Consider the following 71,364-nt stretch of genomic DNA (forward strand, 5'->3'; position numbering starts at 1 on the left):
CCTCCTCTGGACACGTTCCACTTTGTCAGTGTCCTTCTTGAATTGTGGTGCCCAGAACTGGACACAGTACTCCAGGTGAGGTCTGACCAGAGCAGAATACAGTGGCACTATTACTTCCCTTGATCTAGATGCTATACTCCTATTGATGCAGCCCAGAATTGCATTGGCTTTTTTAGCTCATTTTTTACCTGCCGCGTCACACTGTTGGCTCATGTCAAGTTTGTGGTCAACCAAGACTCCTAGATCCTTTTCACATGTACTGCTCTCAAGCCAGGTGTCACCCGTCTTGTATTTGTGCCTCTCATTTTTTTTGCCCAAGTGCAATACTTTACATTTCTCCCTGTTAAAATTAATCTTGTTTAAACCAGTTTAAGTCCACAGTGTAGACCTGCCTAAACTGGGTGGGACAACTAGTGGCCTCAAATATTCCCAGAAAACACCCAAAGCAAAAACTTGCTACAGAAATAACTAGGGTGCGAACAGCAACAAGAGAACAACCGTGTTTCTCCCTTTGTCAAAGACAGCAGCTTCTCCCAAGCTTCGACTATTTATTGTTCTCTTCCACATAACGAACAAAGAACGCTACAAAGCAGCAGCCCAGTAAAGCAATTGCAGAGGCAGAGATCACCACCACCACCACGCTCCCAGCAGCGCTGACCAGGAAGCCCAGGCCCACCCCAACAATGATCTGCGCCAGCTGGACCATGCAAGTGAGGGCAGCGCAGTCCACACCTTTTCCTCGTTTGTGCTCTCCGGCTTGTCCTCCGGTCTGGCCCTGAAAGCAAGCAGATATAGGAACTCCATCAAACAAGGCACAGCCGACCATACAATCCTGCCCTGTTGGTTTCACTGCATGAATCTCAGCTGTTCAAATACTACACAGTCTTGATGAGCAGGCAAGGCAAGACTTTGTTCTTGTGCCCACGATAAGTGGCATGATTTAAAGCTCTGGTGTCCTCCTCCCAGTTTTCTGAAACAGCCTCTGGGCTGCTGGAACCGCACAGAATAGGGAACAGTCACACGAACCACATGACTGGCAAGGAACTCTGCACATACTCTGAAACCCTACTCAAGCTGGTAGAATGTAGCTAGCCTTTCCTGGAATCAACTTCCTTTACAGAAATTGGGAATTGGCTTCATTGGTTTTGAAAGGGGTTTTCTCTTGAAGTTTTTGCTAAAACTTCCCCCCACTTGCTAGACTGCACGGCTGTTAAACTCTGCCTTGTGTTCCATGGACAGTTCATAAGGTTCTGTTAAATGATGTGTCCTCCAGGCTTTGGGGGAGTAAATCGAAAACTCCTTTGAAGTATGATGTTTCCCTACTAGCTTACATTGAAATCCAGGGCACTTGACTGAAGAGTCATCCAATTCACACTTAACAGGGAACAAGGGTGCTTTCTGAATGATAAATTAAAAGCATTGCAAGGTCAATGTGAAGTGCATTTTTCATAAATAATTAAATAAAATGGGTTTGTCATGAATGATACGCTATCTTATTTGCTGAACCATAATTACCCTTAGAAAGTTGGAGATAAAAACTCTTTTTATTAACAGAGCATGCAATTGAACTACCTTTCTAGTGCCATCATATCAAATACATATTTTAAAAAATATTTTTTACAATTGTATCCTGCCTTTCCTCTAGGGAAATAAAGGAACATGAGTGTGTGTGTGTGTGTGTGTGTGTGTGAGAGAGAGAGAGAGAGAGAGAGAGAGAGTTCTAATTTCTGGGAATAAAATTAAACATATACAGTTCCCCGCCCCACTCTTCATTTTATCCCACAACAACCCTGTGAAGTAGATTAGATGGAGAGATAGCGACTGGTCCAGGATCAACCAGTGAATTTCATAGCTCAGTGGGAATGTGAATCCAGATCTCCCCAGTTTTCTGACCACTGTGTTGCCTTATGTTAACAGAAGTGTGTAAAGTTCAGCAAAGAAGTTAGTTATCAAATGTCTGCAAATGTAACATGACAAGCTAAGGTTACCAAGATTTTTTTCTATGAAAAATGAATTTCACTAGTATGTGGGAGGAAAGTAGCTATGAGCCCTGTGTGGGTAATTAACAAAAAAAAATCGGCTGGGTGCCCTCTCCAGCGGGAGAGAGACCCTGGCAGAGTTAAAAACACTCAGAGTTATAACAAGCAGCATTATAACATGAAATACAGGTTGTTAGACCCTTTTCATATCCTGTTTAGTTTGCTTACAGTGCTTGCCCCCTCTCTCTCCCCTTCTTGCAATGAGCAGACCACTTACGGTTAAGTAAGTTTTAAAAATTTTACTTACTAAGTCCAAAAGTCTGGTTCATGCATTGTTCCATGCAGTAGCAAAGAGAACACAGGTGCAATATACAGAACGCAATGCATCCTGGTCTGTTACATGGCGCAGAAAGAGTGAGGAAAGGAAATCAAATAAGTTTCACTTTCTCCCTCATGGAGTTTGGGGGGGGGCATGACCTGGCTGAGTTTAGGAATAGTCCTCTCTGGTCTTAACCCCGTCATGCACTAACTAGCACTAGTTTGACTGCAATTTCCCACAACTAAAGTATGAAACATCGGGCTTGCAGTGCTTTCCACTTGATGAACTCTCAAGTCCTCTAAAGTACAAAAATCTAACATCCTTGAAAAAGTTCAGCCTCCGCAGCTTCTTCTGACCATGAAGCTAGCTCATGAGATGTGTTCAGCCTTGACTTCTATAATGAAGCTCTGCTCCTTGAGCATCCTGCCTTGCCTTCAGAACATTTGCTGATCCAGGCTGTCGTAGCCAATAAAATGTAATTCTTGGTGGGATTATTTTCATCCCATTCCGTGGATGACGTTGCAACAAAATATTGTGAGCAAAGAATACTGTGTGCAAAACACTGGTCTAAATCAGTGTGTGCAGATTTAATCCCTACGCGGGTGGCGCTGTGGGTTAAACCACAGAGCCTAGGACTTGCTGATCAGAAGGTCGGCAGTTCGAATCCCCGTGACGGGGTGAGCTCCCATTGCTTGGTCCCTGCTCCTGCCAACCTAGCAGTTCGAAAGCACGTCAAAGTGCAAGTAGATAAATAGGTACCGCTCTGGTGGGAAGGTAAATGGCTTAGTCATGCTGGCTGTATGACCCGGAAGCTGTACGCCGGCTCCCTCGGCCAATAAAGCGAGATGAGCACCGCAACCCCAGTGTCGGTCACGACTGGACCTAATGGTCAGGGGTCCCCTTTACCTTTTTAAGGCCTACTCCACTGGTTTTTAGCACTATTTATTTTCCCCTGAGATTTTAAGCAGAAAGTCTAGAAAAGCAGGGCTCAGGTGCCGTCAGCTGACTTTCAAGGTGTGAGCAATAAAGAGAGGCAACCTGGCTGTAGACTTCTGCACTCACTTCTTGCGTAACATCCAGAAAAGGAGTGGGGAGGGAAAGGCATGGGCGTTGTAACAAGGATGCTATAGAAAAGGATCTGACAACAACCATCCCTTCTAACTTACCTCTTCCTCCTCCTTGTGATAATCAGCAATGAGGTTGAATGGCACCGTGTATAATGTGCTGGACATTACGCCGAAGAGGGAACAGAGGGCCAAAGTCGAATACACCTTGGGAAAGAGCCCAATGAAGCCAGTGCCTAGCCCAAAAAGCAGGTATCCAATGAAGTAAAGTCCCTTTAATCCAATGTAAGGCAGAAGCGCTTTCTGCAAATCTGTTGGAAGAAAAAGATTGGGAAAGGGGTGGGGGATTTCTGTCTAAAAGGAAACCATTGGAATCATTGCTGAACATTATTTTATTTAGCAAGATTTATGTATTGTTTAATGTAGATCAAACTGGAGTGTGAAACGTCTGCAATATCTTTGAAAATAATATTACCTTCCTTCAAAGTGAAGCTGTTGACAGAATCTTACTAACTGTACCTCACTTCCTCCAAGGAGCTTGCATATGAAATCTGTTTGGTTTCAGCAGCTAAAAACTTTATATACCACCTCCAGACTACTCTTTGGGTCTTACCACGCATATCAATGAAGGAAGCTTGAAACTACCTTATACCTTATACTCCTACCATTCCTGTTCATGGAACATTTATATGCTGTCTGCTGCTGTGCTTGGAGCACCCTATTGCATCGTTCGGAGCACCCATCATCTCACATTTGTAGGATATTGACTGTGGAAAGGCATTCTGCCTCCATTTCAGAGACTTACCGCTCCTACCATTCTTGTTCATGGAAAATTTATCTGATTCTTAATAATTTGTGACTCCATGCACATATTATATGTTTATGAATTTTGAAACAGTACAGCGGTACCTTGGGTTACATATGCTTCAGGTTACATTCGCTTCAGGTTACAGACTCCACTAACCCAGAAATAGTACCTTGGGTTAAGAACTTTGCTTCAGGATGAGAACAGAAATCGTGTGGCGGCAGCGGGGGACCCCATTAGCTAAAGTGGTGCTTCAGGTTAAGAACAGTTTCAGGTTAAGAACGTGCCTCCGGAATGAATTAAGTACGTAACCAGAGGTACCACTATACAGTGTTATAAAAATATTGTCAGGATATTATTCTCCTGCCAACCTAACAGTTCAAAATCACGGTAAAGTGCAAGTAGATAAATAGGTACCACTCTGGCGGGAAGGTAAACGGCATTTCCGTGCACTGCTCTGGTTCGCCAGAAGCAGCTTAGTCATGCTGGCCACATGACCTGGAAGCTGTCTGTGGATAAACGCCGGCTCCCTCGGCCAATAAAGCGAGATGAGCGCCGCAACCCCGGAGTTGGTCACGACTGGACCTTTGCCTTTATATTATTAGCTGACATGGTTGTAGAGCATGAGCTCTACCATACAGCCCTGTTTCTGAACCTTGCCTCTGTCATAGCACCACCAGGAAGCCTTGGCACAAACCACCATTCTCACAGCCTCAACTTTGCTTCTGTAATGTGGGCATAAATAATATCGATCAACCTTACAAAGTTGTTGTATGGTCACATAGAGAATGTAGGCAAAATGCCCTGCCTGTATGAATGCACTTTATATTTGGGTCAGATCGCAAGTGATCCGTTTGTTGGTGGTACTCACAGGAATAAAGCGAGGAAGAGATGGCGTTGATGCACATCCCCCAGCATCCGATCTCTACTCCCCTTTCATAGGTTAGGTACGCTGTGGAGTTATGAGGTGCATAAGGATCACCACTGAATACAATCTGCAGTGTGCCAAAATAGAAAAGAATAAGAACAAGCTGTGCTGGTAATCACGCCTCTAAATAAAACAGGACACAAAATACTGGCTTCCAAGCAAATGTGCACAGGACTGCATCTGTGTTTATTTGATGTTGGTGACTTTAATTATGATGGTGATGGTGATATGTATTGTCAGCCAATTTTCTGCCAATAGCACAGGGCCAAGAATTGATAGTATTGCTGTCTGGCTTCTGTTTCAGATAGGCTTTCCAGCAGCACAATGCTACTCTATGTCTTTTCACACCAAACCATGGCTTGGCGGTACAATAACTAACCTGGGGCTCATGAATTTCCTTTTCCCTCTTTCTCCCCTCACAAAAGAAACACGTGGTCCCAGTTCCTGCTAAGTCATAGGGCTGTATCCAACTAAGATATACCAGTACTCACATCAGACCTACTGAAATTAATGGCCCTATGTTAGACATGCTCATTCATTTCAGTGGGTTGATTTTGAGTAGGACTAATGTGGAACTTGGGTGGCACTGTGGGTTAAACCACAGAGCCTAGGATTTGCCAATCAGAAGGCCGGCGGTTCGAATCCCTGCGACGGGGTGAGCTCCCGTTGCTCGGTCCCTGCTCCTGCCAACCTAGCAGTTCAAAAGCACCTCAAAGTGCAAGTAGATAAATAGGGACCGCTCCGGCAGCAAGGTAAATGGCATTTCCGTGTGCTGCTCTGGTTCGCCAGAAGCGGCTTAGTCATGCTGGCCACATGACCCAGAAGCTGTCTGCAGACAAAAGCCAGCTCCCTTGGCCTATAGAGCGAGATGAGCGCGCAACCCCAGAGTCGTTCACGACTGGACCTAATGGTCAGGGGTCCCTTTGCAACTCACTGCTTACTCTCTTGCCTGAAAACCAGGATTGTAAACTTCAGCTTGAACATGGTTTCCAATCCTCGCTTGTGGGGCAAACTATGTTTGGCTTTCCAAAGTTAAAACCATGCTCAAGGCAACTTACAAAATGTACAAAATTGCACCACTACAAACACAGCAAAAGCAGTCATAAACAATCAACAAGACATAAAAAAAAGAAATTGAACAATTTCCACATAAATCATAAGATCCAAAATAAACATACAGAAAATTAACAGCAACAACCCAGGTGGGAAAAGGCCTGCAAGGCAGGGAGCAGGTCTTCCAGGGCTCACAGCCAAGATGGTCTCAGTGGTTATCCCGTTCTTAGTAGCGCCAGTGCAGTGACAACCTCCACTAGCAAGGGGGAAGGATCAGACTTGAAAAACCCCCATACAAGTCTGAATAGCATCAAACAGAGATCCTGAAATGTCAGGTTTATTTCTGTTGCAAATGCTGCATACATTAATGTGGTAAACAAAAGAATTAATTGCTAGTTTCTAATTTATTTATTTTTAAATCGTTTTTATTAATTTTCCAATAGAAAACAGCCAATTAACATATCCATCAAATCATAATCATAATCCAATTAAAAACAATAAACTAAAATAAAAACAACAACCAAATTACAGTCCAAATTATTAATTATTAGTTTTTGGGGGGCTTCCCATAGTCTGGACCTCTGAAATATATCTCCAATATCTTCGTTCCTGCCTTGTTCTCTAGTTTCTAATTTTAAAATGTATGGTATGATTGTCAGTTCTACAGAATTCAAGAGTGAGGTGAAGGGGAGTCAAACATTTAGAACACAAATGGAAACCTTTGTGTTTTTATGACTGCCATTTTCATATTTTGGAGACTGCAGTAGATTCAACAGCAGAAACCTTTTTCGAAAAGTAAAAGATGATAAATCCAGCTACCCAGTGGACCCAGTTCTATGAAGAATGCTTGGAGGCATCCATTTTTTGTTCTTGGAAATCTAACTTGCCTGTTCTTGATGTTGACAACTGTGGAAATCTGCCATCATGCTGCATAAGCAAGCGAATGAAAGTTAAATCCTAAAAATTGAATTTGCCCAGAGGAAAGATGGTTACTTTTCCGTACCTGCCCCATGAAATCGGTGAAGAAGAGCATGTTGGAAAGGAAAGCTGTCCATCCCATCAGATGGCTCACACACAAGCAGCGGTAGTGGGAAGGCATGCTTAGGAGTGCTTTGAGGAGGGACTTAATGGTCATCTGCTTCTGAACCTGAAAGGAAGGATGTTCCAACGTTTCATTGAAAAGGCTCCCAACAGACTGGAGGATTCCCCCCCCCCCCCGTCTCTCCGCTCTTCAGCTCTCTTGTCCCCCTTCTCTTCCTCTCTCATAACACTAGAACTTGTGCACACCCAATTGTTAAGATGTGGGTGAACATATCAGACGACACAGCGATTCTTCAAACAGCTCTTGTTTATTCAGAGGCCAGAACAGAACTGAGCTGAAGGGCTCAGTAAGCCTGCTTATATAGAGCTCCAGTACAATGTTACTGTAGCAACTTTCTAAAACTATCCAATCACTGAACGTCACTTTCGATCCTTCATTTGCATAACTATCTACAGTATCCCCCTGCTGGCCCAGGGTGAGAACTTCAGTACATAACACCAATGAAGCTAAATGTTGGAAAATTCAGTACAGATAAAACACAGAACTTCATGCAGCACTTAGTTAAACTATGGAAATCGCTCCCACAGGAGACAGTGATGGCCACCAGCTTGGATGACTTTAAAAGAGGATTAGACAAATTCATGAAGATCTAGGCTATGTTCTAACCGCCTGTGTCAGAAGCAGTATGTCTCTGAATACTGTATGCTGGGAATCACAGGTGGGCAGAGTGCTGTTGTGCTCATGTCCAGTTTATAGGCTACCCCTAAGCATCTGGTAAGCCATTGTGTGAAAAGGATACTGGATTAGATGGGCCGATGGGCCATATTCTTAAAAGATGACTATTCTCAGGGCATGGTCTGTGGGCAGACGGTGCAGCTGAAGCAAAGGAGGTCTAGGTCAGGTCTTGTGCCTGGGTAGGAGACCACCTGGGAGCCCTACCTATTCTGCCTCAAGGTAGAATATAAATTTATTAGATGAATTATTAATAAAAAGTAACACCACTGTCTCTCCAGATACAGATGGATGATGCAGAAGTTTGTGGGAGTGGATGCCTTGCATGAAAATAAACCAGCACATGAAAGCAACTTTCAGAAGGCTGTTTTGAATGGTTGGCAAGGTGAAACAAGACATCTCACCCCACAGGAATTGCCTCTGGCTGACAGCTAAAGAGCTAAAGAAAGAAGGAATGCACTTTCTCTAGAAATATCAGATAGTTGGGGTTTTAGCTAAACCAGCAACTCAAGGCTCACTTCTATCTGAATTATCAGATCCAGCTGGTGTGCATTTGGATATCAAGTCTTCCTTATTCAATTTTGTGCTGCTTTGTTCACACTGGTTGCTTGCAACGCTATTGCTCCTTATACGCCTACCTGTCCTGATCCAGCAAATCTGTTTTTTAACAACGTTTTGCAGTTAGGAAAGTGACAGGGAAATGCACTGAAACGTGAGGGCTGAACAAATGATTAACAGGAAGACATGCAAACGCCCCACAAGGATATCATGTTGAATGCTCATTGTTGTATAACTGCCCCGCAAACAAATGAGAACAAATGTTCAAGAAAGTCTGGGCACAGTCTAACCAATGCATAAACTTTGTGCATACAAATCAAGATGAAGGCTGGATAAATAGATTGTCTGGAGGAGCCCTGAATCACTCTGGAAGTGTGATTAAATAGCAGGGTAAACAAGCTTGAAATAAACAAATGCCTCCCCCCAAAAAAAATTCATTTCACATAATTTCCTTGAATGTGTTTTTGTTTGGATGTGAAACTGCTTAGCAGACGCAAGAGCAACAGTGTCAGACCATTGATCAATCTGGCCTAGTACTTTGAATTCTGATTAGCAGTGGCTCACCATGGTATATATTGCCAGTGATGTAAAACACATCTACAGATCCCAGAACAAGATTGGCACAATCCTAAGAAAAAATCTTCCTTGTTGGCACAAGGCTGGCACAACACAGCTGTGATCAAAGGAGCAGAATGTAAGCCCCACTGGCTTCAAAATATATCAACTTGCTACCAAATATTCATGCAGATCAACTTCACTTGAAAATAAACACTTCAGAAAATTCTGGCCAAAGTTATGTCAGTTTTTACATGGGTGACTCATGGCCATTTTCAGATCTAGATGCAAAATTATCTGCTTATCTGAATCTTCATATGTCTTTAGGAAACAAGGTACATGTTAACATTTCATTTTCCCCAGACTCTGGCTACAATCCTGTGCACATTTATCTGGGAGTAAGCCTCACCGAACAAAGTGGGACTTACCTCTAAATAAGCATGCATAGGACCATTTCCAGGTCCTTTTTCAAAGAGCTGGTTTTTTAAAAAATGTTTCAGTAGAATGCACAAGATGCTTAATGCAATTCAGAATTCTGTGTTGTTAGACCAAGAACCATGCAAAAGCTGTTGACATCTGTAATGTATGCAGCATGTACTGACCAGCTGACTCCTTTTCACTAAACGCATTAACTTGAGGACCTGGCTGAGGGACAGCTGAATATAGTGATGCTTTGCCAAGATCCAAGATCCTTCTTGGCTAAGTGCAAGACATGGAATCTGAGCAAAGTTAATCAAGATCAGTGAACTCAGATAGCTGGGCACACATATTGCTCTCTGGGATTGCAGCCAACGACTTATCTTTAAAAATGTAAAGCTAAATGTAAAGCTATTAGAAGAGGAGCCTGCAGACTGTGGGTTTCATTCACAGGGGACCACAGAATATTAATTACTGTGACACAATAGGTCTTACTTCACAAAGAGCCTGTCAGATAACAGTCACACAGAGATCGAAGTTTGGAGTTCAATATTGCACTCTTGTAATCGTTCCATCAGTGCAAGCATTCCAGCTTCTCCTTGCATGCTGTTCTGGGAGTCCTCCTGACCTTCAAGCCAATTTTGGGAGGTGCAGGGGGAGTGGGAGCACAACTGCACAAGTGAAAGTCCTTCCCCCAAAAGGGCTGATCAGGTGAATCCCGCCCAATATTTCTTATTTCTGCACCAAGTCAGAAGGGAGGAACCACCATACAAGATACTTAGTATCTCGGTGTAATCTGGGGTAATTTAATGATTATATCCAAGGGGAACAGTCTAGTGAAAGTGTGTTGCAGTTAAGTTCCACTAAAAGTAATGTGATGTTTATATGGACCACCCATTCAATTTCACTGCCTTTAACAGAGACTGCAATGCATTCCTGTGCTTGCGTACTCATAAGTCCCACTGAGTTCAATGGGGCTTATTCCTAGATAAGTGAGTACTGTATAAGATTGTAGCCTCCATCATAACTAACTTTTTAAGATCATGCCCAAAGTATAGGAAATAGGCCATTCATAAAGGTTATGTGTTGGAACCAGACTAAGTTAGTTGAACTTAGGTCCCATTGAAAAAGACAGGGCAAGTTAGTCATGACTTAACTGAAGTTCTTTTGATTTCAATGGGAACTAGGCACAACTTACTTAGTCAGGACCCAGCCCCATGTTCTGGCCTCCATTTTTATTTTGGATAACCTGATCATCCAAATTGATAACATCACTTTCCACTTCACATGAGGGTCCAGAGTTACCATGTCAAATATATTAGAATTAAAGGCAGAGATGACAATCTAAAAAAGGCACAATTACCTGAATGTCTTCTTTGAGGGTGGGCTTCCCTTGCTGAGATAAAACCCGTATTTCATTATATCCGCTGTTAAAATAGCCATTCTTGACTTTTCCTATGGAACCATACGGATAGGGCTCAGCTGTTTTCAGCAGGGCTTCGGATTCTACCTTGTCAGCGAGAGACGTTTCGGGAATACTGCACAAGTGTACAGTAAGGCAGATCAGGAACACAAGAGCAGCATAAAAGAACATCACCTGGAATTCTGATCCCAAATATTTTCCCAAGACAGTATGCCCCCAGTCGATGGCACCTGTAAGGTAGCCAAGGGCCCCTCCTAGACCTAAAAAAGAACAGAAAAATAAAGACAGTAGAATCGTATTTAACATCAACATGTCAGGCTATTTGTGTGCCCCTTCCAAGAGAGCTCCAGAGAGTGGCAACATAAGAACGGGCCTTTTCTGTGGTGGCTTCCCAATTGTGGAATGCTTCTCCCAGGGAGCCTCACCTGGCACCTTCACTATAAATCTTTAGGTGCCAGGCAAAAGCATTTTTTCTATAACCAGGCCTTTGCTGAATAAACAATGTATGGCCTTTTAAAAGTGTTTGTGGGAGGGGAGCTATGTGTTGTTGCTTGTTGATAGGGGTGGGACAAAGATGAGTGATCAGAGGAAGAAGAGGGAGCCGACTGGGAGGAAGCGGTGTTGGAAGCTGAATAGGTAACAAGGTTTAGTGAGTGAGAAGAGGCTGTGGCAGAGAGCAGTCCAGAAGCAGAGGCTGGAGAAGAAGAGGGCCAGGAGACAGAGATGAGGCAGGTTGCTGAAGAAGCCGGGTGTGTCCCCATCCAGCTGCAACCAGCTCCCAGAACCAGAAGAGGTACGGAGAGGGAGGAGCAAAGGCAGACAAGGTGAATACAGTAAGTCTCTGCTTGCGAAAAACTGGGGGAGGAGGAAATGTAGTGAACTTTGGGGAAGTGATGACCTTCAATCCTTACAACTGCCTCATAGGAGCAAGATCTACTGGGATGAGTTGCTGTGCTCACTAGGCCTGACCCCCTGAGTCAACCTACTTCCTTGAATTAAGAGTTAACTTCACTGACACAGTGTGATTTTTTGCTGACAGCATGCGAGTGAGTGTAGAACGTAGTATGTTGTACAAAAGTAAAATATAGACTCATTGCCCTTCCCACCACTGGGACGTGGCCCCTGGGAGTCTACCCAGAAAGAAATGTTGCCCTAGGACTGGAAAAGGACCCTTGCTACATTAACGTTATGACGCTACAGATTCTAGTAACAGCTTGCTTCATGGGAAATTGTCAGTGTAACGTTTACCATGCATTTGCAAGTGCTTCTAAAATGCACCCACAAATACTATGGTTAGCAGGATATGCAATAATATAAAGGCCAAATCTATGTATATAACCCACAATTTAAGTAACTGCTAGGGGCTGACGTCACTCAGACTGCAATGCAACACAACCTTCTCTTTGTTTAGTGGTGGTGTGGTCGGCAGGCATTTGAATCACATGGAACTTCCTTCCATCTCTCAACACCATCCAGTGTCACTTTGGATGTGACCTCGTAAGAGACTCTGGATTTGAGAAAATAAAAACTCTCATTTATGGTGGGGAGAAAGTTTCTGGGAAAATATTCCAAGCTGGGGGGAAATAATGCCTTTTCTTTCATGACCTTCCCCACCCCACCCCCAAATCATGAAAATACTGTTGACCCTGGAGGGAAAGGAGTAAAGAGCATGCAGCCAGGCCAGGCCATGGAGAATCCAAGTGGTAAGAAGCAGAAGAGTAAGATGGGATGACAGGTGAGGAGAGCAGCAGCCATAATGAGTCAATAAGGACTGGGCTTTGTGGGGAGAACCTCCTAGCTCAGAGCAAGGCTATAGAGGGAACAGAACAATGATGGAGGTGATGGGAGTTACAGCCCAACATCTAAAGGACCACAGATTCTCCCTCTGTGGGTTAGAAGGAGCCCATACGCTTTTGTTAGCTCCTCATGAAAATTCACCAGCATTTCAGTGCAAAGTTCTCCCAATAAACACATTTTTGTATGCAGTTTGGACTAACATACACACTTTGCAAGCAAATTCCTATGTGTTTGTTTGGAGAATTAGTACAAATTAGATAGTTTTCACATTACTATGCACACAAAATCAAATCCCCCCCATCCCTAGCCAAGTAGGATAGAAATATAGAAACAAAGCCTTGTAGCTGGAAGGGACCGCAATAGTGATCTAGTCCAACCTCTGCAATCCAGGAATCTTTAAGCCCAGAATTATTTATCTATTTAAAATCCACACTGTTGCTTTTAAAAAATATCAAGATGGTGTCCAACATATAATAATAAAATCAACAACAGTATCCATAGAAGCACCAACAAAACATCAATAAATATTGATGAGTCAAAAAGAGAAAATTCATATTTATTATGGGTCCAACATCTTGAGGACCACAGGTTCCCTAATATAATCATATTTATTCTTCTTTGAAGGGCTAAAGATATTAAACCAAAGAAGCCAAATACCCAGCACCGTACATTCTTTAAGCACATAACTTTCCCTATAGAGTTCTGGGAACTGTAGCTTGTTAAGAGTGCTGGGAATTGCAGCTCTGTGAGGGGTAAGCTACAGTTGCCAGGATTCTTGGGCGGGTATTCTGTGCTTTAAACGTACAATGTGCACACCGTCCCAAACTTCTTGGCATCTCTTTTGTATGTCTTGAGGATTTGCATGGCATAATAAGCAGATGTGTAACATCTAAATGGAAAATAAACTCTGCATTGCATCTGATAGCAGCAATATCAAAAGGCATGACAGGCAAATTTATTTCCCACCAGACACTGGGGGTGAGTGGGGAGAGGATGGGACAACCACACTCTTCTAAACGGTATTTAAATATGCAGCAGAGTCCACATCTAGTTTCCTGAGGTGTAAGTTTTACTAAGCCCATTGGGACTTACTTTCTATAGTCAATGTGGCTAGGAGTTGACAATCCAGGAGTTTCAAAAGCTTGTGCTGTTGTACCTTCTCTGGCCCTTTGCTGGGTTTCAGTTCCCATTGTGGAAAATACAGTGGCACCTTGGATTACATACGCTACAGGTTACATATGCTTCAGGATACAGACTCCGCTAACCCAGAAATAGTGCTTCAGGTTAAGAACTTTGCTTCAGGATGAGAACAGAAATCGTGCTCCGGGGGCACAGCGGCAGCAGCGGGAGGCCCCAATAGCTAAAGTGGTGCTTCAGGTTAAGAACAGTTTCAGGTTAAGTACGGACCTCCGGAACGAATTAAGTACTTAACCCGAGGTACAAATATGCAAAAACAGAACAGTATAGCAACCCAATACATGCCAAAAGCAGGAGGAAACTCTTGCTTGTTTGGCTTCAATTTTAATTGTAGGATGTTACTTCTTTCAAAAGAAGCTGTTCCTCCAGATCCTCTCTGTAGCAGCTTCAGCGGTCACAAGATGACCTGTTAAACAATGCTTGTTACTGAAGCACTGCATCAGATGACCAACTTGTTCAAGAAGCTTAAGCATGGGAAGACAGGAAGGAACTCCAAGCAGCTGCCACCTTTCTCTCTCCCTCATCGCGCCGTATGATTAAAGGGAGGGGAAAGAGAACTGTTCAGATGCTATGAGTTTTACCTGTCAGGAGGGCATGATAATGAAGCCCTTTCTCCTTGTCCTGGTGAGAGCAGACGTCAAATAAATACGCCTTGATGGGACCATCAATGAAGTCAGCAGCAAAATCAAAGAGCACCACTCCCAGCATGGTGATAACTATAGCCCAAGTCCTCTGGGTGCCTCTGTCTGCAACCAAAGCTGCAAAAGAAGAAATTGGTTCACTTTACAGCTGTTTCCTAGACACCGTGGAGTACTGAGGGCCAATGCGGCTGCAATTTTCTGCTGCTTTCTTCGCTCACAAAAGCCATCGCTTGCACGGGAAATCTCTAACAGGAATGCTGGGGGCTTCTCAATCTGTGATTGTTCTAAGATTGCAGCAATTTTCACTTTTTTATTTTTGTGCATTAGATGTGTCAGTAGGTTCCAAAATGGACCCTCACCCACTCGTACCTTACTTCCTTGCAGCTGGCTGTGCCAGTCTCTTTCAGAAGGGATCTAGGAACAGAGGTGTATGGCTGGAGCAACTGACTGGGAGAAGGTAAGGTGCAGGAGGGGAGATTTCACTCCTCTTACACGGCACTGTCAAAGGCAGTATACCTCTGTGTACCAGTTGCATACCCTCCAACATTCCTCAGATGAAAATAGGGACATTTTCATCTGAGAAATGTTGGAGTGTAGACTGCTTCTTTGGCATCTGTGTTTCTGCCTCTGCCCCCCAGGAGCTTTCACTCCCCCTCAAAATAATAATAATAATAATAATAATAATAATAATAATAATAATAATAATAATAATAATTTTTAATTTATACCCTGCCAATCTGGCTGGGTTTCCCCAGCCACTCTGGGCAGCTTCCAACAGAATATTAAAATACAATAGTCTATTAAACATTAAAAGCTTCCCTAAACAGGGCTGCCTTCAGATGTCTACTAAAAGTCTGGTAGTTGTTTTTGTCTTTGACACCTGTTGGGAAAATGTTCCACAGGGCGGGTGCCACTACCGAGAAGGCCCTCTGCCTGGTTCCCTGTAAAACGACCCTCCTCAACCCCCCCCAATTTGTCATCCTAAATCATTCCAATTCATTATATGTACCAGCTCATGAATGATGTGCATCAGTCCTACTCTATAGCCTGCCCCTGAAACCACTGCAATATCTCCAGTACTCGGTTACATGAATGGGGATGCTGGGTTCCAGTTAGGGCAACTATATCACTGTTCTTATGGCCAACAAAGCTGGGGACTCAACCATTGCAGCTTTTCTTTCCCAAACGTATTCTACCCCTCTGGTCTGGTCCGTTTACCCACCACTCCCTCGCTCCACCTTCTGTGTGATACACCTGGATGAGAAAGGGAAATAACAAAAGGACAGAGGGAAGCTGTCTGGAGCAGTGGAGGCCATTAAGTCTTCTGCTTCATTGGGATGAAGAAGTCGCAATCTCGGGGTGGCAAGCTGGCAGCCGAAATCACACAGTCAAAGTTGATTTATGTGTTGAGCCAGGACACACCAAAGGCTTCATTAGGCACCTGATTATATTTTATTTTCCACAACAGACTCTTATCACACACTGGAAGGGAATAGCTGGCTTTGAACCACTTTAGTTGGTATTAACTCACTTGGTAAAAATCCATTTAACTCAATTGATTGCAGTGGAACAAAGGCAATTTAAATGCAAGACCCAATTGTATTGCAACACCTCCATTCTTGAATTCCCTGTTGTTTCTGCAGGATGACTACTGAGTCAGTGGCTAGGGATGTAGGGTTAACAGCGTCAAAAATCTATTGGATTTTTAATCTACCAGAGCACTTTCAAAGAAGTTTCAAAGCCCGTTTTAACAGCCCAGTCATCTTGACTGCTGAACCTCACAAGGTTATTGCAGGAAGTTCCTCATTTCGAAAGCCTCTAAAGAATGTGTCGTGAATTGGTCCTTAATTGTGGTAAAATAAGCACCCACAGCTGCTTTTTTTATTTACATGGCCACTGCAGTTTGAGAAGGCTATCGAGTAACTAGAGTGTCTCCATAGAGGAAGGGGACAAAGATGGGGAGGGTTCTAGAGACCAAGTCCTATGAAGATAGGTTGATGGAGCTGGGCATGGAGAAGAGATTAATTAAGAGACAATATGAAAGCAAGCTTTATATATCTGAGGGGATGCCACACAGATGGTGGAGCAAATTTGCTTTTTGTTCCTTCAGAAGGCAAGGCCACAGTTAATGGACTCAAATTACAAGAAAGGGGTTTCTGACTAAACATTAGGAAAATCTTCCTGAGAATGGAGCAGACTAGCTCAAAAGAGGTGGTCATCCAGCCATCAGGGATTTATTGGCAAGGGTTGGACTGGATGACCTTTGAGATCCCTTCCTGCTCTATGATTCTAATAAAACCAGTTACCTGTTGTTAAGTGCCTCTGCTGTAAGCACCTTAAATTTAGGCATCCTAAAAGATGTTGTAGGGATTACTGATGTTTATTTATTGCATTTTTACCCCACATTTTCCCCAAGGGGTTCAAGGTGGCCTACACATTTCTCTTCCTTCCAATGTTATCTTCACAAGAACCCTGTGAGGTAGCCTAGGCCAAGATTGACTGGCCTAAGGTCATCCAATGAACTTCATAGCTGCATTGCGGTTTGAACCCTGGTCTCCCAGGTCCTAGTCTAACACTATAACTACTACACCATGCTGGTGTATGTGAAGTACTTGAACAATCAATAAGAGCATTTGTGTTTTATTAATTGGGACTTTGAAGTGCTTCACAGACACTGTCCATTATTATTATTATTATTATTATTATTATTATTATTATTATTATTATAGTTGTTGTTGTTGTAACTTTCTGCCAGTATTAGCCTCTGCATCATGGAATCACAGCATAGTTCAACTTTTTCATGAAATAAACAATGATTAAAATGATTAGTCTCAAAATGAAATTAGCTCTTTGCCTATTTTCTTTACTCCTGGAACCTGTCTATGACTGGAAAGAGGCGACTCTGGCAGCAACAGTCGTATCAAACATGCATGCAGAATACAAACAGCATTTGCGTCCAAGCCTCCTTCAAACACAAGGTTCAGCCCTGTAGTGCAAAAGGTCTTTTATTTCACACATTAGTTAATTTTCACGGTGCTAGCTAATCCTTCACAGACACATAACTAAATATGCATGCTTCAAACTTGTTGAGAAAGCTTGCATTTTCAATCGAGGGTGGGAGGGGAATCCACTGTTCCACCCACCCACCCACATCTTCGGATTCACAAAGGTGCATTTTGCACGGCTCAACAAAGTGTTCAGTTACTCACCTGAGACAACTGTCTCTCCATTGAGGTACAGGGCCATCCCTACCAGCATCATAATGCCCAGGACCAGGATGTAAGGTCTCCGCTTGCCCCAGGCTGAATTGCAGTGGTCACTGGCCGAGCCAACCACAGGCTGCAGCACAAAACCAAGGATGGGGCTTATGAGCCAGACGAGGCTATAAAGGCTTTTGGGGAGCCCCACGCTGAGCAGCACAGGTGTGACGAAGGCAGCCTCCACGGCGTAGCAGAACTCTCGGCCGAACATGGCCATGCTGTGCATCACCAACCTCCCCGTTGCCTTCTTCGGGGGCTCCACGGGCCTGAAGGGCTCTCCAGCTGCCAAGGACTGCAGCATGGTTTCCTCTTTGCCGCTGCTGCATTCCATGCTGGCGATGCCCAACTCACAGGGGCGCGGAAGCGTCCCACCGAAATCCTGCCTGGTTAGAGTCATCGGGCTGCTTTCTGGGAGCGCGCTCTGCCAGGCATGGATCTCGGGTCAGCCGGTAGGAAAAGGAGCTGGAGGAGGGGCGCGCACATACTTTTCAGGGCTCTCTGGAATCACAAGTTGCACGAGGGGGGAGTGGCGGGGGGAGTGTGCGTCTTGTGTGTGTCTGCGGCGGAAGATTAGCACAATTAGAGCGCCTGGCTCGCTGGGGAGTTCTCAGCTATGACTGGAGGATTATCTCAGAGAAAGGGGGGGTGGATGTGGATCATGTGTGTATACTATGCTCACATGCCCGAAGCCAAAGTTAGTCGGAAGGCAAAAGTTAATAGTCGGAAGACACTGGTGCATCAGCCACTTTTTTTGCATGTTGCAAGGAAGAGTATCCTTTCCATGGTTTCATTTCAGGCAACAAGTTGCTTGCAGAGCAGAACTGCTTTTAAGATAGTCTGGAGGAAGAAATGGCAGGAGGCTGGCAATCCTTCCTTGTGGTATTTAATCCTGTGTGCTTTGAAGTTTGGCTTTCATGCTTCCTAGGGCCTGTGTTCCCAAGGAATGTTCAGGCTCTCTCCCCCTCCCCTCCAGATCTCATGTAAAGCAGTGAAAGTCTATGTCTTTCGCACGAGAAAATAAAAGTAAAATGTACAGGCAGCATTCTAACCCTCACTTAGCATTCCGGCCAATGAATGTAAAGGAATTGTATTTCTTTCCAAATTATCTTATCCAGCTTTGTGATTCCACTTTTGTGCTGATGAGACTCTAAAAATTTCATTAATTACTACTGTTTTAGCATTTACCAAGGAATAAGAATAAGCTAACTGCTAAACAAAGCACAGAAGTAATATGAATTCTGGCTAGAGGGCTGACTCACCACTTAAGTAAGATGCGCAGACCAAAGATCAAGACAAAGACGTCTTGGATACGGAATGTCTGAGATCACATCCCATCTCTACCAAGCACTTATTGTGGGCTTTAACCAAGCCACCATCATGCAACTTGGAAGTATAAAGCAGAAGAGTGGCTTGCTTTGCAGAGTAATGCTAGGCACTCCGCAGAGCAAAACTGCAGTCCTACTGCTCAGAAGTATGAACTCTGGCTTAAAGGTAAAGTAAAGGGACCCCTGACCATTAGGTCCAGTCGTGAACGACTCTGGGGTTGCGGCGCTCATCTCGCTTTATTGGCCGAGGGAGCCGGCGTACAGCTTCCGGGTCATGTGGCCAGCATGACTAACCCGCTTCTGGCGAACCAGAGCAGTGCACGGAAACGTCGTTTACCTTCCCGCCGGAGCAGTACCTATTTATCTACTTGCACTTTGACGTGCTTTTGAACTGCTAGGTTGGCAGGAGCAGGGACCGAGCAACGGGAGCTCACCCCGTCGTGGGGATTCGAACCGTCGACCTTCTGATTGGCAAGCCCTAGGCTCTGTGGTTAAACCCACAGCGCCACCCGTGTCCCTGAACTCAGGCTTACTCCACAGTAAATGGGTAGAGAAACAGACTTCCAATGTGCTACACTACGGAGTAATGTAATAGTCATTGAAGGTGACAGGAGAGCATGTGACTTTTTGGTAATTGCCAGAAAGGCAGTGTGAAAAGCAGTTTGCAAGTGGGTGTTAAGGTTTGGGGTTCCCTACCTCTGCTTGCTGCATTCCATCTAAGCCCATAGATTTTTATATAAACAGTCATTAAACGGCATCATAAGCCTCCGCCATAATGATACCACAGTATCAGCAAACAGTATCAAAGAGTTTTTCAAAGCACTCCCTTCCCCCTCATTTTCTATGGGAGATATCTAACATTACTCAGTGTGGAGCAACTGAAGCCGAATGACTTAAGTAACTCCAAGTATGACTTACCTGGGATATCACCCTTGGAATTCTTCTGAAATAATGGTCAAGCTTTAGATGCAAGCATTTCATATTCTGAAATAATAATAAAATCCAGTTTCCTTGCTGGGGATTAATTTTACATTTTTATTTGTAAGAAAAGGCATTTGCACATGTTATGAAAAACACCTGTCTTTAGATAATTACAGTATATTAAAAAGAGACGAAAGGATTGCAACATCCTGATAGTTAACTTACAGAACATTCAATTAATTTTGATATGCTTGTTTTGACATTCAACCACAACAAAATGACTCAGCAAACTGCAAATGCAAAATCAAAGAGGTAAAACCAGATTAGCATAACTCCAATCCTTCACTTGCATCATTAATTAAAATAATAAAATTACTTAACCACATTACAATTCAATCATATTCTTATAGCAAATGCTAACATAAAGGAAGCTACTTTTTGTGTGCTCCATTTGTCATTCTATGTAAGCATAAAATCTCGAGGAGGTAAAAACTGATGAATGCCCACATCCCTTAAACACCCAAGGCTCTCTTGTACGGAGAGAATAATGTCCTCTTTTTCCTCTACTCCACAGGCACATCGTTTTGCAAATAACAGTACCTGCTTTCTGGAATAAGCTTACTGAAGAAAGCAATGGAGATTTTTAATCCTTGCATTGTGAGTAAAAACCTTTAAGGCATTTCTGAAAATACTTTCAGGGTGTAATTTTTAAGGAAGCACAGTTCTGTTTTTGTTTTTTAAAAAATAAGTCTATTTATTCTTTACACAGCTGGAAAATCTGCCTCGACTTGGCATTAATAATTTCTTCATGCGATCAATACACAGACCCACATAAACCCCCCCCCTCTGCAGGACACTGGGTCAAGCAGATCCTTTATTTGCAATAGTGTGATTCTCAGTGCCAGCACTGCATGATGATCCACATGGATCAGTGTACATCTTTTCTGGCTAGTGCTTCATTTCTCACAGCTTAAATGTATGGCTCTCAAAGGGCATTGGCAGGAAGGGAGGAAGGGAGCTTCTTCCAAGCCTAGCTAGCTGCACGATACTGTGAATTTCACTATCGTTCAAAGCATCCTCTTGAAAAGAAAATGAAAAGGATAATTTGAAACACGTCTCCCTGCTAAGAATACTGCACAAATTGGGATAAAAATATAACCTGCCAGTGTGTGGGACTCTTTTGATTTGTGAAGTTACTATAAGTTGGATTTTGGCTTATTGAATTCAATTACTTGAAGAGAATGGAGCTGTGAAATTTCTTCCTTGGAAAAGCCATAGTCCAGGAGGATATCTTCAGTGTGCTCTCCTATAAACGGATCCCTTTTGGAAGAAGGAGTAGCTGGGGTCCGAGAAAGAAGTGGAGCTGGTCGAGGACTTATCTCCTCCTGGTCATTTTTAAGAAAAGAACCACGTTCTTTGTTGTGCGGATGTGAGGCAGCAGCATCAAAAGCCAAGACTGGTGTCACACAAGCATCCACGTCATCGAAGATTTCACACCATTCTGCTTGGGTCTTCTTTGAAAATAAATCTGCAAACATGTTCTTCATTGCAGGCCAGTCAGAGAAACTCATCTGACCAGGGAGATTAGAATCATCTAGCCCCAGACCTGAAGAGATAAAAAATAAAATAAAATGGGCCAATTTAATTCCCAGAGATTTGCCAAAAGTTATATTTATTACTAACAACCAGGAACAGTATAAAGGCCAAAGGTTAAAGAGATGGCTACAGGATATGTCCAAAACAGGTTATAGCTACACACCTCATGTTTACAGTTAAACACGCATATCCCCAGTGATGTGCCGGTGTGCAAACTTACTTAAGCAACCATTATCTTGACAGTGTGTCTCGAACCAGAGAAGGAACACCAGGTTGTTTCAGCCACACAGTCTACCTGAACATCTTGGTTCATCCACATATCACTGTGTTCCTCTGGGAAACTGCAGATACAGTGGTGCCTCGCAAGACGAAATTAATTCGTTCCGCAATTCTCTTCGTCTTGCTGTTTTTTTGTCTTGCGATGCACGGTTTCCCATAGGAATGCATTGAAAATCAATTAATGCGTTCCTAGGGAAACCGCCTTCAGACCAGGTCCGGGGACAGTCTTCTGAAGGCTGGGGGGGGGGACAAGGGCTTTTCTTCCCACCCCCTGGCGGGCGGCATTTTAAAATCGCCCCGGACAGCGGAGGACTACTTCGCTGTCCGGGGCGATTTAAAAGCCCCAGGGAAGGCAGGCAGGGGGGACAAAGACTTTTGCCCCTGCCAGCCTTCCTCTACTGAAGGCTGGCGGGGGCGAAAGTATTTGCTCCCCCCCCCCGCCTGCCTTCAAAAGCTGTCCGGCCAAGGCTTCGCGGACCTCTCCGCCAGCAGCGGCAGCGCTGCCGCTGCTGGCGGAGGGTTGCCAGCATGCCGAAGCCTGCGCGCGCTGACATCAGCGCTCCCAGGCTTCGCGGACCTCTCCGCCAGCAGCGGCAGCGCTGCCGCTGCTGGCGGAGGGTTGCCGGCATGCCAAAGCCTGCGGGCGCTGACATCAGCGCTCCCAGGCTTCGCAGACCTCTCCGCCAGCAGCGGCAGCGGAGGGTTACCGCCATGCCGAAGCCTGCGCGCGCTGACATCAGCGCTCCCAGGCTTCGCGGACCTCCGCTGCTGGCGGAGAGGTCCGCGAAGCCTGGGAGCGCTGATGTCAGCGCGCGCAGGCTTCGGCATGCCGGCAACCCTGCAAAAGACGTCCGGGGGAAGAAGCGCTTCTTCCCCGCTTCCCCCGGACGTCTTTTGCAGCAAGGGGCTGCAGGGAGATAGCGATCTCCCTGCAGCCCCTTGCTGCAAAAGACGTCGGGGGGCAGCGGGGAAGAAGCGCTCAGCTTCCCGCTGCCCCCGGACCTCTTTTGAAGCAAGGGGCTGCGGGGAGATAGCGATCTCCCTGCAGCCCCTTGCTTCAAAAGAGAAGACCCGCTGTCCCCGGGGCAAGCTTCGTCTTGCGAAGCAAGCCCATAGGGAAATTCATCTTGCGAGGCAACTCGAAAACGAAAAAACCTTTCGTTTTGCGAGTTTTTTGTCTTGCGATGCACGGTTTCCCATAGGAATGCATTGAAAATCAATTAATGCGTTCCTAGGGAAACCGCCTTCAGACCAGGTCCGGGGACAGTCTTCTGAAGGCTGGGGGGGGGGACAAGGGCTTTTCTTCCCACCCCCTGGCGGGCGGCATTTTAAAATCGCCCCGGACAGCGGAGGACTACTTCGCTGTCCGGGGCGATTTAAAAGCCCCAGGGAAGGCAGGCAGGGGGGACAAAGACTTTTGCCCCTGCCAGCCTTCCTCTACTGAAGGCTGGCGGGGGCGAAAGTATTTGCTCCCCCCCCCCGCCTGCCTTCAAAAGCTGTCCGGCCAAGGCTTCGCGGACCTCTCCGCCAGCAGCGGCAGCGCTGCCGCTGCTGGCGGAGGGTTGCCAGCATGCCGAAGCCTGCGCGCGCTGACATCAGCGCTCCCAGGCTTCGCGGACCTCTCCGCCAGCAGCGGCAGCGCTGCCGCTGCTGGCGGAGGGTTGCCGGCATGCCAAAGCCTGCGGGCGCTGACATCAGCGCTCCCAGGCTTCGCAGACCTCTCCGCCAGCAGCGGCAGCGGAGGGTTACCGCCATGCCGAAGCCTGCGCGCGCTGACATCAGCGCTCCCAGGCTTCGCGGACCTCCGCTGCTGGCGGAGAGGTCCGCGAAGCCTGGGAGCGCTGATGTCAGCGCGCGCAGGCTTCGGCATGCCGGCAACCCTGCAAAAGACGTCCGGGGGAAGAAGCGCTTCTTCCCCGCTTCCCCCGGACGTCTTTTGCAGCAAGGGGCTGCAGGGAGATAGCGATCTCCCTGCAGCCCCTTGCTGCAAAAGACGTCGGGGGGCAGCGGGGAAGAAGCGCTCAGCTTCCCGCTGCCCCCGGACCTCTTTTGAAGCAAGGGGCTGCGGGGAGATAGCGATCTCCCTGCAGCCCCTTGCTTCAAAAGAGAAGACCCGCTGTCCCCGGGGCAAGCTTCGTCTTGCGAAGCAAGCCCATAGGGAAATTCATCTTGCGAGGCAACTCGAAAACGAAAAAACCTTTCGTTTTGCGAGTTTTTCGTCTCGCGAGGCGTTCGTCTTGCGGGGTACCACTGTACTATCCACCAGAAATGAGCTCTGTTATTTCAAAAGTGTAACCGTGCGAGTCTATAGCAGCAGAAACAGAGAGCCTTGTGGCATCTTAGAAATGAATTCATTAATTGTGTCATGAATGCTTGTAGGCCAAATTCAATGAATGCTTGTAGGCCAAATTCAATGTTATTAGCTTCTAATATAGTAGATAAATCTGACTCTGGCCGATGAATGCTTATGCCACAAGAATTCTGATACTGTCTGTGTGATCACTTATTTAGAGATGTAGCTGCTTTTCTGCACACAGAAGGTCCTAGGTTCATTACTCAGCAACTCCAGTAAAAAGGATCAGGTAGGAAAAGATTGGGAAGACCTGCCCTAGAGAGTAGAGAGCTGCTACCAGAAAGAACAGGCAAGACAGAATAGGCTAAGCTAGATGGGCCATTGATTTGACTCAGCAGAAAGCAACTTATTCTATTCTACACATACTACTATGTCCAAGGATAAAAGGCAAAGCAAGAGACCCTAACTTGGCAGTGTTTGTTGACTTTCTTTTAACCTTCGTACTCCAATTCAACCCTTGGAACGTGTTAACAAATCAATTTAGGGACTCAGTTATACGGTTGCAAATAAAACATTTAAAATGTGTTGTAAAGTGCAATATACAAATGTGACATTAGATGGCGACAGCGAGCTATGCAAAATTCAATGTATTTTTTTTAAAAAAATAAAAAGCATTTTCACAGCTGTTTTTATATGTGTGTAGATTTCACCTAGGAGTTCTTTATCTCAAACATAACTAGTTGGAAGAGTACAGGAAATGTTTTACAGTAGCTGTATCGAATCAGCAGCAGTATTTTTTTTAAATATCCCCAAGAAGAGAATTCATTAGGATTCTATTCTGAATTTTCCCTTACTGAAATGAGAACACAACATCAATAGCTAAAAGATATATATGACCGAGAGAGAACTATAGCAGCAAGAGAAGAGGGTTAGATAAAGCAGGCAGTTATTGAGCTTCAAATTTTGGCTTTTGCCTCTGTGCAAATTTCAAGCATGCCCTATTGGTTCTCATTTTTCAGGCTTGGTGTTGCAACAATCCATATTGTTAATAGAAGGGTATGCTATAGGTTTTGCGCAGCAGACCTCCAACAGCAAGTATGGGGTCTCTGGAAGGAAAAGGAACCAACTCTATAATAAAACTTCAGGGTACATTTCCATACCAATCAATTTTACTGCTTTACTGAACAGAAAACAAGCCGTTAACAGGAAATGATATCCATGGATATATATTATAGCCCAGGAAATTACTGAAACCCAAGGCACTAGTTTTTTATATGTGGATATTAAAGTTGAGAGCTTTAATGTTCTTAATTCATTTTATTAGCTTTGAATAGGATAACATGCCCTACATGAAGCTATATAAATACGATTACCGTATTTTTCACCCCATAGGATGCACTGGCCCATAGGACGCATCAAGTTTTTTGGGGGGAAATAAAGGGGGAAAAAATTATTTCCCCCCCCAGGCGCTTGTGGGGCCGGCAGCGGGGAGAAGCACTCTTCTCCCCGCCGCCCGCCTTGAGATCAGGTCCGGGGACAGCGGGGAGACGCGCTGCGCCTCCCAGCTGTCCCTGGAGCTTGTGGGGCAGGCAGTGGGGAGAAGCGCTCTTCTCCCCACCGCCCGCCTTCAGATCAGGTCCGGGGACAGGGGGAGACACGCTGTGCCTCCCAGCTGTCCCCGGAGCTTGCGAGGCGGGAGCAGGGAGAAGCGCTCTTCTCCCCACCGCCCGCCTTCAGATCAGGTCCGGGGACAGCGGGGAGACGCGCTGCGCCTCCCCACTGTCCCCGGAGCTGGTGGGGCTGGCGGCGGGGTCTCCCCGCCGTCAGCCTCCAAACCACTTCGGGAGACAGCGGGATGGCGGCGTTCCGCCTCCCTCTGTCCCCCGACCTTGTGGGGCTGGCGCTGGGGCTCTCCTGAAGCCTGGAGAGCGAGAGGGGTCGGTGCGCACCGACCCCTCTCGCTCTCCAGGCTTCAGCGAAAGCCTGCATTCGCCCCATAGGACGCACACACATTTCCCCTTCATTTTTGGAGGGGGAAAAGTGCATCCTATAGGGCAAAAAATATGGTATTCAATTATTCCATTATGCAGTTATTGACTATGTAATCTTCAGCAGCTGTTGTTTTATTGTTGCTGGCGCCATGATTGCATTGTTATGTTACTATGCTTTTATACTGATTTGATACCACATTGGAAATCTTTTTTCAGTGGAAAGGTGAGACATAACATTTTAAATAAGTAAATTAAAAATTAGTGATCATGTCTCTTCCCACCCTTGCCTTCAACTTGTAGACAACAGCAACTTCATATTTTTTGTAAAGATTTCAACACTTCAGTGCAATCCAAAAATATTACAAAGGAAAATATTGTGTTATACCAAGTCTCATGGCTTCAGATTAAAACAATTATTGGAAAAGTTTGTCCTATGCCTACTATACTGAGTAATATACCCAGTTATTAAAAGGAACAACAGCCTCATTCAAGACTAAAAATACAAAACAGTTCCATGATAAAAGGAATGATGAATGAAAGTTGAGTGTCAAAGGAACAAGACAAATGAGATGGGGTGACCAAGCATTCCAATTTAGCATTAGACTTGGGAGAGAGAGGAAATGGGGACCAGACGCTGGAATACTGATGTAAACTATCAGTTTTCGTTATGAAAGCAAACATCCTGGAGTAATGCTAGCCCCAGATCAAAATGTGTATTTTAGTAAGACTCAATGCCAATTTGTGACAGATGGAACTTGCATTAGATCTACATTGTTTCCTTTTAAGAGCATTTTTCTTCTGTATGGTATGGTGCGCTGGATATTAATATCTGTAATAGAAATCCTCAAACTAAGTCACTATGCCAACAAAGGTTCGTATAGTTAAAGCCATGGTTTTCCCAGTAGTGATGTATGGAAGTGAGAGCTGGACCATAAAGAAGGCTGATCACCAAAGAATTGATGCTTTTGAATTATGGTGCTGGAGGAGACTCTTGAGAGTCCCATGGACTGCAAGAAGATCAAATGCATCCATTCTGAAGGAAATCAGCCCTGAGTGCTCACTGGAAGGACAGATTGTGAAGCTGAGGCTCCAATACTTTGGCCACCTCATGAGAAGAGAAGACTCCCTGGAAAAGACCCTGATGTTGGGAAAGATGGAGGGCACAAGGAGAAGGGGATGACAGAGGACAAGATGGTTGGATAGTGTTCTCGAAGCTACAAACATGAGTCTGACCAAACTGTGGGAGGCAGTGGAAGACAGGAGTGCCTGGCGTGCTCTGGTCCATGGGGTGACGAAGAGTCGGACACGACTAAACGACTAAACAGCAACAGCAAGTCACTATGACTGCCTACTTTAGTAGAAATCCAGTATTGTTTCCTTCCCCTTGCCTGCTTCATTTGCTTCCCGGAACACTCTCCTGATTCAGAAGCAGAGGAGTGTGCATGCAGATGAACTCATTTCAGTTCGGCGTATTGGGCTTCTCCCAGTCCATATTCTCTGCTCAGCTGCCAATCCTTGTAAACTCACAAAAAAAGCTTAGACCTTTATGAAGATAGAAACCAATTGAGAACTTCACTGTAAGGGTTGTACCCATTAGCAAATATTCTCTGTGCGCACAGTGTAGCAAATGACTTGTCACTTTGCTCTGTCAGCAAATCTGGTTTTGCAGGACGGTTGAACATTTGCTGAGCTGATGCAACAAATAGGTTAATCACTGATGAAATAAAGCTAGATAAAGCTCTCACCTGAAAAACTAGAAACTTAACCAAAGTAGTTCAACAGATTAAAAAAAACATTCTAGGGCTTGAAGCTGAACTAACAGCGCTGCAATAAATTCACTAGGTGGCCTTTTGAAAATCTTAAGTCTTTCAAGCTCCAAGTAGTTCCATTAGAACAAGAAACAATGGGACTTGCCCTCCCTCTCCTATCACCTCACCCACCCCAAAATCTGTGCTGGATTTCCCTCCAACTCTCCGGAGCAGATTTGGGGAGGGTGTGGAGGCAAAGATATGATGCACAAACACAGGGAGAGGAGATGGAGACAAAGATATGATGCACAAACAGAAATCCTTGTGCGAACAGAGCTACTTCATTGGCTATAACACTTGGTTCTTCCATCTGTAAAATGGGAATATTTGTTGTACAGACAATGGAGATAAATCTTCAAATTACTTTGCATCTTTAAGTGCTACAATACTACTACTAATTTTTGCATATTTGCTCAAAACAGATGGTACCCCAAAACTCCCTCCCTCCTTTAAAAACACGCCTCTTGTAGATTAACTTACCACTGATGAACTGCTTATAGAACTGTGGCTCAAGAGCACCAACAGCCATGAATTTCCCATCTTTAGTCTTATAGGTTTCATAAAAAGGGGCACCACTGTCCAGGAGGTTCTCCCCACGAGATCTGTTCCAAAGGCCAATGCTCTGTGATTTCCACAGAAAAGAGCTCAGGTACGCTGTGCCTTCTACCTTAAAGACAAACATTTTTTTTTTTAAATATATTTTAACGTTTTGTGGAAAAAAATATTAGAAAGAGTGAAAATATTTTTCTGCTAGGTATTCTGACTGAGGTAATAACACCCTAAGCTGACAAAAAAACCAAACCCCACCTCTTATTAGTTTTTACATTGCTGCCCACTGTTTAGTAATATTAATTCTAGTTTCACTAGATAGTCCAAAAATATGTTTCCTACTTTGGATGTCACTAACTCCTTGGCCTTGGCAAATGCTTCAATGCAGGGATGGGGTGAGGAACCTGCAGTCCTCTGAGTGTGCTTGGCCTACAACTCCCATCATTCCTGACTGTTGGCCATGCTGGCTAGGGGTGGTGGGAATTTGAGTCCAGCAACACAGGCAGAGCCACAGGTTTCCCAACCCTGTAGTTTATAACTGCAGAAAGCAGAGTCTCTCCCCCGCCCCCGGGCCCATTTTTATTAACTTACCAATTTTACATTTTAAAATAAACACTTTCGAAAGCAGAGTCTTGTTCTTGGAGCTTTGCTGAGCACAGATCTGGGGCAGCCCCTTGCACTACAGTTCCCAGGTGCCCAATAACCAGCTGTCTGGTGCTTGGGAAGCACTGCACAAGGAACTTCGACAAGAGGGTAGTTCCATTCATCTATCAGATTTGGTTTAATGATTTGGTCCACTAACCCAAAAAGGTTCCATAGCCCTGATTTAAGGCATTATTTGAGGGTTTTTCCAGATTAGCTTTGATTGGTTTTTTTTATTGTTTAACAATTTGCTCGTTTTAACATTATATTTTTTTTGCGATGCTGGCAATACATTTATTGTTTTTATCTTTCAGCTGATTTGGTCCAATTTTGATATTTACAAATAAAGAAAATAAAATCAGCCCAAGTTTATGTTACAGACACGAAGTGATGTCTTATTTCCTTCAGAGCAGATGGCCTGTGACTATTCTGTGCTACCTGTTTCATTCTCCCAGTTCTTAGAATGCCTGGATGTTCTACAATCTACAGAATCATCTCAAACCAGAAGCTTTATCATCACTACCCAAACTTCCCTAGTGTGGATTCAGGCTGGACAGCCAATAAGATTCAGACTCAGCTGTCAGTCAAACAGCAAATCTATTAAAGGATCGCAATGTCTTCCAATTTATGAGGAATGGTTGAGGGAGTTGGGTATGTTTAATGAGGAGACTGAGAGGAGATATGACAGGCAACTTCAAAAATCTAAAGGGCTGTCACATGGAAGATGAAGCAAGCTTGTTTTCTATTGCTCTGGAACAGAGCTTTCCAAACTTTTCATGTTGGTAACACGCTTTTTAGACATACAGCATTTTGTGACACAGTAATTCAGTTTTACGAGCAAACTGGAGGTTAAACTAACCCCTTTCCAGCCTCGGGAGGAGCACAGGGAGTGTTTGCATGACACACCTACACACTGCAGCCGACACACCTACGTGTCCTGGCACACAGTTTGGAAAGCTCTGCAGTCTGGAGGGTAGGACCCAAACCAATGGATTCAAGTTACAAGACAGGAGATTCTTACTAAACATCAGGAAGAACTTTCTGGCCGTAAGAGCTGTTCAACAGTAGAACAAACTTCCTCAGAAGGTGGTGGACTCTCTTTCACTTGACGTTTGGGATGGATCTATCACGGATGCTTTAGTTGATATTCTTTCATTGCAGGGGGTTGGATTAGATGACCCTAAGAACCCCTTCCAATTCTATGATTCTATGACGTACTCTCACCATGTGGATGAAGCAAGTGGAACCCTGATAGCTAAAAATACACTTCTATTTCTACCCAAAAAACCCATAGTGATGTAGCACAGAAATACAAGATGGTGAGAGTAGAATTTTTTTGAAATAGCAAAGTTGCAAAACAGGATCTTCTGCTCTTCCTTTCCCCTCTCCCCCCCTCCTGCTCATTATATGTTCAACAGCCTTCCTTAGGCGATAAGAATGTCGTAAGCATGTGGGAGGCTATATAATCTTGTCAAGGATGCCTGATGATCATCTTATGCAGATCCCACATTCCAACCAGTCCAGAGTTGCTCACAAACACATTTCTGTTTCTGAAATTCATTAATAACTTCATCGTTTCAATTCCCCCCTCCCCACCCACACAAGTACATTGCAATGTACTTGTTTCTTTTTAATATGTAAAATATTTGAAATTAAATTATTGTACAGAAATACTTCTACTTACATATCCCTCTGGATACGGAATCTTCAACTTATAGCCACGGCAAACCCAGAAGTGTATACTTCCGGGTTTCGTCGTGCGCGCAAGGGCAGAAGCGCTCAATCGCGCCATGCGTGTGGACAGAAGCACACCTCTATTTACGTAATTTCTGGGGTGTGGACGGACCCCCGGAACGAATTAAGTTCGTATCCGGAGGGTCCACTGTAGTTCCAATTTTAAAAATCTGTTTTTGATAATAATTGACCAACTCTGTTCTTGGATGAACATGCCTGCCATTCCAATCATTTCCTCCTCTACCTTGAAAACATCTGCATGAATTATAGGGCTGAACCCCATATATCCAGCCATAGCTATATAATATGATGTGTTTATTTATTATTTAATGTAAAACATTTCAAGGCTGCTGTTCTGGGTAATTATTGTCTAAAGCTGCATAAAGCAATAAACCGAAAGAAAAGAAAGATCAACAATACAAATAACATAAAATCCAAACTCCTCAGGATCACATATCTAATGGCAGGGCAGCTTGCTTAGAAACAGAAATGTTTGTAGCTGCCAAAATATATGCAATATGATAATGTGTTAAAGCAGATGTGAACATCTGCACCCGGGATTATTCACTATTTCTACAGTTGTGGAAGCTTCCATACCCTTTGCCCCATTGAGAAATTAGCAAACAAAGATTAATGTTGAGCAAGTGCCAGAAAGAGCATTTCAGATGGAATTAGAACTGCTAGCTTCTATCCACAGCACACTATTGTATTTATGCTACCTACAGAAGTACCTGTAATGAAAACATGAGCAGAGACCCAGCTGTTGAATAAATATGAATTAATCTGATGCTAAAATGATTTGATGCAACGATAAATCAAGAGAAGAGATAACCAAGTAATTAGCTGGATTTAACAAAGGAAATCCCCATATCTAGTTGACCTGGGTCTGCTTATCTCACCCAGAGAATCTGACGGCTGTGTTCAAAGGGGGTGCAAGTCATACACACAACAGAGCAATAAGAACTGGATCAAAAAAGGGTTTTGTGGACTGATGTGTTGTCTTAAAGTACATACAGTTCCACATGCCCTATCTTTAACAGTCTGTAACTTGTTTTCTTTTCTTTAACTTACCATACTTGCATCAATGACTTGCCCTTTGCCGGATTTTGTACGTTCATAGAGTGCCATGATGATGCCCATTGCACACATAACACCGCCACCAGCAAAATCAGCCAGAAGATTGATAGGAGCATAAGGATTTTCATCTTTTCTGCCAAGTTTTGACAAAACACCTATATACAGTAACAGATATACACAAAGTAATAATGAAATCAATTTCCCCAGTTATGAAAGCCATATGAATGTCTTCTAAAAACAGATATGTATAGTCATCAGTTTTCTAACAATCTCCAATTATGTTCTTAAGCTGTTGAATGCATTGTACTGGGGTGGAGGCTTTGCAAAGAGACATCTGGGGAAAATGCTTGCCAGGTCTTCAAGATGGTTTTTAGCAACAAACACCTGTATAAGCCTTTCATTGAAAAGACGTGGGAATTATAACTAAGTCCCTTGCATTGAAAGACCCACTGAGGAATTCCTAATATAGAAACATTTTCTCTGATTAATAAATAACTATGGTTTGCTTTCTAATCAATAAGTTTCAAGTATTTTTCAGTAAATAATATTATTTCCATGACAGCACTATTACTATATTTCACATAATCTACTGAAATATACCACTGCTGTTCAGCAGTGCAATCCAATGAAAGTTTACTTGGGAATAAGTCCCCCTGTGTTCAATAGGATATATTCCCAGGTAAGTGTGGATTGGAGCCCAAACCATATTCAGGTCAGGAAGAGTTAACAACCATTTCATTCATTTATTAATTTAGGTAATTTATATACCACTTATTATTTCAAAGAAATATCTAAGTATCACATTATAAAAGTATCACAAGTAAATATGCACAGAAATTACTGTGAATCTCAAAACAGTTGGACTCTGCAGCATAGTCTATAGGTATGCTCTTCCCAGCAAAACAAAAGTAAAACACCCTAAAGGCTGATGTTCAACTGTAGCCTTGGTTTACTATCCAAATAAAAATAAATGATTGACCAAATGCAAAAAAATGAACATTAATGAATTACAGCCAAGCACGTCTGCATAATAATAATTTTATTTGTACCACCCAACCACCCATTTGTACCCTAGGTAAAGGTAATGGGACCCCTGACCATTAGGTCCAGTCGTGACCGACTCTGGGGTTGCGGCGCTCATCTCGCTTTATTGGCCAAGGGAGCCGGTGTACAGCTTCCGGGTCATGTGGCCAGCATGACTAAGCCGCTTCTGGCGAACCAGAGCAGCGCACGGAAACACCGTTTACCTTCCCGCCGGAGCGGTACTTATTTATTTACTTGCACTTTGACGTGCTTTCGGTTGGCAGGAGCAGGGACCGAGCAATAAAATTTGTACCCTACAGCCTACTAATTAATGCTAATTATATTAACCACAAATCTCTTTCAAGTTAATTATTATTTAATATAAGGTTGCTGTTTTTTAAAAAAGAGATTAAAGCACACAGTGTACCTGACACAGCCAGGTAGTTGATATCATGACCTGCCAACTTGGCATATTTTCCCAACTGTCCAAATCCTGTCAGCCTAGCATAGATGAGTTTGGGATTGTCCTGGAGGACGATATCTGGGCCAAGACCAAGTTTTTCCATGACACCTGAACAAGAAGATAAAATAAGTCAACTCTACTTAAAAAATAAGCAGATCAACACATGTGAATGTATAAATAGTATTATACAGAGTGTGAAGTTATACACATATTGAATATGAAGGCAGAATTGTTACATGACAATTTTTGAGTAGCTTGTTCCATTTTCTTATCTCTCTTTAATGGAATATTCTGTATGGCTAGTTTTTGTTTTCAAATTTTTGGGAAAATGGGAATTTCTGGGAATGGTGCCTCCTCCCCACCAGGGTAGAAGAGGTGAGTCTACATCAGGAACAAGTGGGGAATAAATTTCTACATTGGGATCCACTGCCCCTTGGATCCTGCCCCCTGAGGTAGTCACCTCACCCTGCTTTATGGGTGGGCCAGTTCTGCTCTACTCTTGTGTGCAACCCAAGTGTCAGTGCAGATAAAAATGCAGCATTTAATTAACACCTGAAACACAAAACAGAAGATTCACCATGACATTTTCCATTTGTGAAAGTAGTTTCTTGTGATTGTTCAAATGTGTCTGTGCTAAGTATTACACTGCTCCTGTGAGCAAAACCACACACATCCTGAAGCTGAATCTCAAACTCAAACTGTGGGCGCAGTTAATAAAATTAACTTGAGCTGCTACTTTTTAAAAAATTGCACTTTCTTTTTTCGTGGGTTTAATTTTTTTTTTAAAAAAACCTTCCACGTATTAAACTGCAAGCAGGTACAAAAATGCCCACCTCGCACTTTACACAGCTATTTATTCTGTCTGCTTGTTGTTGTTTTTTTATCTACGAGCCATATCGATAAACATCTGCATTTAGGGGGGGGGGGGGCTATGAATTTTTTCCTCGGGAAGGCAGAGAAGCGTCGCCACACAAACTGAAGGCGGGGATGCGTGTGAGGGGTGGGGGGTGGGGGGTGGGGAGAGAGGCAAAAGGCAACAACTATTTGCGAATAGCTGTCAGGGCAAAAATACCTCCGCTTGCCCTTTCCCCCCCCTACGACAAGCAAAGAGTAACTTCGGTCCCGCCAGAAGGTCGCTGGACTACAACTCCCACAATCCTTGAGCGTCGGCCAAGCTTAGCTGGGGCGGCTGGGAGATGGAGTCCAACCCGCGCCCACCCAGTTTTTGGGGTGCACCCTCTTGAGGCTGCCTCATCCCTACCAACACTTCACGTCCTACTAGGAAGCGGCAACTGCCTCCCACGCCACAGCCTTCGCCCTACTGTGAGGGGAGACACCAACCTCCTCCCGTCCCCGCCCCCCAACATTTCCCCGCTGGCCCTTCGCGACCCACAAGCGGTTCGGCACCTGGTCTGAAGGGCTCGATGAGCACGTCCGCCTTCTGGCAGAGCCGCCTCAGCGTCTCGGCGCCCCGGGGCTGCTTCAGGTCGAGCGCCAGGGAGCGCTTGCCGCGGCCCTGCACGTCCGACGACACGGCCGCGCGGGGAGAGCGGTCCACCCGCACCACCTCCGCCCCGAAGTCGGCCAGGATGAGGCCGCAGAGAGGCGCCGGCGCCAGGCCCGCCATTTCCAGCACCCTCACTCCGCGCAGCGCCATGGCCGGGAGAAAAGGAGGCAGGCAGCCTCTCCCTCAGCTCAGGCCCCAGACGAGTCCGATTTGGCGCCTCCTCCTCCTCCTCGCCCTCCGGAGGGCTGAGCTCCCGGCGGCGGCTCCGAAGGTTAATCAGGCCGGTGCCTGCAGCAAGCCGAGGATACGATCCTGTGCGGCGGCCTTGCCGGGGAGCAAGCCCCGTTCAGCCCAGTGGGGCTTCCTGTCAGAGTAAACGTGCTTTTAGTGGGGCCCAGTTCAAGTCACTAAAGAAGTGAGCGTGATTGAAAGGCATTACCAAGCTGCGGCCCTGGGTGTACCCTGAAGAGGAAAGCCCCCTGGAGTAAAGCGAGGTCTTATTATTGCCACATATTTATTTATATATCCCCACCTTTTGTTCCTCAATCATAGAATCATAGAATCATAGAGTTGGAAGAGACCACAAGGGCCATCGAGTCCAACCCCCTGCCAAGCAGGAAACACCATCAGAGCACTCCTGACATATGGTTGTCAAGCCTCTGCTTAAAGACCTCCAAAGTAGGAGACTCCACCACACTCCTTGGCAGCAAATTCCACTGTCGAACAGCTCTTACTGTCAGATGGCTTTCATCTGACAGTATCAAGATGGCTTTCAAGATGGCTTTCATAGAAGAACAAGAACAGCTAAAAACGTAAGGTGGGAAAACATCACTAAAAACCGATTAAGCATGGGTAGAAGTAAAGCTACACAGTGGTACCTTGGATTACATACGCTTCAGGTTACAGACTCCGCTAACCCAGAAATAGTACCTCGGGTTAAGAACTTTGCTTCAGGATGAGAACAGAAATCGGCAGCAGCGTGAGGCCCCATTAGCTAAAGTGGTGCTTCAGGTTAAGAACAGTTTCAGGTTAAGAATGGACCTCTGGAACGAATTAAGTACTTAACCCGAGGTACCACTGTATATGGTACATAACATCTGTTAAGACCATATGAAGAACTGCAATAAAAAATGCATGGCGGCAGCTCTTTCAGTAGCAGCCAGTTCCCCGAGGCCTGTTGGAACAAGGAAGTCATCCCTTGCCAGAGGAAGGACAGCAAGGAAGGAGCCAGTCTAGCTTCTCTAGGGAGGGAGCTTCTCCAGAATCTGGGTGCAGCCACCGAGAAGGCCCTGTCCCATGTCCTCCACCCAGCGCACACAGGGCCAAGCTGTGAGGGTGCAATCCTAAATAAAGCTTACTAGGGAATAAGGTAAGCTTCACTGAGCTCTGTGGGACTTGCTTCCAAGGAAGCATGCACTGGACTGGACTGGATGAAGTGGTGTTCCTTGGAAATGTTATTACAGGCAACTCCCTGTTTACTGGGGTGTGTGGGTACATTCCAGACCTCAGTGAAATGTGTGGAAATGGGGAACACCCTTGTGGCTTGCAAGTCAAAGCCCAAAGCAGCTGTCCTTGTGAGTCAGAGAGGCAATGGGGCTTTGTTGAGGCTGCTCAGCCTCCCCGCCTAACAGATGACTACTAGATCTCTTCATCCAATGGCCCATTGGGCCCAATCAATTGTTCCATGATATTTTGGAGTATTGGCAGCTTTATAATACAGTATGTTTGCTGAAGAATGTTTTCAGAGGCAAAGCTGCCTTTTATGTTTCTAGACAATGAATAATCAAAGGAAGAGACCAGAGCATTTGCATTTCTGGTTCTTCATTAGATTGCTATTTTATTTGGAGGTGCTCTCCTGCAGATGGCAGATAAGCATATAATTTATTTGAAGCAGGCGTAATTGTGTTAGATTTTTTCCCTTCCTTTTCCCCATCTTCCTTGACATTCAAAATGTTCAAATTATTTTGAAAAACAAGCTGTGATAACAGGGAATAAATTCTGCAAGGTAGCTTAAGCCAAATTACCGGCTTTGTCTTGGAAGCATTTCATGTGAAATAAACAAAAAAACCTGGTTTCTATAGAAGCTCACACTACTACAACAAAAGATACACCTGTATGAGAATGGCCAGTGTATATTCACATCATGCCATTGAACACAGCATGACACTTTTAAGAACCTGCTTGTAGAAATATAAGTAATAGTAACATGGAACAAACTGTATTAACTTTTCTTTTAAGGTTATGTTGCACTGACAATGTATTTTTTGTGCTTCAGTTCTCCCCCAGAGCTCAGCTGGAGTGTATCTTTCTGAATACAATCTTGGTTCTCCCTATCTTGCAACCACTCCTAAAGATTTCTGAAAAATCCAATATGGGTTATTCATTCGGCCTTCTCGATTTTCAGTGTACTGAGAAAGCAGTGTGGTATACTGGTTAGAGTGTTGGACCAGGAAAAACCAGGGTTCAAGTCCCCACTCAGCCATGAAATCCACTGGGTGACCTTGGTTCAATCACCATCTCTCAGCCTAACCGACCTCAAAAAGCTGCCCTGATGATAATATGAGTTGGGGGAGAACAAAGTATGTCACCTTAAGCTCCTAAAATCTATATCCCACCTTATGAGAGAGAAAATAATTTTAATGGTGCATGCAAGAGATTTGTCCAAAGTGGTCTTTAATTAGTAAGTGATCAGTTTACAAAATAAGCAAATAAACACATTCATGACAAAAGATTCAAACTTGTTTCATTCTAGTAAGAGCTAGGGTCAAAATACTTTAATAAGAACTAATGGCAAATTGATTCTGTTTTTTAAAGCATGCAGAAAAAATTGCTGATATACTTTAAAACATGAAGATTTTCATTCGTGCAAACTAAACAAGCCTACATAGTAAAAAATAGTATATTCTCCATTCTACAAACTCCATTAAGTAAAAGTACTTGAATTTAGCCAACATGCCTCACCATTCATACAGGATGAGTAAATCACTTTATAGACAATTCAATTTAATTTAGCTGTAGATCACCCAAAGCATACAAATCAAGATTTGAGCATTTATAAGGATAAAGAAGGCAAAAATTCTAAACTATTATTCTTTCTAAAGTGGATGCACCAGTTAGCAACTAATTTTAACAGTTCAGAGGTCATGTTGTTATAATGGAACAGCTATGTATATGCACTTCCATATCTGTATTTCCATACTGGATCTGGTGCTGTGCGCAGACTAGGTGTGCTTCTGATTTTTTGTTACAGATGAAGGAGCTCAGAAGCACACATGAAGTTCCCAATGACTTCTGAATCAATTTGAAAGAAGAAAGTAGACCCACAAGCCTGTATGTTGAACAAATCCATACAAGTGTGAAGCCACATTGATTGGGGCCAAAGGCTGTAATCATCATAGCATTCTGGAATAGGATTTCAGATTTCAGTGGCATCAGGGCCATAGCAAGGTAGTGTGGTAAAAACAACAACAACAACAAACCCATAAGGAAGCAGGCCTAACCTTTCTCATACCGCTTCATAGATTTAGACCCCAGCATACTGGTTTCAAAAAGGGCCCTGAAGTACGTTACCATGTTGTTCCAAAGGATAGAGAGAGAAAAGAGCAAAATCTGTCTTAAAATGTTAAGTCTATTTGGTTTCAAAAAGAAGAAACCCTGCAAAAGTGGAAAAGCGTTGATGATCCCCATGGAGTGCTCCATTGCCCATCCTCAGCCAAACTTCATCTCCCTTGGCAAGTTTAAGCACTGCGCTATTGCTTGATGAGTCAGTTTTACCTTTTGATTCATAGCTAAGAATAAAGAGAAAACAACAGGGGTCAACTTTCTATCTGCACATTATTATTTTGAACCAATCCCCCACTGTGGAAATAGGAGTCTAGTTTATTGATTTTACTGATTCTGTTATTTTAATCAAGCCTTTTGTTTCATTTGTAACATGCCTTAGGAACTTATGAAAGGTGGGAGAAAAATTAAAAAAATTAATGGGGGTGTTCAGGACCCAGTATCCCGCTGAGTCCCACTGCTCATCTGTAATCCCCCTTTCCTAGTATTGCTTTGCAGCACTGAAGCAGCAGGTTAGGTGTTTAGGAGCATTAATTGCCTAGCAATGTAAAGTTCCAGCTGCAATCTTATTCAAATAGAATATAAGCAAGTTGATTTAAGGCAAGCAAACTCAGTCCCCAAACTCAGTCCTCCAGATATTTTGGGACTACATTTCCCATCATCCCTGACCACTGGTCCTGTTAGCTAGGGATGATGGGAGTTGTAGTCCCAAAACATCTGGAGGGCCAAGTTTGGGGGTGCCTGATTTAAGGGCAAACCTGCCATTTTCAAAAATAGCCATACACCAGGTTATATTGTCAATTTAGCCCATGGCTGGCTGTTCTTTGTGGCCTCAGCTCTCCTACCATGGTCTTGTACATCACCTGCAAACTGACTGAATGTGGGACTTTGAAATCCAAGTATGTGCATTGTCCATTGGACAAAAATTTGGAAGTGTACGAAGTCCAGAAATGCCACTCAACTCACCTGTATAAGCTGAAAACTGTATTGCCATTGTGCATTAAATAAACATATACTTCCTCCACATCCTCATGCTTCATCATGTTGAAGGTGAAGAAATACACTCCTGAAAAACGATCATATAACTGATTAAATTGTTTATACAAAATAGTTCAGATGAGACAATTCTTACACAAGTAACTGCCCTGGCAAAGAATGTAACATACAAAGTGTTTCTACATATGTCCACTTCCAAGAAAACATGGGTACTAACTACTAAGAAACTGGTTTTGATTCCTTCCATACCAATCCCTCTCTGAAACCTGTATCCTTGCCTAATGGTCTGAATTCTGTGAAGCCACAATGACTTCAATCAAAATAAAAATGGAATATTGGGTGAATCAATGATCCATAATATATTGTTGGAGATGTAAATTGCATTTGCTCTACTTCTTTCCTCAGAAAATAACACCCTATGCCAATTCCAATTGTCTGCATAATTACTCAGAAGACCCTATTAGTTCAGTAAGATCAATTTCCATGGGTTGTACGATTCTGGCCGTAATCAAGCCAGTATTAAGAAGTCTGGCTGACATTTCTATAGAATCTGCTATTCTTTATACTTGCCATTCACGGGTGCTCCAAATCGACCAGTCATCACGTCAAAAAAATTTCCAACGTTGGTTTCAACACTACTGAAGATTATTCCACTGTTCTGGTTACTGAAATGGGTTGCCATTGAAGCCATAAATGCAACCTATACAAATACAGCTTATGTTTAAGCAGTAGTTACCAAGTAGGACAAAGACAAATTGGAAGGCATGGTTGGCTCAATCCATTCCTTATGGGCTTCTTCCCCACTTTGGTTTGGGACATATTTGCTTTAATTTCCTAAATGTACATTTAGGACCTAGGCCAGCTCTCAGCAAACTGTAGTGATAAAAGTCTCATTGGTTTATGTAAGAACAGAACTATTCATGTGCAGAAAATGAGACATGTAGACACATGACTTCAGGGTAAACAGCTTGGTTTGAAATTTCACTTTAACACAAAAAGCACTGTAGAGACTGGGTCCCCGGGGTGGGGGGGGGTGCGGAATTTTCTGCATCAAGTGCCATCTCAGCAGTTATGAGGAAGCAGGAAGAAATGAAGACCTGAGTTGTCTTCAGTTTTGTGCAAGAACTGAAAAATCGCAGAATACATCTGTTGAGCATAAAATTGACTTTCTCATTTTTAAGGACCAGGAATTACAGAGGCAGTGCCTGGGGGCATCATAAGTGCCTGATGAAGGCTACAGTTCTAGATAAACTTACTTGAGCATATGTAGGACTTCTAAGTCAACATTGTAGAAGACTGGCCTGCCCTGGAAGTGGGGCTTCAGCACATAATAAATTGTGCAAGTCTACCTAATAAGCATGGTTTTGTTTGTTTTTTTAAAGTTACAGCATTCAGCTTTTTTTGGGGGGGTGCAGACTTTAAAAAAAATGTTTTTAGTGCAGAACATCCTCACAAAATGTGGCTTTTGTCTACATAACAGCATTTTGGCATAAGCCATTAAAATAAAACCTTAACATTAATTATGGAGGGATTAGAAAAATATGCTAAAATGTCTAAAATTTTAACTTTTACAAATTAGTTAAGCAAAATACAACTGATTCTATTTACCGTATTTTTCGCTCTATAACACACACCCGACCATAACACGCACGTAGTTTTTAGAGGAGGAAAATCCATAGGCATGCCACCCGTAGGCATTCCCTCCATAACACGCACAGACATTTCCCCTTACTTTTTAGGAGGAAAAAAGTGAGTGTTATGGTGCAAAAAATACGGTAATTTATCTGCATTATTTAAGTTGGCTATTGGAATGGCAGGAGGGCTCAGTAAATTCTGCAAAATCTTTTTGCAGTGTTGAAAGTAAAATAAAGGACAAAGAGCAATATTTTCCATTTTCATCACATTCCATTCTGAATTACTAAAAACTGAATTCCTTTTTTGTTCCTACTATGGCTGCTTCAGACTGTTATGTTTTGGCTTAATAAGATAAGAAATGAACAAACCTTATGGCCATTTACGCAGTCTGTTCATGCAAGCCAGGAAAAAAAACAAACAGGATTCCCCAGCTGCTTATAGTTTCCTGTCTTATCAGAATCAAGAAACTGGTTAACAGATTCAAAACAAACCAGAATATTAAACCAACTTCAAACGATGACTTACTGGCTTGTTCCAAAGTGTTAACAAGAGTTTGCTGGTTCTGACAACTTAGGAAACTATAGTTAACTGGAAACTTCAAGGTTTGTTGTCATCATTTCTCTCAGAAAGGAGGAGATCATATCTCAGCTCATTAAGCAAATATATGATCAGTGAAGTGTGGACTGTCAGTATTGGTGAAAGGATACTATTTGGGGAGACCTTTTCCACTCTCCAGAAAAGATTGCCGCTGGACAGAATGGTATGGATCCAGTTCATGTCCTTTCACACGTATTGTTAGGTGGTGGCACCTAACCCTGTAGACTAGCCTCCACTCAAAAATTAGGCATACACCAACCATATTGGAGTTTTGGCAAGTGACCACTCTGGATGCAACCCCATTGATGTTTCTAAGGAAGTTTACCTGAAGTTCTGGAGGGATGCCAGGGTAACCCTTTTCTCCCTTCGGTCCATGGTGGCCCCGCTCTCCTCTCAGTCCAATGTCTCCCTTGTCTCCTTTGTCACCTTTTGCTCCTTCAGTGCCAGGTGCACCATTATTTCCATTGTTTCCATGGTTTCCTTAAAACAAATCAAGGGATTTTGTGTGTGTGTGTGTGTGGTTTAAAGTTTCTTGGTTAAAAGCGCCACCCCTCCCAATTTCATTTTCTACTCTTTTGTCTAGAACAAATGATTTAACAGTTTCTACTCTTTTGTCTAGAACAAATGATTTAACAGTAATCCACCTCAAGACACTTGTTCATGTGTTCAGTTTTCTATTTCTGATTTCTAAGAAGTAGAAAAGCAGGTTGGGCACTGAGAAGAAACTGCATGGCTGGAAGAGCGTGTTTTATTAGGGTCTGTGTGGGAGGAAACAGAACAGAAACCAGCAACAGAAACAGCAACAGAAACCAGCATGAAGCATGAGAGCAACACCCACTTAAGCCATCCATTCCAACAACACCTGAGGCCTCAGGTTCCTAATCCCTTCACTCATGATATTACAAGAAAGTAAACATTTTCTCGACCACATATAAAACAGCAATGATGGAAGCTCTCCTTGTTTGGCAATGGGTGAATTCCCTGGAAACAAACCATATCTTCATGATTACCGTATACGGTATCTCATATGTTAGTAAGCCTCAAGGCCTAGCATACTGTGGGCTGATAACATCATTGGCCACCATTGGCGCTATAGGCCTAAGACTGGGTATAGTGAGAGAGAGAACATGGAGTGGGGCCTTTCTGGACTTGTTCCAGAGACCTGATGGTTCCACAGAAGTCTGCATGAGAGAGACTAAAAAACAACACTGCTGAGATTCAGACAGTTCCCATTTTCAGCATCAGTCCCATATGTGGGATACAATTGCTGGGATCAATTTAATCAATCAGTTGCTTCTGAAAAGGCTGTAACAATGGCTAGAGGAAGAATGGGGAATCCTTTTGACCTAGAGGGCCATATCTCTCAAAGTTGTCCTGCAGGGGTGGGGGAAACAGCAGCCAACCATGATTTAACTCCAAACATCACCTGATGTGCAGGTGATGCTCCTGGAGTTTAATCCTGCTTTCTGAAGGGATCTGTTGTGCTTCAACCTACCCCACACTTGATATCACATATAGTATCAGGTGTCGGGCAGGACGTTGTAGTTTTGAGGGAAATGGCTTTGTGAGTCAAATGAAGAGGCCCAGAGGACCAAATTTGGACCACAAGCCAAAGGTTCCTCACCCCTGGGCTACAGTAATGATCAGGTACTGAGACAACTTGAACCAAATTGACAGTCTTTAAATTAAATAACATGGAAAATGTTTAGAACTTGTATGTGGAACTGAAAATAAAGGGTTGTAGCAAATGGTAACCCTTGTGTTGTTGGAAGATGCATCTATCAGCTTAACAGGAAGGGAGACAATTTTCCTCAATTTCCCCTTCCCGCTATAGTCCCACCACCACCTTCCATGATGTTCTTCCAAAGTTCATCTAGAGCCGGAGGTGGGAGCACATGGAGAGAAGGAATAAGTGAAAATCACTTCCTTCCACTGATGAGGACCTCTCCGGAATCAAAGAAACTTCGACTAATGCAAGGGACACCACTGGATACAACCCATATCCTTTTTAGTTGCATGTTCTTTGAAGTTCATGATCAATTACATGAAGATGCACATCATTTTCTATGTTGAGATACCAAATTGAAGGGATTGTATGTACTGCTTTTTAAGTTAATGCATTGTATAATCTAAAAAATTACACCATCCTTTATTAGGTTGCCAAATCCCATGCCATGTCATCATTGGACATTTCTGTGCTTATGACTGAAATCATATACCACACTTATATGGAATGAAAAGCTGGTGGCTGGTTCACATAATAAGCTCTATTCATCACTGTTGGTTTATACCAAAGGAACCACGCAATTTGTACTTCTTCTATTTTAGCCATCCAAAGCTGCTTATAGAAGCACTTTTATGCAACTATGTCATACTTTTATTACTGGAAATTCTTATTGCTAAAGTACCAACAAAGAGCTAAAGAAAGTCTGCTGCACTATATGGACAGGATGTCAGACCTACTGCTGCTGCCAATGGCTTGTGGTGTGGGCGGGGGAGATGGACAGAAGAACAGTCTGACTGCTACTTGCATGTTGTGCAAACACTCGCTGTTGCATAAACTGAGCTTTTAGGGCCAGAGCTGCATGGTTGTTAGCAAGACAATGCAAACAAAACTCCTGACCCACTTTCCCAAGCATGCATCTGGCATAAGGACTGTGGGAATGAGAGGAGGTGGATAAGGAAAAGAACAAGGCAAGGTCTATCATTGCACCAGACCTTCCAGCTCCATAGGAGTCTAGGAGTTTGGTAGGAGCATAGTGCAGCACAGTATGCCTGCTGTTATCTTAGCAGCCCTCCAACAACCTGAAGCACTAATGTTTATGCAACTTAAACTCTAATTTCCTTTACCTGGCATTCCAGCAGGCCCAGGGGGCCCTGGTGGGCCTTGATAACCCCGAAATCCAAAATCCCCCCGGCAGCCACATTCTGGTGGGCTTTGAGGTCCACTGTGTATAGTCTGCCAATACAAAATTCAGGAACAAAAACATTTTATAGAATATATCCACTGCCGCACATAGATGCACACATACAACAAGGTACTAATCTCCCGCATGTATATTGCTATAGCCATGCTGTTTTGTGTGTGCCAAATAGATAAACCTGCCTTTCTTGGGTCTTCTGTTGTAAGCTGTTTCCTTTCAGACCAAACAAAAAAATTCCTTCCAGTAGCACCTTAAAGACCAACTAAGTTAGTTCTTGGTATGAGCTTTCGTGTGCATGCACACTTCTTCAGGTACACTGAAAAAGAAGTTGCCAGATCCTTCTATATAGTGAGAAGGTGGGGAGGGGTATTACTCAGAAGGGTGGTGGGAATGGGAGATTGGCAGATAGCTGAGATGAGCCTGTTGACGACTCTTAACGACTGCAATAGGTCTTACAGGAAAAGGCAAGGGGTGAGAAGGTGAGAAATGGCTTAGTCATGTATAATGAGATAAGAATCCAATGTCTTTGTTCAGACCAGGTCTCTCCATGGTTTTAAGTTTGGTAATGAGTTGCAATTCAGCAGCTTCTCTTTCCAGTCTATTTCTGAAATTCCTTTGTAGTAAAACAGCTACTTTGAGATCTTGTATAGAATGTCCTGGGAGATTGAATGTCCTGGGAGAACCATCAGTGGTTGGCCTGTCAGGTTCTTTGTCAATTCTCTACAGTGGAAATCCACATCTCAGCAAAAATATATGTGCAGCAGAAGTGCTAGAGAGAGTACTTCAAGAATTGGCCCAAAGAGATGGAGTTGGTTGGGAACATTTACGAATAAGTTTCTAGTCAGTGGAAGCAGCTTAATGGACTGATTGATAGTGCTTTGAAACTGGACCTTCTTGCATCCATGCTTACTATTTGCTGCCTGCTCATTTTGTGTGTGTGTGCGCGCACACACACACAAACATACATTTTTTTTATTTAACAGAATTTGTATACTGCTTAATTATAAAAATATAAAAAATACATAAAAATACATTAAAGTTACTTATAAAAAGTCAGAAATTGAAGACAAGTTGGCCTATTTCTTTTTCAAAATACAAGTAAGATCAGCAGTTATAAATTATATTATAAAAATATATTAGAATGCTTGTCAACTTTACATATCTGTAAATAAATGATTAGAAAATTATAGTGCTGCAACCCAATCGAAGAAATTGTAATTAATCATTTGAGTTTAAGATTATTAATCAATGGATCTAGCGATTAAATTTCCATTAATCTGTATATAACCCCCCCTTTTAAAGCAAGAAGTGTGCTTTCTTTGTTTTTACATGATAAATATGTTGTAACAGCCATCATCTTGGAAGAAGCATCGCCTCCTGTGTGTCAGAAAGAAGGTGGAATCATTTTTTTAAAAACTGAAACCCCATCTTCTTTTAGTCAGAAAAGTTTGATATCTGGTGGCATCTTATAGTAATAAGTAAAAATGCATTCTTGCATGTAATAGCACAGTCAGTAGAGCATGAGACTCTTAACCTTAATCTCTTAATCTTAGTGTTGTGAGCTCCGCATTGTGCAAAAGAGCATTGTGTTGTAGAGGGTTTCGGTTAGATGACTCTTGTAGTGCCTTCCAACTCTACACTTCTATTACAGAGACACCACTAAATGCTCAAGGGAGGTGTGTATTTGTGTGTAGGAAATACAGGTAATAACTGGGATCTGCCGGAACCCAATATAAATTTCATGAGCATGCATTCCTTGAACAATTTTTCTGTGTTCAATCAGAGCAGATGCGGACACCGTTGCACCAGATGGAGCAGCCATGAAATTTGAACTTAAGCTTGGATTTTAAATTGACAGTTTGCACTTGGGTAGAGATAGTCAAGCGCTATGCATGGTAACCAGAACTGAAGGGTGAAAGTACATTTAAATTGCCTTTTCTTTTTTTTTAGCAAAATACATGGGAACAGCTGTTGGGAAGGGATTGGTTCCCAGCTTCTGCTGAGAAAAGCACATTTGAAACTGATGCAAGGCATGTGTGTTTTCTAATCTGCTTGCCTTGTTGCACTTATCTGAACTAATCTCCATGTGTTGAACAACAGCTTCCTTTGTTAATTACTTGTCTGTATTTGCTATCTGAAAATCCTTCAGTTGGTCATTAATATTTGCGCAGGCAGTTCCACTAATCAGTACAGATACAAACATGTCAGGAGGCATGAAAACAACCAGTCATTAGCTTCTTGCCTTATAAGTTAGCCTGAGAAGCCAAGGGCAGAATCTGGAAGAATTAGAATATTTGCTGCCATGTCTTTCTTACCATCTATATTAGGGCCATAGTACATAACACATGCAAGTGCAGCCCAACAGTCCTTTTTGCAGAGAAGTGCATGGGGTGGTTAATCCTTTCCCTACCCCTCCTCTGAATATTTCCTTCCTCTTAATATTTGATCACATGTGGCTCTTCTCCCATAGAGGTTTTCCCAAAACAATCCAATTAAGTCAAAGTACCGGTATTTGGATTGAAGACATTTCAGTACCATTGACATCAATGGAGCTAAAGTCAGTTTGACTTTAGAAAACTCTTTTGCTTTGGTTAAATCCGGTTGTGAAGTATCCAGATTTTTACCCTCTTGGTTGACTTCATAGTCCATACAAACTGATGTTATAGCTCTTGCAAGTACTATTCCAAACGTGGCAAAAGCGTTCAGACCTCCTTGCCTCAAACTTTGTTGCAGATAACACTTCCATTAGAGGCTGGACTGGCTTCAACAGTTAATAGAATGTTTTGAGTACAGGTAGTGGTTCCACATTTACGGCGGTCTGAGATCAACTAAATTCATGAGGTTAATCCTTAAATACGTGCTGTTAATTCTTCCTTTAAAAATATAAAACTGCTAAGATGTCTATGGTGGTATACTTTAATCCAGGGATAGGGGTTGATGCTGTTGGGCTCCAGCTGCCATCAGCCCCAGTGACCATGTTCAATTGTTAGGGGTGATAGGAGCTGAGCTCCAGCATGGTCCAGAAGGCTGCAGGAACCTTATCCCTGTTTTAATTTCTCCTGCTGGATGAAATAAATGTTTCTGATTATTGCGCAGGCTTCGTTGTTATAATTTTTAAAACAATATGTATGTCTTACTGTTCACAACTTTGAGGATTTCCCTCCCCCCCATTGATAAATAGGCAAGTTTCTCAGTAATTAAATAAATAACACTTAAAAGAAAATAACCAGTATGTATCCATATAAATAAAGTGTATTTATATGTGCACAGTGTTAAACAGTCTAACCTACTGCTCACTTGAACTAGAGATCATATTTTAAAGCCAATTTTAGTTGTATTGGTCATCTTAAATGAAAGTCAGATGAATCATAATAGCAATTAATAATAGTGAAACATACAAAATATATCTCTAATGCAAGGCTACCTGAGTTGAGGATGGAGTCAAGAACAGGTTAAAACATCTCATACTAACTGAACAATTTTCTCTGTGTTAAAAATCACCGGTCCATCAGCCGTTTGGTTTTCCTTCCTCCCTCCTTTTTCCTTGGTTTTCCTCTTACACAGCAATCCTATAAAAGGCTACTCAGGATCAAGCTCCATTTCAACAGGGCTTACTCTCTATTAAGTGTGTATAGGATTGCAGCCTTAATTATATAACATATAAAATGCATTGCAAACTCCTGAAGAATATATTTACCCCCCAGAATTATACAATATTTCATTTAAGTCTGACATGGTTAATAAAGAATTCAAATGTTTGCATATTGTGCAGAATTTGCATATTGAATGAATACGAACTTTTATACCCTGGATTTCCAATAAAACTATAGTTTGATATAGCCAAAGTTATGCAAGCCTTATTCATCTCAATGGGAATTAGAAGCACTTAACATTGGCTGGATTGCACCCTTAGGCTGCAGCCACACTAGGCTGGGGAGTAAGCTCCATTGAACTCAGTAGGACCTACCTCTGAATAAACATGCATAGGATGGGACTGTTAGCATGTTCAAAATACCCTGATACAATGAATGAGAAAATTAATGTAAAGGCATTTGATTGCATGCAAAAGACAAAGTTTACTCTGAATGAAAAACTGCTAGAAATCCTCTGTAACTATTCTGTCTTACGCTTGCTTCCTTAATTAAACAAATTTGCACAAATAGTCACAGTTTCAGCCTGCATTTTCAATAAACCACTTCTTTAAAAAGTAGTGCTGGTTGTCTCATATAGCAAAACAAAATCCCGTTCATTAACTTTCTAAACGTCGTAGAATATTAATTCAGAGTACCTGGACTCTGTTTGAGGTAGTCTGTGCTACATCATCTACCTCTGGTTTCAAGGCATTTTGGTCAGGAGAAGGGCTATTACCATCATCATTCTCAACCGTCCACTCAACAAGTCGACTCCGCTGTCTGAACAATTCCCTGCTGCTGGAACCTTTTTGACCAGTCTGGTGGTGACTTTGCAAGACTTTGGCCACTGGGTTATTATATCTTCTGCTCACCTCCGTGTCTTCATCTTGGCACAGGCAAAAGCGAAGCAACAGAAGCAAAGCCAGGAGACTCCAATTGAGGAAATCCTTGGATGCCATACTATTCAACATAGCAAGGTCTCAGGAGTTCAAGTGCCTTTTAACAAGGGAAAGATCTGCCGTTGCCGTGATGTGGTCTTTTAGGCTATTCCCCACTATTAAGCCTGGCAAGAAGACTTGGTTACCGCAGCTTTATATGCTGTGTGCAATAAATTATACTATGAAAATGTCAGAGTGGCAGGAACCTTCATCCCAAATCGGTCATGCTTCCTTAAACAACCCAGTCATTATTCACCGCATCCCCCCACTGCAGGGAAAATTGATTTGTATGCTGGAAATGGCCACTGTATTTAATGGGCAGCTGTGGTTCCTATTTGGGGGCACTGACAAATGTTGCTCCTTTTTCTCCATTTTTGGCATGTTTTCACTTTAGTGTGATGAAATGAGATGGAAATGAAGAACATGTGGCAAATGTTTTAAGCTCCTTGATTAGACATGGAAAAGCTGGGAATTCAGACTTGTAAAAGGTCTTCTGGACTTTGGATAGAGTTCTTAGCCGTTTGCCAGAAACACACACACATACACAAAACGCTATCTGTTCATTCTGAAAAAAAATATATTAATGTACTGGAAATTAGGAAACAAAAGCACAAGGAGAGATTTTTGCCCATGATTTTGACTTGCTGGGTTAATCTTACTACACTTACTCACTTTAGAGCAGTCAAATGTTTGCTTGTGTGCTAGTTGCGGATGGAGACTGGAAAACTGGAGACTGAAAAAACAGACAGTTGAATTCAGGCTCATATTGAGTCCCAGCTCCCAGAGCAAAGTTTGAGCTTTCCGCTTAAACATCTCCCCCTGCCTCTAATTTCTGAAGTTTTTCTAGAGGCTGTTGCCAAACCAAATTCAATTTTCCTGCCAAGAAAAGATAGATGAACATGAACTTAAGAAGCATGTTTCAGGCTTATAAATGATCATGTCCCTATAAAATTACCCCGTGATTGTAATCTGTACTTACATTGAACCACATTTTGTCCGTTTATTCAATTTAGGGAGATGCTTTGGAGCACTTCACAATCTCATTTTAATGTTCCTCTGAACTTACCCACAAATAAACATTCAGGATACTAAAAATACAAGAGACCCTCCAGAAAATATTTCCAGCTTCAAGTCATTTTACGAAATAGAGGATTTTCATTGGAGAACAACATGCCTATAGATTAGAGATGTCATCTGCCTTGATCTTCTCTGGAGCTGGATAGCCAAGAAAATCATGCCCAAAGTCAAATGTCTTATATACAGAGCGGGTGAGAGACAGAAAGGAATACACAGTGGCTCAGCTCTTTAGAAATATCTTGTGTAACGCCATATGGCAGGGACATCCAACTCCCAATAGACTGTGATCTACTCACAGTATAATAAACTGGCAGTGATCTACCCATTGCCACTTTTTTTAAAGCAGCCACAGTTGTTGAGCTCTTTTGGGAAAGGCAAAGTTGTTGAGCTTTGTTTGGGGGGTGGTGGAGATCACTGAGGGGCCAGAGATCTACCAGGATCATCATCATCATTTTTAATCTGTATATCGTCCTTCTATCTTACAGTACTCAAGGCGGTTTGCAAGCTGAAGAAACAAAATATGTACATCTTAAAACAATCTAATGCAATACAAAAATGTGATAATAAAACAAAACTTTAAAATAAGCAACCTACATCAAAAAAGTAACATTCAACAATTATTAGAATAGTATAAAATAATAATATCAACATATAAAAGTTAAACAGAAATCCACTCAACAGTTACAATAAATAATTTCTAAACTATAATCAATAAAACAATGGCAAACCACAGTACATAAAATAGTACAATACAAATTGAGAAGCAGAGACTAGAGGGTGGGGCAAGGAAGGTAGAAGGAGGCCTTGCCTGATGCTCTCCCCTCACCTGTTGGACATGCCTGCCATATGGCATAGAACCTACCATTGAATAAACATGCATAGGATGGAGCTGTTAGCATGCCCCTAACACACTGATACAATAACTGAGAAAATTAATGTAAAAGCATTTGATTGCATGCAAAAAAAACAAGTTTACTCTCAATGAAAAGCTGCTGCTGCTCCTCTGTAACTATCTTGTCTTGTGCTTGCTTGGTTAATTAAATGAATTTGCATATAGTCACAATATCAATATGCATTTTCAATAAGCTATTTTTCTTTCTAAAGTAGTGCTTTATATGATGTAATCTGAACCAGTGGCAACTGACCAGCATAGGGATCTTGGAGTCATGTTGGACAGCTCAGTGAAAATGAAATTCATCAAAGGCAACTAAAAGAAGTGAAAGCTACCTAGCTGGCTGGTTTGCCTATCATGTATGAAGTTGCAAGAGAAATTGGTTTTGGGGAGATAATTTGCAATGAAAAAGGTCAGGGGGGGGGGAAGCAGTTTAAAGGGAATTGCTGTTTTTGTAAAAAGTCTGCAGCCATGCTGATCCATTCGAAGCTAAATTGTGAGAGATTCAGGACAGACAAAGGAAGTCCTTCACACAGCAGTCAAAACTACTCTAGATAATTCCTTGCCACGAGACATGAAGGCCACCAACTTAAATGGCTTTAAAAGGTAATTAGACAAATTCATGGAAGATCGGGCTGCCATGGGGAAGCAACAGCAGGAGAGAGCTATTGCCTTCTTCTGGGCTTCTTGGCATAGCTGTCCACTTACAGATTTGAAAATAAGGGACCAGCAGCCTCGAAAATAAGGCATCAGCAGCCAAAATAAGGGATTTTCAGAGCACAGGTATGTTCAACTTCTGAGCCCCTCCGAGCCAAAGGCAGAAAGCCCAGCCAGCAGCCAAACGAAGCCTCAAGCGGTGGTTCCCACAGTGCAGCAACCTGGCAAAGGGGATGCAGCAAGGAAAACCACGGTCGCCTCTCTGCTGGGAAGCACTGAGCAAAGGCGAGTCCCCAGGCAACACGGCCGATTCGATCGGCACAAGGCATGCAAGCTCAACCCCCCCAGTCGTTCTTAGACTCCTTATTGGGTGAGCAACACAGCAAAGCACCACAGTTGGAGCCTCCCTCCTCCCTGGCCGGCAGGAAGGGAGGGAGAGGAGCTGCTTCCTTTGAAACCCGGGAAATTTAAGGAACACGCACTGTGATAAGGGACTTTCCCGCCAAATAAGGGACGGTTGACAGCTATGCTTTTTGGAGGCATCTGGTTGAGCATTGTGGGAAACAGGATGGTTTGATACAGCAGGACTCCATGTTAAGTTCTTAAGTTGCAATTCTCTGCAAATAGCAGTATGAAGTACTAGTTACAAAGAAATTCAGATTTTAGGAGCTATGACCATCTCATTATTCTTCTCCCCCCATTTCTTAGTAGGAACTGGATGTTCTTGGTAGCCAATGGTTAAACCCCAGGAGTTCATAGACATATGGATGAGTCAGAGAAAACATGAATCCCCTTGGCACTTAACAATTTGATTCAGCAAACACAGGGACAGCACTGCTGTTTTCAGCTGGTGATAGCAATTTAACAGCTTGCCAAATGCTGTTCTGGAGTTTCCTGTGGCATTAAAGTGCAAAATGTTTCCAGATGAGTAATGCCCATTCATAGCACACATAAAACGGGGAAGGGGAAGATGAAATCAAAGAAGGTATGGTTTCATGGTTTTCTTGCTTGAGCAGAATCTGAAATAAGCATGATTTTGATGCAAAGGCTGTGGTCTTCCTTGCACCCTAATTATTGTTACATGCCACCCCAATCTCTGCCAAACAGTAGCGAAATTCCAGGGGTCTCCGGCACTCATTCAGGGTTGTGTTTCCTCTAGGAGTTTATTTTATTTATTTTTATTTATAAGATATATGCACCACACTTCCTCACAAAATCTCAGGGCTATACAATGTGTTTTGTTCAGACACAACGAAGGCTGTAGCATTTTAAGATTTATGTTTTGTTTTATTTATATACACCTAGATCTAGAGACATCACCTTGCCAACAAAGGTCCGTATAGTAAAAGCTATGGTTTTCCAAGTAGTGATGTATGGAAGTGAAAGCTGGACTATAAAGAAGGCTGATTGCCGAAGAATTGATGCTTTTGAATTATGGTGCTGGAGGAGACTCTAGAGAGTCCCATGGACTGCAAGAAGATCAAACCTCTCCATTCTGAAGGAAATCAGCCCTGAGTGCTCACTGGAAGGACAGATCGTGAAGTTGAGGCTCCAATACTTTGGCCACCTCATGAGAAGAGAAGACTCCCTGGAAAAGACCCTGATGTTGGGAAAGATGGAGGGCACAAGGAGAAGGGGATGACAGAGGACGAGATGTTTGGACAGTGTTCTCAAAGCTACCAGCATGAGTTTGACCAAACTGCGGGAGGCAGTGGAAGACAGGAGTGCCTGGCGTGCTCTGGTCCATGGGGTCACAAAGAGTTGGACATGACTAAACAACAACAGATCTACACAGAGAGTAAGAGAGTTTACAGCATTACATCTGCAAAGCGTCTCTTCTTGCTTCTCTCAGCAGCTTCAACCAGAGCCAGCCAACCACGTTCCTCAAGTCTCAGGGTTGCAGCCTCTCTAGTCAGCAGCCCAAATAGTTCTGCCCTTTGTTCTCCTCCCCCTTCCCTGCACTCACCCAAAACCCAAGCTTCCTGTAAAGTCACCTTTTTCTGTCACCTCACACCTCTCTAAGCCACCTTTGGCAACCTCTATTTTTCACATACCTGAGACCCTTCCTTTGATGTGCTAATGTTGTAAACAATAAAAACCTGCCCTTTTTCGCTTATGGGGTATCCAAGAGCCCGTATAGAGTCCTTGCATGAGCTCCCTATTGGTAGGAGAAAATAACAGAGGCCAACCAGAGAATACTGAGAAGCAAAGCAGCTAGTAAGCCTGATCTTTATTGATCTGTTGCAACAGGGTGCTCCCCTCACACGCAGGAAAGGAGGAGGACCTCGAACAATGGTGTGCAAGGCCTTATATAGACATTTTAAATTCCCTGCCCTGGAGCTCAAGACCACCCCTCCATACATCATACCTACATCACAGAAAAGGTGGTGTAAAGCAGAAATTTGAATGTTGTTGTTTTTCCTGTCTGCCAGGTTATCTGCTAATGCCTTATCTGATTGCCTTTCCTGGTAGTCTGTCACCCTTTGAAATCGAGATTACTAAATTCCTGAGACATTGGGAAGGCTCCCTGACACCCTCCCTCCTTGCAGAGAAAACACTTGGTCAGCTTGGGAGTCAAAATGGTTTCAGGTTGGTCTTCCTGTGCTGCTCTATGTACGTGCTTGGTTTATGAACATTTATGAACCTTTATCATATATATAATGTCTTAAATTTTATTATTACACTAACAAACAGCAATCAGCACTTTTGTCTGTTGATAGCTTTGCTCTTAACTCGCCTGGCCAGGCTGGTTTGTGTAAGCCAGCCAAAAGATTCATTGTCTGGCAAAGTTCTGTAGCTGGTATTATTCATTCCTATCCCAAATATTAGCTAGATTCTGACATTGATTAGTTCCTTGGGTTTGGAGGTGGCTCTCTTTTCTCCAAAAATATAACATTATTTTCACCACTTCCAAATTGAAGTACTCTTGATTATCATCATTCCTATTGTTTAAATGCCCTTGCATGGGTGTAACAGGGAGGGGCAGCTGCCCCCCCAACAATAAAAATCAATAAAAATACATGGAAAACTGAGGTTCTGACCTCCCCCCCAAAAAACCTGGCTACGCCCATGTGCCCTTGTCCTATTTATTGAGTTGTTTGGCCTCAGATTCAATATCAAGGTGGGTTTTTTTGAACAAATTTTTGAACCAGGGGGAATTTCTTTCTTTCAAGCTGACCCCATGATTGTCCAAGGTCATTCCTGGCACCTGGTATCATTGGGCAGTGAGTGAGGACCCACTTCTGACACCAGCCCCAGTGCTCCAGGCAGCTCTGTCCAGTTGCCATTATAATTTCCTACAATGCTTATACTTTGGGGTACTTTGGGAAATTAAAATGGCAGCTCATGGGCACCCAGTACTTCCTGAAGCACTGCTACTGTCTGGTGCTATTGCCAGGTGAGCATGTCACAGTCCACCAATATATGGGGGGGGGGTGCTCACCAGAAGATACATTGCTCTGTACAGCTGCAGCCTGAAGCCAGCTGTCTTCTCTCTCCTGCACCAAAATCTGCCAAAACCTAATTCCCTATCCACCCTTAATTACCCGGTCCCAACCTTGACCCAGCCGATGGGATGACCAACCAAAACAACCCCCTGGGTCTCCAAGGTGATAAAAAAAACCCCAAACAAATTGACTAAAAAAAAAGGAAGCTATCAGGCAGTAGTGTGACATTTTAATTTTGAGTTCTGTCTTTGTTTAAACATATGGGATTGTGACTCTTAAACTATTGCCTGTATAAGAAATAAGCTGCAGAAGAAAGAGGGAATTCTAGGACACGCAGAAAGACAGACATTATTTTAGCCACAAAGATAGAAAAGTTTGGATGAAACTTCCAGATTGGATAGATGTTGGTTAGATGTCCCCATTTATTTCTGTGGGTAATTCTGACTTCTGCCCTGGGGGAGATTTAAAATTTACTTCCTTCCAGTGAAATTCTCTATCCATATACAGTGGTACCTCAGGTTACATACGCTTCAGGTTACAGACTCCGCTAACCCAGAAATAGTGCTTCAGGTTAAGAACTTTGCTTCAGGATGAGAACAGAAATTCTGCAGCGGCAGCAGCAGGAGGCCCCATTAGCTAAAGTGGTGCTTCAGGTTAAGAACAGTTTCAGGTTAAGAACTGACCTCTGGAATGAATTAAGTACTTAACCCGAGGTACCACTGTAATGAAACGAGCCATTCTTGGCTTTTTCTTTTTTAAAAAATGTGTTTTTATCAATAAATACATTATTGATAACAAATTAACAGTAATTATGTGAACCTGGAGAGGGGAGCATAAAAGCATTGCCTAGGCTGTTTAGGCTTTTGCACAGCTCAGCAATATTATAATAATAATTATTAATTTTATACTCTTGAACATTTATCTGTACCATCTGCAAAATGTGGTTAGCCTTCCCATAAACATGTGTTTGGATAACCCTCGGTTGTTTCTGATCTTTAGTAATGTGATTGTGGGAAAGAGAACTATAAAATTTTAAACTTCCTGATCAAATTGTAACAGAAGTTTACAGCAATCTGAACCCAAGACCAGAAAATTTATTAGTTTCTACCTTTTTAGTAGGGAAACAATGACTTTTCAGGTTTTTGTGTGTGTGTGTGTGCAAATCTAATATAGTTTGATCAATGGGTGTCAGTGCTTTAGTTTTCTCTCACACCACTCCTGTCACCAGAGGTCAACAGATTTTCAAACCTAAGGTTGCTGCTTCTGCTGCTGATTACATTTATCAGCTGTTTTATACAATAAAAATTCTCAAAGCGCCTTGTCAGGTTGCAGCTTTTTAAGTAGTTCTGGTCCTTTGCCTTTTGCATCAGTCTGATATGCACCAATTGATCAAGTGAAATACTCTCTGTCATTCTAGCTTCATACCAGGAAAATCTTTGTCTGCTACATTTAATGTGTCAAACTGCTGTGAAGGAAATGGTGGCAGGACCTGGAAAGAAAGGCAGATGCATAGCAAACCTGTTCAAATCCAGCAGTTCTGCAATCTATAATCATGACATTTCCAAAATACAGAGCCTTGGAGATTCTTGGTTAATAGGAGGCTGTTGGGCAGACACCTGGTTTTCCAAACAGCAAATTTCCTCAGTTCCTTCCTGAAACGATCCAAGCCACAGATTATGGGACAAAATCCAATGAGTAACACCAGAGCTCCTTCTCAGAAAGTTGCCTGAAATGCCTCAAAAAGCCAAAGCAAACAAGGCTTCATGCTGGTAAATTAACTTTTTCTATTGCATCAGATGTAGCTCAACAGAACTGCCGATCAAGAAAACGTTGGCCATATTTTGCTAAGCTGGCTGCTTGGTCAAGGATGATTGGTTGATTTATTAGGAGACATTTCCTGAATGGGCAGTCTACCTGCGGGTTGGGCTCTGAGACCAGTTTCTGCCTATATGTGTGGTAGAACAGAAAGCAGGTGCAGATTTTGAACAAGGAGTGAGTCAGACAGTTGGGAGGTTTCCCGTCCCGTCCCCCCGTCCCCGGTGTTAGTAATGGTGGTACGGATGTTATTTAGGAATCTGTTGCAAGACCATTGGTTATGCTGCCTTCTATAGAAGTCTGCTTGCTTCCAATATGTTTCACATGTATATTTGCAAATAAAAAAATATTAAGAAGATACACCAATCCTTCAGTGGTTTCTCTTGTAGGCAACACACAATGTTAAACCATAGCTCATAATCAATGATGATTAATGCTCCTAACTGTGTCATCCAGGGAAGGAAACAAACTAGAATCTGGCTCATCATGACATGCAAAACTCAAGAGGTAAGCCAATAACAAACTTTGGCTTCCACTGGTGGTTTATTTGGAGATAACTAAGCCACAACAATGTGTTCACACATCATAATGACCCAAACTCTGTGTTGTTTCCTCCCATACATGGCATGGAAAGGAGCAGGGAAGGTTCAACCAGTGTGGTGTATTGGTTAAGAGTGGTAAACTTGTAATCTGGTGAACCGGGTTCGCTTCCCCACTCCTCCACATGCAGCTGCTGGGTGACCTTGGGCCAGTCACCCTTTTCTGAAGTCTCTCAGCCCCACTCACCTCACAGAGTGTTTGTTGCGAGGGAGGAAGGGAAAGGAGAATGTTAGCTGCTTTGAGACTCCTTCGGGTAGTGATAAAGCGGGATATCAAATCCAAACTCTTCTTCTCTTCTTCCTTCTTCATATTGGACCTAGCTGTGATGACTTTCATGTTTTGTCGCTAACTTTGGGAGTGTTTGTCTTGTCTTTTTAAAGCAGCTAATTCTTCATTTCCTGGCAGGGCCTTGATTCTCCCAAGCTTACCTCCTTGAATCAAGCAGTATAGTCCACTGGATGGAACTGGAACTGGATTTGGAGCTGAGAGCTTCACACTCAAGGTGCCCCTCTCTCTCTGGGGCTCAACGTGTGATTTCTGATATCAAATCCAAACTCTTCTTGAACCACAGTTTATTTTAAATTATGATTTAAGGTTGATGCTTGCATGGAAAGCTGCTAGGTCACTTATCTCACTCTCACAGTTTTTCCATATGCATTGTTGGAGTGTTGTGGCACCAAGCAACAGGGAAGGGGCTCCCAAGCCCTTGTGTAAATGAATCAGGCCTTCAACTTTGGCTTAAAAGAGAGTGTCATGGTGATTTACTAATATTGGCGGACTGATATTTTGTGGGCTGCTCCAAGCAACTTTTGTATAATAATTCTTGCCCTTATTACTAACTTGACAAAAAAACAAACCACATACTAAACACACACACACACACACACACACACTTCTTCCCTAACTGTTCTTTGCTGATGTTGGAACTTCAAAGATTTAGCCAATTAGGCTCCCTAGTCATGACCTCCTGTAATTTAAACCGGGCATGTCTCTTCTTGAGTTATAGGTAACTGGCATCTTCCTACGCCTGAAATATTTTCCCAGGAAACTCCTACCAGAAAGAAAAGGCCTGCCCTTATCCTTTCCACCCCCACTACAGCTAAGGAATGGGGCTTGTGTCAGAAGTTAGTTTAGTAAGGACCGTGGGAGAAACAGGCATGCGGGCACCATCATCAAAGGGCTGGGAAACCATCTAAGCCCTGAGCAAAGGGATAGACTTGTCTCCTTCAAACCACAGCTACAGCATTGCATTGTGTGCACCCAGGGCTGGATTAAGACCTTTAGAGGCCCTAAACACTTAAAAGGCTTTGGTGCCCCCATATATATCTGATTCAAAATATAAACAATAGTAAACCATAAAATAGATTTTTATTTTTGGAAATGAAACAAAACCTACTGTAGGATGGAAAATAATGCTTATTTTTGTATACTTCCACTTTATGATTTGAATTTTTTTCTCCTACTTTTTCTACTGGCAATGTCTTATATCAGATCCTTAAAACTAACCTTATGTAATACACCAGCTTCTATACTTAGAAGAGATAAAGCACCCAGCCTGCCTTGTTGCAGAGTTGTTCTGTTGGGATTTTTAATATACCTCAGCCAAGAAAACGAACACTCAGCAGAGCAATTTGTGACCATTAATATTAAAAATCTGGCAATGGAAAATTTCTGTGGTGCTCCCTTGCCTTGATGCCCTAAGCACGTGCTTGTTTTGCTTAATGGTTAATCCAGGCCTCGGTGCACCACTTCAACAGTGTAGCAACTCCTAGAATTTGACCATATGCCTGCAGAATTTGTCCCTTTTCTCATTAAAACATCGCTTCTGCAAGAAAATTATTTGTCACAAGTCTCAAACAGGCAGCAGCTGTGGAATGTCCACCTCGTGTCAGCTTTTTCGGTTGCCATCTGTTTGCTGAGCGAGTCTGTTTAAATTGTTTCCTGGGAAAAGAACTGATTTAAAATAGGATTCTTGCCAGGTCACGGCCATGAGGGCAATTCAAGTGTTAGGTTGAAGAAATCCTGACTTGTGTGCATTCCTTTCTAGTCATGTAGTTCAGCAACAGTTTTGCATGGTGCACATTACAGTGGGATACAAAAAGGCAGACTTTGCAATGTGCCACTAAATGCAGCCTATTCCAAGGAAGAGGAGCCAGGGCCCTGGCATTATTGATCAAGTGGCAGGGAGAGCCAGCAGTGCCCAGATACTGGAAGAAGCCCAAAAATATTGTGATTTGTAAATGGATACTGTGGTTTGTTTTATGTGTGCACACATACAAACACAGGGCTACTACAAGCCCCACATTGGGCAAAAGATTTCTGCATTGCAGGGCGTTGGACTAGATGTCCCTCATGGTCCCTTCCAACTCAATTCTATGATTCTATTAGGAAGTGAGAGCTGGATCATAAAGAAGAATTGATGCTTTTGAATTATGGTGCTGGAGGAGACTCTTGAGGGTCCCATGGACTGCAAGAAGAACAAACCTATCCATTCTGAAGGAAATCAGCCCTGAGTGCTCACTGGAAGGACAGATCCTGAAGCTGAGGCTCCAATACTTTGGCCACCTCATGAGAAGAGAAGACTCCCTGGAAAAGACCCTGATGTTGGGAAAGATGGAGGGCACAAGGAGAAGGGGATGACAGAGGACGAGATGGTTGGACAGTGTTCTCGAAGCTACAAACATGAGTTTGACCAAACTGCGGGAGGCAATGGAAGACAGGAGGGCCTGGCGTGCTCTGGTCCATGGGGTCACGAAGAGTCGGACACGACTAAACGACTAAACAACAACAAATTAGGCTATGCTAAGGTATTGCGACTGGCTTGAAGTCTCACCCTGAATTCCTGGGTCCTAGTCCGTTGCTCTAACCCCTAAACAGCACTGGCTCTCCAAACTGTTCAAATAGTGTGCTCAGATTTGTTTATTACTTTTCAGAGGTGCATCTGACCTGATAGTAGCCTAGCCCATGCAATCAAAAGTCAGGGCAGGTTAAAAAATGATGATGGGGATGTCAACCACTCACTTTTTCACCCTATCTACAATTAATCTGGCATGGGACCCCTGCAAATTCCTCAAATGTATGGGAAATGTGCCTGTTGTCTTTGCCCATGGAGTTTTCTTGGCAGGGATACTGGAGTGGCTTGCCGGTTCCTGCTCCAGGTGGATCACGTTTGGTCAAAGCTCTCCACTATGACCTGTCCATCTTGGGTGGCCCTGCATGGCATAGTTCATAGCTTCTCTGAGTTATTCAAGCCCCTTCGCCATGGCAAGGCAGTGATCCATGAAGAGGGAAAGACATCACCTTGCCAGCAAAGGTCCATATAGTTAAAGCTATGGTTTTCCCAGTAGTGATGTATGGAAGGGAGAGCTGGACCATAAAGAAAAATTGATGCTTTTGAATTCTGGTGCTGGAGGAGACTCTTGAGAGTCCCATGGACTGCAAGAAGATCAAACCTATCCATTCTGAAGGAAATCAGCCCTGAGTGCTCACTGGAAGGACAGATCCTGAAGCTGAGGCTCCAATACTTTGGCCACCTCATGAGAAGAGAAGACTCCCTGGAAAAGACCCTGATGTTGGGAAAGATGGAGGGCACAAGGAGAAGGGGACAACAGAGGACGAGATGGTTGGATAGTGTTCTTGAAGCTACCAGCATGAGTGACCAAACTGCGGGAGGCAGTGGAAGACAGGAGGGCCTGGTGTGCTCTGGTCCATGGGGTTATGAAGAGTCAGACACAACTAAACGACTAAACAAATGGGAAATGTGAGTGCATTATTTGTGGAAGCAGGGGATCTGTGTGTGCACTTTTCCCTGAGGTTTTTCTAGTCAACAGCAGAGAGACAGACAAAGGAAGAGAGAGTCAGAGCAGGTTTCAGGCTCATCTGATGTTCAGTGCATACTGACTCGCAGTTGTGCCAGGAGGGGGCGCTGTGGTGCAGAGCTGGCAGCACAAGCTTGACTTGGTGGTTGTTCTCTGGAAGATTCTGTGCTGAAAAGAGATGTGTGTTTCCGTCCTTCTTTGGACAGCTTCATTGCACTCCATGTGTGTTGACCTCTTTGATTTCAATGTTTCTTGCTGTTGTGGATCTAAAGTCTTTTTCATCTTTAGCATCTGCTTTCCTTGTCTCATATTAATAAAATAGCTTGTGTGTCCATACAAATAACCTACCGATGCCTTTGAATAATTCTAAATTAGTAAAATACATATTGCTTGTTTAATTAAAATGATCTCCTCCTGTTTACATGCACTCCTCACATTTTGCAATACTCCTGTCGATAGAAATAATACTCTGTACCTATGACACAGATCCTGCATGTTGCTCTGGGTGCAGATATTGTACAACCCCCTTGTATACCAGGAGCATCAGTCAGAAGTTTCTAAGAAAGTCTCAGCGCCTCTCCAAAACATTTCCTTTCAGCAAATCTAAAAATGGAATCCAACTAGTGTATACAATATATTTTCGACAGACACAAGCACTACATGGGAGGAGGTGGGAGGCTGTCACCAAACAGTTAATCCAGTTAACTGTCTAATACTAAATACAGTGGTGCCCCGCAAGACGAATGCCTCGCAAGACGGAAAACTCGCTAGATGAAAGGGTTTTCCGTTTTGGAGGTGCTTCGCAAAACGAATCTCCTATGGGCTTGCTTCGCAAGACGACAATGTCTTGCGAGTTCCTGCAGGGTTTTTTCCCCTTCCCCCCCTTTTTCTAAGCCGCTAAGCCGCTTATCAGCTTATCCTTCTAGTGTCCTGCTCCAAGGACTTCTTTAATCTTTAGGGCTCTCAGTCCTTATCACCAGAAGAGTCCAGCTGGATAAGGCCAAAGGTCCAACTAATTCAGTATCCTCTACTCACAGTTACCACAGTGGTATACCTGATGCACAGTTCCCTGCAAGTCAAGGAGACAGAGAGCAGATTTTTATGGCTTGAGAAAGAAAGCAAGTTCCACTAGAGGGCAGTCATGTCTAAATATCAGCAGTAAATCTGCCTGAAAGCAAATAACTGGCGACCACTTATACAGTGGTACCTCTGGTAATGAACTTAATTCGTTCCAGAGGTCCGTTCTTAACCTGAAACCGATCTTAACCTGAGGTACCACTTTAGCTAATGGGGCCTCCCGCTGCCACCATGCAGTTTCTGTTCTCATCCTGAGGTAAAGTTCTTAACCCGAGGTACTATTTCTGGGTTGTGGAATCTGTAGCCCGAAGTGTTTGTAACCCGAGGTACCACTGTATTAGATACATTTCTCACCAAGCTCCATGCTGGGACATGTAATTGTCTCTTGGATTAGAATCATGGATAATTGCTCAGTAAATGCACAGTATAAATTGCAATGTGATGTAGCTGTAATCACCACTGGAGCTTGCATTCTCTATTGTTCCTGATTGCTATAATCCCTATAGTGTAGTTTTCCAAAATTTACTCCACTTTTTAAAGCCCTGACCCCAGATGCAATGCCAGTACTTGGAATGGGATGGTGGGTTTACATCTTCTGTCCTTTACCTCTGACACATAGACCTAACAAGCTGAGTTCTTAGTTTTGCATCAGGGCAGCATGTATAGTCACACTCTTGGAGATGCAAAATCCCATCTCCTGGATTTTCATAAGTTTTTATACCGGCAGGTGTGGCAAAGGGGGGGGCAGACAAGGTGGTGATAGCAACTCTGTGGCTGTAGTTTTCTGTGTGCTTTTACATTTTAGCAAAAGGTGCACTAGTTCTTCAAAAGAAAAACATCATTACCCGAATGCATTTCGTTCTGGCTCTACTCAGTATAGAGGTCACATCCACACCACACATTTAAAAAACGCTATACCACTTTAACACTCATGGCTTCCCCAAACAATCCCAGAGTTTGTTAAGGGTGTTGACCCAATGGATTTCAATGGGAAAATAAAATATGTGCTTACCGGTACCTTTCTTCCCCTGAAATCAGCTGAACCTGTAGCCTGATCCCATGCATGTGTGCTCAGGTGCAGATCCCTCTGAATTTGAGAGAACTGTCTCATAGGTGTGCATGGGACTGCACCCTTAAAAATGTTTTAATTTGCTTGGATACTGCCCTTACCAAATATAAATGAGACCGCCAGAGGTGGCGATGGATGGATCTGTCAATTTCAGTTCTTTCTGTTTCTCTTTATTCGGTTCTCTACATTTCTGCAGCAATTTGTGGTCCCACCCCCAAACCCCAAAAATTAGGTTTCGAAATTAGTGTTTCTCTTAAAAAGCTAATTTTGTACGCGGTGTTGCCTAATATACACCCTTTGCCAAAACACATTTCCCTAATATAATGCATGTTTGTGTTATATTCACTGATATATGCACCTTTTGCCTCAGTCTGTGTGTTTTTGTACACATTACTCTGCTGGAAAACTACATTGCAAAATTCAGAGAAGTGCAAATTTCAAATGCAGTTTCTGCATTATTTCAGAAACTGTGAATTTAGAACATTCACCTTTAAGTATGAACTTAATCAAATTTCTTCCCCATCCCTAACCACAGGAGAAATATGTGCTCGATCTGTTGTCTGCTCTAGTAATTAACATTGAGAACCTAGGCTTGCTTGTTTAGAGTAATCTCCATTGCAATCAATGTAAATTACTTCCTAAAGTAGCCATTAATACTTGGATGTAAACTGGGACTCAGCTAGACTGGTAAAGAAAAAGCAATTTGTATGTGTTGTATGTGCGATATGACATTGTGCCAATAGATGGCGACGTGGACTCCCGATTTTCTCTACCTGTTTTCCTTGTTTAAATTTGCAACACTTTAGACTGAGATGCTTCTTTGATGTGCCTAGATCCAGCCCTGCTGTCTTTTCCAGGAGAGTACTGGCATGGGGGAAGGGGTGGGGCAGGGGAGACTGAGGTTTTGAATTATGGTGCCCTGCCCAGCCTCAGTTGCTGCCAGAATCCAATAAGAAGCCAGAGGGAGGCATTTCATATATTTTTTCTATACCAGGAGGTGCTTGCATGTGGGAAAATAAAACGTTATAGAGGCAGGCAGGATGGAGCTGAGCCACAAAATTCTTGGCTTTCATATGGACGACAGTGCCAGTTCACCCTAGAGAGAAGGATGAGCGAAACTTATGCCATGGACAAAAGGAATATGTGGGATAGGTAAAGGTAAAGGGACCCCTGACCATTAGGTCCAGTCGTGACCGACTCTGGGGTTGTGGTGCTCCTCTCGCTTTATTGGCCAAGGGAGCAGGCATAGAGCTTCAGGGTCATGTGGCCAGCATGACTAAGCCACTTCTGGTGAACCAGAGCAGCACACAGACACGCCGTTTACCTTCCCACCGAAGTGGTACCTATTTATCTACTTGCACTTTGATGTGCTTTTGAACTGCTAGGTTGGCAGGAGCAACGGGAGCTCACCCCGTCGCGGGGATTCGATCAGCCGACCTTCTGATCGGCAAGCCCTAGGCTCTGTGGTTTAACCCACAGTGCCACCTGTGTCCCTATATATGGGATGGAGTACACATTATTTGCAGTCTTTGATAAGCAGTCTTACCACCTTTTTTTACTGGGCATGCTCCTGTGCCTTTTAACAGCAGCCTGACAGATTTAACAGCAGAAATGCATCATGTCTTCATGCCAAGAATAGGGTCTCTCAGTGCTAGTTTTCTAGAAACCGAGGTGCCGGAACTCACCACAAACACCTCCCTTGTTCTCTTATCATGGCAATGGTGCCCAACTGAGAGGTGCCAGAATTGAGTTCCAGCTGGAAAAAAGCCCTGGCATCACTTCAATCCCTGTGTGTCAGGCTGCTCTGAAAGGCACAGGAGCAGGGTGAGTTTAAAAGATGGCAACATGAGACTTGCTTAATTATGAAAAGCCTACGGAGGGTGTGCTAGGGGAAAAAAGGAACTGGAAAGGACAGCAAATGGTTTGCTCAAAATGCTGGTTATCTTTTTATTTGTGGCATTTTTAATTTGTTTTGACATTGTTTCTCCTAGAGTAAGAGGAAAGAAGAGTAGAGAAATGTAAGAGACAATCTGAGAGTGGGGTCTATTTTAAGTACACACCCCCTCACACTTCTCATTTAGAAATGCTTCTTCAAACCCTAAAATAATCCACGGCAAATGACAAAAGGAGCACCAGATGGTTAAAGAATCACCATGGAGATAATCCAGTGGAATGGTATCTAAGAGGAGTGCAAACAAGATTAAGGCGAGATCTGAAATGGCAAAATTGCATCCTAGAAGTAGCTCAGAGGAAGACGTTTGGCCTGTCCCCAGCGTACATCCTGCATCAGTGCAGAGGGGTGAAAGAACAAAGCGGTGACCATTTGCGGAGCGAGACAAAGGAAACAAGCTCGCTTGCTGCCTGTCAAGACCTGTATTATGAGGGTTGGCTTATTCATGAGAGCTGTATCCCCTTTGTGAACACCATCCTACCCTACTCAACTCACCTGCGCTCTCAGGTGGAAAGGAAAAGTGTGTGCCACCCACATATTGGGCCAGTCCCTGTGAAGGATGGTCCTTTGTGGAGTCCCTCAATGTCAGGAAGCCACAAGCAGGTTCTAAAGGATGGGAAAACTGTGGTCCTCCATGTATGGCTAGAGCACAACTCAGGTGATACCTCAACCACTGGCCTAGGGCTGGTGGGCTTAGTCCAATAGCATCGGAGGGGGGCACAGATTCCACAGAGTTTCCTTCTTAGTATAGGGTTTCTGTCAGCAGTTCTGCTACCACCCCCATTCTGGAGAACAGCATCCCTGTTGAGATTTGTCCTTTCTGGAAACAATTTGAGACATTTTTTTTTTAATCCTACCAGCTTTTCCAGCTTAAGTATTTATTCTGTATATCTTACTTGCTGGAGTGGGTGGGTTTGGTATTGTTTTTAAAGCTATTTTTAGTTGTTTTGAATTGGCTCGAGACTCGTGTGGAAAGCTACCCACAAATTAATATAATAGGTACAACAACGCAGGTGGGCAGTTCTTTCCCTGGTGACTTGCTTTCCCTCTGTGTATGTGGAACTAGACAGGACAGTTGTGGAAGTAGCAGGCAGGGAGAAAAACTCGGTGACTTGGGCTGGATCTAGACACACCAAAGAGGCATTTCAGTTTAAAGCACTGTAATTTTAAACAAGGGACGCGGGTGGCGCTGTGGGTAAAAGCCTCAGCGCCTAGGGCTTGCCGATCGAAAGGTCGGCAGTTCGAATCCCCGCGGCGGGGTGCGCTCCCGTTGTTCGGTCCCAGCGCCTGCCAACCTAGCAGTTCGAAAGCACCCTCGGGTGCAAGTAGATAAATAGGGACTGCTTACTAGCAGGAAGGTAAACGGCGTTTCCGTGTGCGGCTCTGGCTCGCCAGAGCAGCGACGTCACGCTGGCCACGTGACCCGGAAGTGTCTCCGGACAGCGCTGGCCCCGGCCTCTTGAGTGAGATGGGCGCACAACCCTAGAGTCTGTCAAGACTGGCCCGTACGGGCAGGGGTACCTTTACCTTTACCTTTAATTTTAAACAGGGAAAACAGCTACAGAAAACGGGACTCCACATTGCCATCTGGTGGCACAATGTTATATAGCATATAAAGATAAGGGGACCCCGACCATTAGGTCCAGTCATGGCCGACTCTGGGGTTATGACACTCATCTCGCTTTACTGGCTGAGGGAGCTGGCGTACAGCTTCCGGGTCATGTGGCCAGCATGACTAAGCCGCTTCTGGCAAACCAGAGCAGCACACAGAAACGCTGTTTACCTTCCCACTGGAGTGGTAACTATTTATCTACTTGCACTTTGACGTGCTTTAGAACTGCCAGGTTGGCAGGAGCAGGGACCGAGCAACGGGAGCTCACCCCGTCACGGGGATTTGAACCGCTGACCTTCTGATCGGTGAGTCCTAGGCTCTGTGGTTTAACCCACAGCGCCACCCGCGTCTCATATTATAAGGCATATACAATGCATATAATTCACTTTTTCTTTACCAGTCTAGCTGAGTCCTTGGCCATGCAGACAGCACAAAGACAGGAGGGAGACAGAGAATGAGGAGTTTGGAGAAGGCTTGTTTACTAAGGGTAGAAAAATAGCCACAAAACTGGTGTGGCACCATGGAAGAGAAAGAACTCCAGGTGCAGTTTATTATAAGCCCAATGAATTTTGGAAAATTCTTTCTTCAGGAGCATGTTTTTAGCAACAGTTCTCATGCTGAAGGAATACTGCATAACTCTTGAATACTGCTGCGAAAAGACACTGGGTTTATAATAAACTACATGTTTAGCATCTAGAGTTCTTCCTCTTTCTCTTTTTTGCTTGCTTCATAAAAAGGCCTTTGCTTTACACAACTCCTACCTGAATCTTTAGTCCAAAAATGGGGAAACCTGTAGCACTCCAGGTATTGTTGGACTCCAGGTCTCTTCAGCCCCAGACAGCATGGGGCCAGCGGTCAGGAGTGATGGGAACTGGAGTCCAGCAACTTCTGGAGCACTACTTGAGTGGTCGCAAACACCACACGATGCGGTGGCAGCACTGCGGCGCACAAAGGGCTTGCCTGCAGGAGTTGCACTAAGCCCCAACACACACACCCTTCTCCTCCTAAGGCTTTTCCCTGCCTTATGGGAGTTCTGCACTGGCACAGCAAAATACCACAGGAGGGGGCTGGCATTTCTGTTTGTTCGCCCACAGTGGAAAGCTTCATCCAAAGCCTCATCACCAGATTGTCAACACCAGTGCCAGGCTTTGATCATCTGTCCAGGGCGCAGATGGGAAACCAGAGGCTTCCCTTTTCCCTTTTACACAGGCAGCTCCAGATCCTGAAGGGAAGTTTTCAGCCTGGGAATATTCGTGCGGAGCACCAGTTTGCTCTTGCGGTTCCTTTTGCAGCCGGAAATACATGTGTCAAATCCTGCTGCTGTTGGCTAATGGCCATCACTGGACTGGCTCCTCTCAGTTCCTCTCTGTACCTCCTTTCTCATGAAAACAATTGTTGAGTACATTGGCTGGGATTAAAGGCCCTTTACGTATTTCTAAACCACCCCATAATCAAAGTTCTCCCTTCAGAAATTGACATAAGGGACCCAAAATGACAAAAATACAAATGCGGCATAAAACCAAATGGCAGAAGAGCTTAAAATTAACCAGTACTACTCACAGCACAACAAGCAGAGTTAAAACTTGCAAAAATTCAGAACTGTCAACGCCTTAAAAGCCTCTAAAAAGTTCTTAAATACCCTTTAGAAGTCTTCACCTAGCACTGAAAAGGGGAGCTTCTCTTGGGAGGGTGTTCTGCAGGACAGACCACAGACTAGATTCTCTTGCAAGCAGCCACCCTCTGAATCTAGTCATGGGCGTTCAAACAGGGGCCTCCAATTATGACTATGAGGTCTGGGAAAATATACATGGAAGGAGGTGATCCTTCTGGAGGGCTTTAAACATTAAAACCTGTACTTTTGGTTGGCATCACTGGAAACATGTAGGAAGTTGCATTATATTATATTTGCCCATCTAGCCTAGGGATGGAGGAGACATTCAATTTGATTTGTATTTATAGCTGAACCTATCAAATCCGCACTTTATGAAACAATACATGAACTAAAATATTTTGAGCACTACATGCACATGCGTCGTTTGTACGTTGTTTCCAATGCACAGAGGCAAGACAGGTGTGATCTTGCTGCTCCTCCACATGTTGATGGTGCCCATTTTGTCTAGAGTATGAACAGGGTCACAGATGTTGCTGTTTCTTAGAGGCTCCTACACTATATCTCCTAAAATCTAGGACCTCAATCAGTGCCTGTATTCATGCTGTTGTTATATCTCATTCTTGAAAACGTGTTGGTTACATTAATGGAAAACAAATGGGATGGGGGGGAGAAGAACCCACAAAACCACCTTCTTTGAACTTGAGTGCACTTGAGGCTATGAATTACATTTCCATGCCCTTTTGGCTAAATACCTTATGATATACAATGTGCTCTCAACAGGGATATTGTTGCTTCAAAGTCCAGATTCCATCTGGAAGTGATCCAAAATCTTGTTGGCTGGGCCTGGGAGAGAATAATTTCTGTTCAGTGAAATACATCCCTCCCACCCACCCCCTTCCTTGCTTGGCAAAGGAAACCTTTTTGGAAACACATTTCTGCATGTTAGCATTAACAGAAATACTGTTTTGTTTTGTTTTTTATTATACTGCTGTCCTTGGTATGAGCCAGACAAGCTGTGCAGACATGGCTTGTTGTAAAAGGACCTCTTTAATCAAGAGTTACAATGGTATGCATTAATTACTGTAACCTCTGTTTCCAGTGCAGTAATTTGCTACATGATCCTTTTCACTATGTTGTGATTTACCACAAGGGAAATGAACTGCTTTAAACTATCCAAACTAATCCACCAGTTTCGTTCTCTGAAACAATTACTTGATTAGCTCGATTTAGGACTTTATTGATTTCAGACATTGCAAGTCTCTTGTTCCTCACATAGGACCGAGACATTGGCTTTTGTTTGCATAATGTTTCTCTTTAGTGCTTCCTTCTCTGCTATGCAACCTTGCAGATCAAAGTGAATATATTCTTGCAGTAATTCAAAACGTTGGCTACATTAGTTCCAAAAATTAGAAGTAGGATTGACTGGATTGATTGTCAAAAGTCCTGATATGTGGTATAAAATTACCAGAAGGTCACATGTTTGGACCAACTCTCCCTCTTTGCACGAGCTGTTAGATTCTCTGAAAAGAAAGTATCCCTGCGCGCCTTTGGATGGCCTGTTGACCCATGCATCATTCATCCTGATTTTCTTGCACAAAGCTTACAAGGTTGTTAATACTCTGTCCAGTCTTTACTGAGCATGTGCTCTTTGTTTATGGGATGGTTATAGCACAACAAGCATTCCTCTAAATCTTCCGGAGATTTGCTTGCAGAGGGTTTACCAGGCTTCTCTTTAACCATTTGCTCATCCCACGATTTGTAGTGCATTTCCCCAGCACTTTCTGAACCACTAAAAGTCTTTTTTTTTTGGGGGGGGGAGTAGATTTGTTGTGCTGGGATGACAGAGTTCTTTGGTCCACTTTAATTGTGCAAGCCTAAACTTCTGGTATGCACTTGAATCCCACATGCAAAATACTGACAATCTGGTGGCATCCACACAACGAAGACTTTCAAAAATGTGTTTAGTAAGTTCTGATTGGAGGGGGCAACAGTACATTGCACTGAGGTCACCTGTTGCTCACAGATCTCACCATGGACTTGATACTTGAGTCCTGGCTTCCCACGTTGTATCACAAAAATGGTATCAGAAATTTGAGGCTGCTTTATTTACCTTTTTACAAAGTTTTATTGGTTTTATAGTAAAATGACATTAATAAACACTAAGAAAACCTGTAGGGTGTTACATGTATACATTGGTCACATACAAGGAAAAAAAAGTGGAGCTGGGAGACTGTCAAATAACTAAGTCATTGAATACTTTGCCAAGACTTCAACTATCCGTGACAAAACCTCACCATAAGTAAGCATGAGTGGCTGGAGGTCTGACATTAACATCACTTCTGTTTACATAGCTGATATATGGGAACCATACCTTGTCAAAATGATCGTGTTTAGTTTGGCCTCTGACACCCTTTCTGTGTTGCATCAAATGCTCAGGAAGAGCCAGATCCCAAATTTTCACATCCCATCCCATCAGA

The 71,364-nt window shown here is 43.4% G+C and overlaps 3 protein-coding genes across 6 annotated transcripts; all 3 read right to left on the bottom strand.

Moving 5' to 3' along the window:
* Positions 1-518: 518 nt before the first annotated feature.
* Positions 519-18,267, bottom strand: SLC45A2 (solute carrier family 45 member 2). The gene is made up of 7 exons (XM_082242015.1): positions 17,720-18,267; positions 14,451-14,627; positions 10,816-11,135; positions 7,152-7,295; positions 5,039-5,162; positions 3,465-3,673; positions 519-775 (listed from the first exon to the last, which is right to left on the bottom strand). Exons 1-7 carry the CDS (start codon positions 18,165-18,167, stop codon positions 545-547), a joined length of 1,653 nt encoding a protein of 550 aa, XP_082098141.1. The 5' UTR covers positions 18,168-18,267; the 3' UTR covers positions 519-544.
* A 1,843-nt stretch (positions 18,268-20,110) lies between these two features.
* Positions 20,111-35,508, bottom strand: AMACR (alpha-methylacyl-CoA racemase). The gene is made up of 5 exons (XM_082242157.1): positions 34,879-35,508; positions 33,436-33,579; positions 31,980-32,140; positions 28,464-28,650; positions 20,111-21,622 (listed from the first exon to the last, which is right to left on the bottom strand). Exons 1-5 carry the CDS (start codon positions 35,126-35,128, stop codon positions 21,213-21,215), a joined length of 1,152 nt encoding a protein of 383 aa, XP_082098283.1. The 5' UTR covers positions 35,129-35,508; the 3' UTR covers positions 20,111-21,212.
* Positions 35,509-35,756: 248 nt separating this feature from the next.
* C1QTNF3 (C1q and TNF related 3) lies at positions 35,757-56,902 on the bottom strand. 4 transcript variants are annotated; one of them, XM_082242198.1, is made up of 6 exons: positions 56,852-56,902; positions 44,618-44,726; positions 42,093-42,247; positions 40,106-40,235; positions 39,506-39,605; positions 35,757-38,766 (listed from the first exon to the last, which is right to left on the bottom strand). In XM_082242198.1, the coding sequence occupies exons 1-6, from the start codon at positions 56,885-56,887 to the stop codon at positions 38,607-38,609; spliced, it is 690 nt and encodes a 229-aa protein (XP_082098324.1). In that variant the 5' UTR covers positions 56,888-56,902; the 3' UTR covers positions 35,757-38,606. The 4 variants fall into 4 exon arrangements, with proteins under 4 accessions (XP_082098324.1, XP_082098322.1, XP_082098323.1 ...); XM_082242196.1 differs by lacking the exon at positions 56,852-56,902 and adding an exon at positions 48,980-49,760; XM_082242197.1 differs by lacking the exon at positions 56,852-56,902 and adding an exon at positions 49,196-49,603.
* Between the last annotated feature and the right edge of the window lie 14,462 nt (positions 56,903-71,364).

The sequence above is a fragment of the Podarcis vaucheri genome (genome assembly GCF_965113315.1).
Source record: "Podarcis vaucheri genome assembly, chromosome: 11".
NCBI lineage: Eukaryota > Metazoa > Chordata > Lepidosauria > Squamata > Lacertidae > Podarcis > Podarcis vaucheri.

Bases quoted from the DNA above. Each gene is read 5' to 3' on its own strand.
- C1QTNF3 (XM_082242196.1), bottom strand. From the start codon at position 49,294: ATGTTGAATAGTATGGCATCCAAGGATTTCCTCAATTGGAGTCTCCTG. The intron at 42,248-44,617 runs GTAAAGGAAATT...ATTTGTTTTAAG, and splicing joins TGGGCCTGCTGGAATGCCAG to GAAACCATGGAAACAATGGA. The intron at 39,606-40,105 runs GCAAGTATAAAG...ATCGTTTTTCAG, and splicing joins ATTTGGAGCACCCGTGAATG to GAGTGTATTTCTTCACCTTC.
- SLC45A2 (XM_082242015.1), bottom strand. From the start codon at position 18,167: ATGACTCTAACCAGGCAGGATTTCGGTGGGACGCTTCCGCGCCCCTGT. The intron at 7,296-10,815 runs GTAATTGTGCCT...CCTTCCTTTCAG, and splicing joins CCCTCAAAGAAGACATTCAG to GTTCAGAAGCAGATGACCAT. The intron at 5,163-7,151 runs GTACGGAAAAGT...GGCACACTGCAG, and splicing joins TCACCGATTTCATGGGGCAG to ATTGTATTCAGTGGTGATCC.
- AMACR (XM_082242157.1), bottom strand. From the start codon at position 35,128: ATGGCGCTGCGCGGAGTGAGGGTGCTGGAAATGGCGGGCCTGGCGCCG. The intron at 33,580-34,878 runs GTGCCGAACCGC...CTTCTTGTTCAG, and splicing joins CATCGAGCCCTTCAGACCAG to GTGTCATGGAAAAACTTGGT. The intron at 21,623-28,463 runs GTAAGTTAATCT...TTATCTCTTCAG, and splicing joins CTATAAGCAGTTCATCAGTG to GTCTGGGGCTAGATGATTCT.